Source organism: Rhinoderma darwinii, chromosome 8, assembly GCF_050947455.1.
Source record: "Rhinoderma darwinii isolate aRhiDar2 chromosome 8, aRhiDar2.hap1, whole genome shotgun sequence".
Classification (NCBI taxonomy): Eukaryota; Metazoa; Chordata; class Amphibia; order Anura; family Rhinodermatidae; genus Rhinoderma; species Rhinoderma darwinii.
Window position 1 is genome coordinate 116,490,460 of NC_134694.1, and position 72,089 is coordinate 116,562,548.

General features: G+C 43.8%; 2 protein-coding genes across 2 annotated transcripts; one reads left to right on the forward strand and one right to left on the reverse strand.

The window, feature by feature from the left end:
* The first annotated feature begins 1,947 nt into the window (after positions 1-1,947).
* Positions 1,948-37,337, forward strand: SYTL4 (synaptotagmin like 4). Its single transcript, XM_075834513.1, has 17 exons — positions 1,948-2,032; positions 21,071-21,242; positions 22,068-22,283; positions 22,921-23,036; positions 24,255-24,363; positions 24,627-24,743; positions 27,041-27,170; positions 30,520-30,610; positions 30,708-30,811; positions 30,969-31,055; positions 31,586-31,764; positions 32,372-32,474; positions 32,598-32,759; positions 33,396-33,501; positions 33,747-33,846; positions 34,634-34,842; positions 36,195-37,337. Exons 2-17 carry the CDS (start codon positions 21,124-21,126, stop codon positions 36,332-36,334), a joined length of 2,088 nt encoding a protein of 695 aa, XP_075690628.1. The 5' UTR covers positions 1,948-2,032; positions 21,071-21,123; the 3' UTR covers positions 36,335-37,337.
* An 8,346-nt stretch (positions 37,338-45,683) lies between these two features.
* SRPX2 (sushi repeat containing protein X-linked 2) lies at positions 45,684-72,041 on the reverse strand. The gene is made up of 10 exons (XM_075836722.1): positions 72,020-72,041; positions 70,290-70,373; positions 56,092-56,283; positions 55,273-55,449; positions 53,937-54,063; positions 53,613-53,734; positions 53,275-53,454; positions 52,968-53,101; positions 47,256-47,377; positions 45,684-46,079 (listed from the first exon to the last, which is right to left on the reverse strand). The coding sequence occupies exons 1-10, from the start codon at positions 72,039-72,041 to the stop codon at positions 45,899-45,901; spliced, it is 1,341 nt and encodes a 446-aa protein (XP_075692837.1). The 3' UTR covers positions 45,684-45,898.
* Between the last annotated feature and the right edge of the window lie 48 nt (positions 72,042-72,089).

Here is a 72,089-nt window from a genome sequence, read left to right on the forward strand (position 1 = left end):
TGCGGCCGAAATACGTCCGTCATTTACGGACGTAATTAGTGTGTGTGCACATACCCTTACAGGTAAAGGGGGCAATATCTTTAGGTGAAGGGGTAATACAGCTCAGCACTTGTCAAGCTTTGTATCAGATCAGGCTGATAGTGGGCCCCATGGATAGAGGGGGCCCGGACCAAGTTGGCACCGTCCGTTATTTTAATGGGTGCCCTCTACACTGGTCTTACAAACAAGGGTGTGGGGGAATAAAAGTTCATAGATCAGGAGAGGAGATGGGGTAGACGACACCAAGTCCCCCCTCCCCAGGGGGCTACGGATATGGTAGTGATAACCTGCGCCAGAAGTAGCCCCATTTTTATATTTTATATCCCCCCTCTTCTATGTACACCAGTGGGACATCAGTCAGTCCATGTCTTAGGATTGATTAATTTTTTTCGCCAACACACTGAAAGTCTATGTTCACACAGGGCGGATATGCTGCGTAGAAGGACGCAGTGTATCCGCGCTGGTCCCCGCAGAGAATTTCCGACCAAAAAATGCGCCAAATTATGGTGCAATTTTTGGGCCGGAATATCTGCTGCAAAAAAACAGCAGGTTAAAAATAAAAATAAATAAAAAATAAAATGAATGTGATCGCTGCAACCCCTTAGAATGGGTTTTACGATGTTCTGTGCCGACTGTAATTTTTTTTACGCCCCGCTGTCAAAAGGCGGTGCGTAAAAAAGACGCCCGCGTCAAAGAAGTGCCTGTCACTTCTTGAGACGTAATTGGAGCCGTTTTCCATGGACTCCATAGAAAAACAGCTCCAATTACGTCCGTAATGGACGCAGCGAAAGACGCCTGCACTTGCCATTATGGCTGAAATTACGGTGCTGTTTTCTCCTGAAAACAGCTCCGTAATTTCAGAGGTATTTGGCGTTCTCATGTGCACATACTCTAAGATTTTTATATTTTTTGAGTTGTGACTCAAATCGCAGCTTTTCTGTCACAAAAATCGCAATCGCAACAGAAAACCAGCGATTCCGCAGCATAAATTGACATACTGTGGATTAAAAAAACGCACCGCAGGTCAATTTATGAACGTATTTTTCGGCAGGTTTTTTACGCAGCGCGCGGATGAGATTTGTCCACTCTGCTGTTACTGTATCATGCTGCGAATATGCAGTTTTTACGCTACGTGTGAACTTGGCCTTAGGGTCTATATATAAAACTGTCTCAAAGATATTAATCAGAGTTCAGGTTAGAGGCCTCGAGGCGCAGGGTGTTGTTCAGATAGACGGTCACTGCCCAGAATGGCTGACACTTCCCTCAATACAAGAGAGATCTCTGATACACTGTAACAAGCCCTGCACCTGTGGCAGTTGGATGTGCTCAGGACAGGTTTTTGGGATGTAAACAAAAAAAAAAATCCATTCACTGACAGCAAGCAGAAAATGTAAAACTGGAGCGGGATTAATACAAAATATATTAGAAGGTTTAGGAACTTTCCATTATACAATATTACATAGAAAATTACTTACAAATATTCGTTTTATCGCTTTACAAATAATAAGTCATCTTTTATTTCGGGCAGCCCAGGCTATAACCCACATACAGATGGAGCGCGCTTTACCTTAACTTTTAACGCATTAAATACACAGTGGCAAGAAACTTTCACTTGACTTTTTCGAATCGCTACATTTGTTGCAAAACTGTCAAGGTAGGAAAAAAAATACAATAACCGGCTGCGCACATTCTGCAAATATTTTTCCTCCATAGAAATAACTGGTATTTGCCCTGAAATGTCACCTCTGGTCCTGTAATGCTGTTGAACATGCCTGGTTTTGGTTTTAGGGTTTTACTTTTTGCCATGTAATAGGACACTAAGTGGTTGTTGCAGTTCTTTGTTGAGAGAAATTGGAGCGTGGTCCCTTTAAGAGTTGCCTGCCTCTCCCAGTCCTTGCTGCAGCTGCTCCTGTGAAAGTTTCTGATCTCTCTGTCTCTTCTGCATTGTGGACATAAGACCTGGATCCAGCCTGACTCCCTCCAGCAAGAGCAGGTAACACCCAGGACCCCCTGATCATTACACCAGGTGTCTATATATAGCAAAACAGGGGGTCCTAACTTTTTACAGCCAGGTGCCCCTGATCCCCTGAGCTGCTGCCACCTGTTTCCTGGTCATTTCTTTTCCATATCCCTGTATAACCCTTTGTGTTTGCTCTGAGCAGAGCTGCATTCTCCTTTTTTCCAGTTGCGCCATCATAGACCGCAGTGTTGTATTGTGATTCTCCGATACATTGTATCTTTATTTTTATTGTGGCTTCAATATTATTGCTGTTGTTTTCATTGTGATTGGATTATAAGGTTGCAAATCCAGATGCGTTAAACCCGGCCAGACCTCATTTGATGGATTTAGTGCTGTCGTTTACTGAATGGATCCTGATGCTGCTGTCTGCGATATGTAGCAGAGTTGAACCTCGAAGCAGTGACTCCCTATTTAAAGGGACACTCCATCTATAGCGCTAAGTATAGTAAAGCGCAGTTTATAAACGAGAGGTCGATATCGGTCATCCCTATGGATGTAAATGCATTGAGAGTCTCCGCACTAGAGATCTAGTAGTCAAATTTGTGATTATGGGGGGGGGGGGGGGATATTTTGTCGTCAGTCATTCCATTAGATCCTACAGTCGGTCTCTCCCATAGCCTGAAATGGTTGATAATGGGGAACAATAGATTGCATTCAGCTGTACAGCAGATAGCTGGGACTTGTAATCCTACTCCAGGTGCACCGTCCCAGGCCGCATTCATCTTGTCTTACTGGAATTTCCCAATCTGCATGGCTGCAGTAGTCGTCTTACTCAGATGAATGGTGTAGAGGACCCCTTTAAAATGCCCAATTAGAGAATGTTGAGATAAAGGGGGAGGTCTCGCTGCAGGACCCCCTCCATGTCCAGCACTACTCTTGACCTCTGTGGGTGCCCGTTGATATAAAGGGATACCATTGAATGTTTCATATGCCCATTCCCTTTGCAATTCCCCCAGTGATATCCGTTGATCAGGGTGGGATTCTCCACCATCTTTTCTCCCGAAGACCCAAAATCTGTGCGGATCTCTCAGACCTGAACCTCCCATTGAATTACTTCTGCAAATACATGAACTTGAGAGATGTGATAAAGTAGTTGTAAACCAGTGATTATGGGGGGGGGGGGCAAATATTTTTCTCACCGTCCGTTTTATTTCGATATTTTATTTTTATTTGCAGCACTGGTTTTATAGGGAATGTGGGTTCGGTTAGAAGAGTGCACAGTGTCAGGGTGGTTTTTGTGAAATGACAAGCCAGGATTAATTTTACCTGCACTTCCTGTTATGTGTTACCTGGTATAAACAAATACCTTCTTACTGGATGATTCAGGGTGTTTTTGCTGATTGTAGTTGTGTATGATTTTAGTGCATTGTATATACCCACGAATGTGCGTCAAGTCGCCCGTGAAACTGCTGTTTTTCACGACCGATTTGCATCTGTGCAGGACCCGTTTTCACGGATCCCTCATAGATTCGAGCCTATTGAGGAATTCGTGAAAACTGACAAAAATAGGACATGTTCTATTTTTTCACAGGGTCCATTAAGACACCGGCCGTGTGACTAGTCCCATGGAAGTACATTGATTTTTATGATGGCGGTTAAAAACACGGCCAATTTCCACGTTCGTGTGACTAAGCCTTTAGGCTTGTGCAAATGGCGAAGCCTATGAGTCGCCGGATTGCTTCTAGGGGTGAAGACCCCTGTAATACAGCATTCAATGAAATATGAAAAAAATTCTCACAGATCCCCTAAAACAGAAGCGTGCGTTATGGACCCATAGATTTGTTTGGGTGCCATATTTCAGACTCGTAAAACATGAATCCATAATCGTGTGTATGCGTCCTTACTTCATGGGGTCCAAAATACAATTTTTATCATTTCTGTTTTTTTTACATAAAATATGGGGGCGCGTTTAAGCCCTTAACAGGGTTTTCTCATCTTTTATGGCATATACACAGGATATGCTATAAATGCCCAATACATGCGGGGGCCACCCACACCTATCTCTAGAACAGGGGCCCTTGATCTCCGTCATAACTCCTCCCACTGTCACTGGTCCCCAGCTATTGACTTACGAGGTGCGTGGAGTACAGAAACAGCCGAGCTTGCTGAGCTATGATGTTTTTGTAACTGATTCACCTCTATGGGTTCTATGGAAACAGCGTGGCTCAGTAAGCTTGGCTGTTTCCATACTACCCGGGACAGCGGGAGAAGGTGGGTCTGAGACCCCAGTTCTAGAGATGGGTGTGGGACCCGCATATCTCGGACATTTATGACCTATCCTCTGGATACGCCATAAACGTCTGAGATGGTAAACGCGACTCTATATTTTAAGTCCACGTATTCCATGCAAAAATAAATAAATAACAGAAATAATGGAAGTAGGAAACTTTTTATGTATAACACGTGGTGGGTAGTGTAACCTGTCGTAACAGAATTTTTTAAATTGGGTCCATATGATCAGACCGTCATAATTTATTGATTGATTTTATTGTCCGAAAACCCGCACCACGCTAAAACGAGTAATTTACTAATATGTGGTCATTTTTACATTTGGGCTGGAGATCCTTCTTAAAAGTGCTGTTCTCACAATGCAGTAGATAATCACATCCGTTTTGTTGAGGATTTCACCCAATTCTGCTGCGCCACTTCCAGGGTTTGTGCGGGTACCCTAAAGTCTTCCTCCGTTTGTCATGTCAATGGTCCATGTTAGAAGATGGAGCCTATGAGTTGGCACCTAACCAGTTGCAAGACGTAGGGGGTGCTTCTACTTTTATCTAGAAGATTCAGAAATATCTGAGCTAAGAGTCTAAGTGATGAAAAATCCAAAGCACTAGGAATGCAGTAAAACTTCACCTAAACTAATCCCTCAGGGCAAAGCAACAATTACGTTTTACTGCATTCCCGGTGCCTTGGAAGGTTTTTTTCGTTCAGGCTTTTGACAGGTGTCCTAGGTGGAGCCCTGGACCAGACGAGCATGGATGTCTCAAGTGGTTCTGAGGTTCCAAACCTACTTCTCGGTGCATAGAAGAGTGCCGTAGGCTTCTCCTTCCAGCGATCAGTGGGGTATCAGCCTAAAGATCCCTACTGGAGCTGTTGTGTCTCAATGACCTGTCAAAAAATATTTGTAGGACGGGCGTGTACAAGAAAATGTCTCACTGACACCAATTTTTACCAGTACTCCAGATCTGTAATTTATGCAGCCCAATTCCTGCCCAGTTATTGGATTGAGCTGAGAAGTTGTGTGTATGGGGGGGCAGTAGGTCATATGTTTTACAAAAATTTGCAGGTGATGGGCTTCTCTCCGCATGAGAGAAATCTGTACTTTCGAGAATATTATGATGACGATGATTTTCTTATTCAACTTCTTCAAAAATGTTCAATAATGGATGATTAGGATGGTCGTTTGATCGTGGTTCTTACTTTTTGGGTCTTGTTTTCTTACTATGGGACATGACCACCTTGAATTTTTGCAAAATTGTCAGCATAGCAGCTTGGACAGATCTTTGGCCCCATGCACAGGACTGTAGTTTTCATCCGTAATTACAGATCAAATTGAGGATACGATAATTTCTATTGGACACCTTGCAGTATATTTACGGAGGTGGGTCCGGGCCGTAGAAATGATCCACAAAACATAGAACATGTCCTATTTTTGTCCGCAATTGCGGCACGGACTCTCCATAGAAGTCTATGGGCGCTTCCACAATTGCGGATGGCTACGGAGATAGAAATGTGGAAGTGTTGCTATGCAACGCCAGGGGGGATTCCCTAAGATTCCTCCCGTGTTTTTTTGCGGCTCAGTATCCGGATGCATTACTGATACTGTCACATATTTGCGGATGACTATGGATCTCTATTTGCGGACAGTAAAATCCCTTACGCTCATCCCCAATTATAGACACATTTATTTCTATGGCCGACTGACACCTTCCTGTATATTTACGGGATGTTGCCCGTGCCGTAGAAAGGCTCCGCAAAAGAGAGGACGTGTCCTATTTTTTTTTTTTTGCATTTTACGGACGGTGTTCGCCATACTTGACACAAATGCGGGTGGCTGTCAGTGGCCAACGGTGCCCGTAATCCCGGACAGCGAGTACGGGCACGGTCGTGTTCAGGGGCCTGAGAGGCTTTTCTTCTTCTGCATGGTTCAATGTTGTGGACATCCAAAGCCAGAGGAATACTATGAGGTTCTTCTATGTCATTGAACCCCGTGATCACATCCCAAACCTCCGCTTGTAGGAGACCGGAGTTCTCCACCATTGTCATTATTTTTCTCTTGCATAATTATATGATCTGAAGAGGTTTCTCGTGTCTGGCGACTGCGCTGTTTCCTAAATAAAGATACCAATTATATAAAGTGGGTGACATTTAACAAATCTCATCCACACGCTGCAAAAAAATTCCGACCAGAAATTGACCTGCGGTGCGTATTTTTCGTACCTGTCCATTCCTGCTGCGGAAAGTGACTGAATCTCTCATCCCAACATTGAGAAAAACGAAGCAAAATAGGCGAAGATGCAGGAAATGGCGCTGTTTCACTGCAGCGGAATGTCGGCTACTTTCTACGGAATTGCTGCAGCAATTCTATTATGTGTGGACGAGCTCTTAGGGTATGTGCACATGGCTAATTTTTGGCCGTTTTTTTTTTTGACCGTAGACGGCCGAAAAATCTGAAGCAGAACGCCTCCAAACATCTGCTTTTTTTTTTTTTTTTTATGCGGCTGTTTTGAAAAACTGCCACGTAAAAAGACGCCCGCGTCAAAGAAGTGACCTGTCACTTCTTTGACCGTAATTGGAGCCGTTATTCATTGACTCCAATGAATAGCAGCGCCAATTACGCCCGAAATGACGCGGCGTTCAAGCGCCTGCACATGCCGTTACGGCTGAAATTACGGGGATGTTTTCAGGCTGAAACATCCCCGTAATTTCAGCCGTTACGGACGCCCTCGTGTGAACATACCCTTAGGCTGGGTTCACACGAGCACATTAACATCCGTAATGGACGGACGTATTTCGGCCACAAGTCCCGGACCGAACTCAGTGCAGGGAGCCGTGATCCTAGCATCATAGTTATGTACGACGCTAGGAGTCCCTGCCTCTCTGCAGGACAACTGTCCCGTACTGTAATCATGTTTTCAGTACGGGACAGTAGTTCCACGGAGAGGCAGGGACTCCTAGCGTCGTACATAACTATGATGCTAGGAGCCCGGCTCCCTGCACTGAGTTCGGTCCGGGACTTCCGGCCGAAATACGTCCGTCCATTACGGACGTTAATGTGCTTGTGTGAACCCAGCCTTACAGGCACCAGAATAAATCTTTCAATCTCCAAAGAAAAAAAAAAGAAAAGCTTTTCGAATCTCACTGTGTAATGCTTAATCTCCCCTGTGGAGGCGCTGCAGGGGAATTGAACACATATAGCCAGGTTTCCCTATTGATGACAGCTAATCGCTTATGGGTACCACTATGGTCAGCTTATTGTTGGGGGACCCTTCTAATGAAGGGGGATTGTCTAAAGCGGAGAACCCCTTTAATGTGTTCCACCAGCACCTCTGCCTAAAGGAAAGATGGATTGTAAGCGGAGGTGTTTTTTTTTTGTTTTTTTTTAATGTTTTTGGTTTAGGTAGAGGTAGATTGTTTTGGAGGTTTTCTTAATTTATACGTTGCCTTATTCGGGACCGGAGTCACTCAAAATTATTCCTCATTACTTGAGGGAGAATATATCACATTTGACCCTTACAGGCTGCGGGCCAGCTAGAGAAAAGAAGTGGAGCAAAACTTAAAGTGGTTTTCCAACCTTATATATCTGCAGAGATGCCGTGATTGGCTGCAGTCATTTGTCGGTACGGCAGGTCTTTGTGGCGGATATGCAAACAGCGACTGGCCAAGACCATCAGTGCAAGAGGGGAGGGGGATTTAAAATCTGATCATGTGCCAATTCGTTTTCTACGGCCGTACAAAAATGAAAAATAGACTTTTTTTTTTTTTTTTTTTTTTTAAAGCAAATCCCTTATCATGTAACCGTAATCTACATTTCTCCAGGAAACACCTGAATATTCGCTGACGGTCGTTTGCCTGACACTTTCTCACTACATCACTTTTTCCTGTGTTCTTTGGCGAAAAATGAGATATTTTTTTTTTTTGTTATTCAGAACTTTTGCATTTTCTTTTTGATAAAATTAGTCACCATTTTCCTTTTGGGCTGGTTCATCTATAACCGTTTTGTCCGGCCGAGTTGTTTTTTTGCCTGAACAGAACGGATGATAAAAGTTGTGCACTTTATGCACCTGTCCGGCCTCCATATCCTGGTGAGAAACTCTGGGATCAGTTTTGTCACTAAAGTTTTTTTCCACCTTTGAACAGCATTGTAATTACATTACATGACTTGTCTTGTACCGTTATAGCCTGTTTCAGACTCCAGAGCTGCATTCACAATTCTGCAACTTCAGAGCAGAAATCTCTCAGCATTCCCTTCTTGTTTAGTGCCTACACAGAGCTTGTTTTGGTGACTTGCATACTTAAATGTGACATCTTTGCTGACATAGGAAAAAATACCAGTCCCCATGAATTCTAGTAGCTCATCTAAAGCTTTTAGGGGTGTGTTTGTCAACAGGCTTGCTGACTGTTTCAACCTCTACCCAGCATGATTGTGAATTGAGCTCAGGGGTATATTACAGAGCGTAACCAGGGGTTAGTATATAGATAAGTTCCGATATTAAAGCAAAGGTTCCCACCACAATACACACTTGTGTAACCTGTCGCGGTCGTCTTTGAAGAGGACGCCGACTATTAATGATGCTAGAAAACAAAACACAGATTTCCTACATTATTATTATAATTATTATTAAATTCAGTTAAAATATTATACGAGTTAGATGTGAAAATAATGAAATGTTCTTTCCTGCCCCGTCGCTTTGACCTGCAGTTCTGGCTGACTATAGACTCCGATACTTGTCCCTGTGACTGACCGGTGATGTATCCGAAGCATCTGGCCCAATAAACAAGAGGACGATAAAACCTCCTTTCTGGCCTGCTGAAAATAATCCCTGACACAAGAATTTAACAACTGTGCCTTGTTTTTAATTCGCGTCAATTAGAAGATGATTTTCGGGGTCATTGTGTACGTTTATTGGGCTTCACGTCCTCCCACCAAACGATAACACTGAGGACGGCAAAGACGGAGAAGAATGAGAGGGTGGGGTACTTTTTGCTGCTTATATAATCCCGGCTTTATATAGTGAGATATTTCAAGGATAAAAATCGAACCCGTTACTGGTGACTACCCTATACATCTGACCATCAGAACGGCTCAATATAGTTGGTAATCCTTCCTTTTTCATTTTTCAAGGAACACTCAGGACGAAACCCATTGTCTGTGTTAAGCTGCTTGTTGGATCTTGGGGGCGGAGCATGACAAAGGGCTTCAAAAAATGCCAGAGACGGAGAGAGAACCCCAGTGCCGTGATCCGCCCCTCAGACAGTGCCCTTGGTATAACATACTGGCGCACACTTATTATGTAGTTTACACCAGGTTTTGACGTACACTGTGGCAGTAGAATATCGTATGTGACGTGCGGCATTTTAGCAGTAACACTTGGCGCATCATGTCAAGTTTATTATATGTGGAACAGGAGGAAATTGTCAGTCGGACCGTTAAAATTGCTCAAGATTTATTAAGAAGGGGGCCCCCTTTAAAAAATTTGGGGCAAATTTCTCCCGCTGACTTCTTTACTTAGACTGGTATAAGAAGTGCCGGTTTTGGTAAATGTGGGCTACGCTATCCACTTTCACGGGAATTACAAAAACGGCGTAGCTCAGCTGTTTTCGTACTTCTGACGACCTCATAATTCAGTGACTGGAGCCCAGTGACTGCGGGAAAAGGCAGGATGGGGATCAGAGGACCCCGATCGCAGAGATTCTTCTTGTTTTTTTGTTGCCAAAACTAGGATAGATTTTTCTCCTGTTTAGGATTAATTGCTGCAAAGTGTGAACAAAGCCAAAAGGGCACTGAGAAGAGCATCTTTTGGTCTTATTGGGTGAGGGGGGTTTCTAGTTTATTGACTTGGCTTGTCCACTTATTACGTATTCTTGTGCCACATTGGTGTATTTTCAGGGAGCTCCTAGTTAAAGCTCCGTCAGTGAGAGGCGTAAACCGCTCGTACCCCGGAATAGTGATCACATCTGCAGCTTTATCTGATTTATGTTCCTGCCAGAATCGAGACCGATCGTATCGCCTGAGTCTGCAGAACAAGGAGCGGTGGCGATTGGGTAATTACCGCATTCACCGCATTCACCGCTCTGAGGCCTGGATTCTGGCACCAATCCATTGTAATTCTACGTTTTACATGTGTCAGCAGAAATCGACAAAATCTGCCTTAACTTCCCTTTCCTGAAGCCCAAGGAATCGTGAACCATTATGTAAAACGGGCGAGGAAACGGCCATATTCTATATTTATTAGCCAAAGGGCACAAAGCTTTTGACTGATATAATAAATGTTGTGCCAATAATCGATGTATTTATGCAGAGGCGTAACTTGTAGCTCCTGGGCTCTAATGCAAAATCGGTAACTGGCCCCACCGACCTTGACATTTATAATAGTGGTATCTTCCTATGGGGCAGAGGGGCATTTGGCCCCTCAGGTCCAGGTGCGACTGCTACTTCTGCACCTACTATAACTACACCAGGATATCTCTTGTTTAAAAAGTTTCAGCCAGATGTAATGGATTTTTTTTGGGCATATTTATACATGTGTAGTAAATGTGTGCTGTCTTTTTCTCTAAAGCACTGTGTTGTTGTTGTTGTTTTTGTTGTTGTGTGTGTTTTTTGTTTTTTTTTCTTACCAGATCTGTTAATTTAAACCGGACTCCTTTCCGGAACCTCTTAAATCAGTGTGTTAACTCCTCCCTTTTCCCTCATGTCCCTGTCAATCATTGTGAGTGTCCTCCCATTGTCACGCCCCTTCTGCTTCCTATTGGGTTAAGAAAGACATATACAACTGGTGCATGTACAGAGACCTGTAGGCGCATTGTGCAGGAGAGGCTCCGCCCCATGGCAAAAAGCACGGGAAAATGTAGTGGTGACGTCACCGAGGGGGAAGGCCACGGCAGGGCACTAGCTCGATATCCGCTCCTATTCTACACCATAACAACTTAAAAACTGGATTTTCTATAGCCTTGATTTTATCAAAATACACGTTGCCCTTTTTATGGCATACCGGGTTTTTATGTTTTTTTTTTCTTCTCATCACTGCTTTAAACTCTAGGCAAGGCACTTGAATAGCCCTGACCGTGAAAACTTGCTTCTTAAAGATCAGAATGATTGACCTGTGATCAATACAAATAAAGTTTAATCTGACGTAAAACAATTTATACAAAACATCGGGCGGTGTTTTCACTACCGGTTCTCAGGATACCGTACTATACTGGAATATAACTTGGCAGAGGGTGTTTCTGTAGGGTGTAATGTTTGTCTGATATATGTTTATTCTGTCTCTGCTGGAATGAATCTTCTAAAGGCTTCACGGCCACAGGAGCTGGGAGACAAGTTCTTCCTCTATACACGTTGTATCCGGCGTAATTCTCAGTAGGGTCCTGACTTGACTTAGATTTCTTATCTTTATGAACCTTAAGGGCATTACATGTAGTTGTAATAAAAGGTTTCTCTGTCTAATCTGCCCATTGGGCCATAGAGAAAAAGAGCAAACAAAAATTTGCAGATCTCGAAAAAAAAGTGAAGGAAAAGTTGTGATGTTTGGGGAAGTATTGTCCTATTCATATCCAATGTCATGTTCTGTAAATTGTTGCGATGGTATTTGGTTTCGCTTTCTAACTGCATGGATAAAAAGGACACGTACCCTGCTGTTTCTCCATCGGAAAGTACTTTGACCGTGCCGGCTATGTGAATGCGCACCCTCTAAACCTTTTACAGATCAAATAAAATGTGCAAATTCCAGACTGAAATCCTAAGGCCCCATGCACACCAACGTGATTTTGCGGCCGCAATTCACCTGCAAATCTGCGGGTGAATTGCGGTCCCATTCATTTCTATGGGCCCATGCACACGACCGTGGCTTCCACGGTCCGTGTTTTGCGGTCCAGGCTCATAGAAATTAATGCGCACATTTTGCAGGCGGCTCGCGGGTGACACTTCGTGGCCGTCCGAGCTGCAAATCACGGCCGTCCACACCACTACGGTCGTGTGCATGAGGCCTTAGACTTTCCCCATGGGTCGGATTTTACATTTCTACCTAATGTGAATGTCTCAGTTCTATACAGATTAGATTGTAAAGGGAAGCAACTTTTTGAAACCCAAAAACATTTCTTCTTTAGTGCTGTTCTAGGAAGATCTTCTCATGGAAATTAGACACAAAGCAAATACCACAGAAAACAAATATACCCCCCCCCCCCCCCTATTCCTTGACTTTTTGTTTCCACTTCCTGCACACGAGACGGTGGAGGAGCGGAGGTGGGAAAGGTTTAAAAAAATAAAAATAAAAAATATGAGGTTTGTTGTGTCCGACTATGAAATTTTGAACACTTAAAAAATGTAATGACTGGATTGGTGGAGTTTTGATGTTCATGAGGCCAGTCCACCGGTTTATAGCGGATCACGGTGTTTAGGGTGGTCTCTCCTCTGGGACCCCCGCCTTGTTAGCTGTTTTTGTGTGTGTGTGTGTGTGTGTGTGTGTGTGTGTGTGTGTGTAATATATATATATATATAATCTATATCTCTCACTCTCTGCTGGAGAGATAAAATATTATGTGGCACACATTGAGATCCCTGGCTTGTGAATCTATGCCCTACGACCGCTGACATAATCTTACTCTCTGTTCACCTTTTGTATTGTGGCTTCTACTCATAATGGAAGCCGCGGCACCCTGCCAGATCCATCGTACAGCAGATACCACCAGCGTCTGATAGACCCCGTTGACTTAGAATGGGGTCCGTCGGGGGTTCCGTTGTATTGACGGATAGAATAGAACTTCATGTAGCGCTACTTCTACCTTTACATCTGCCTGGTTGGCTCGCTCCGGATACAGCCTCCTAATGGCAGTGTGAACGCAGCCTGAGAATCCATAATTTACTAGTAGCATTCATAGATCTCGGCCGTTTAATCGCTCCATACAACGTCCAAGTTGTACAAAGCCATAACGCAGGGTTATATAAGTGTATGGGCCCTACTTCACCTCTGTATAAATCCAACAGTAAAAAAAACCTGTGGCATGCTCCATTGGGTGCAGTCTCGTTCTAGGGTAAAATAATACCGTGCTGTAGTACGGAGCGGGGACTAAAGGCTGGTTTACCTGTGCAGATTTATGCCCATAATGAGCGCCGATCGACGATATAATCAGTCGATTGCAGATCGTTAACAGGCCCTTATACTCGAGCCGATCCTTTTTGTGTAGGGACGAACGATTGTTAATGTGATTGTTCTGACGATTTGCATCGTTGTTGGCACCGCATCCCTGGTTTATACAGGTCGATGTGGTGCCAACAATCAGGATTTTATAGACTGTATAAATGATGGGATCAGTCAACAAACGAGCGTTTGCTGTTTATACAGGCCAGTAATCGGGAACGAGTATTTGAAGAAAAGCTCGTCCAGCCGATTATTGGATCGAGTAAATGGGCCTCAAGACCTTGTCCACACAGTGCAGATTTAATGCAGATTTTGAATGTATTTTTAAGCCAGAAACTGAACCTAAACAGAAGAAATATATAAAGGGAAGCCATAAAGTGTCTCTCTCCTGTATACAATTCTGGTTTTGGCAAATAAAATGCATGCAAAATCTGCACTGTGTGAACAAGGCCTTAGCGTCATTGGTTCCAAGTGTTTTTGTTGACCATTTCCTGGGTTAGATCTTACTATTTTTGTTTTAATTGCTATCCTTCTAATTTGCCCCCCATTTGGTCAGTATGGATAATAGGACATAAACATTAGGGATCACAATTGCTCAGTTGGGGTGTATTGACCTCCATTGTCTTCGGGCATGTCGTGTTTGTGGTTTGCATTCACTCCATAGAAAAACAGGATTGGTTTCCAGCAGGGCAAATTCTTGATGTTTTTTTGTTATATGAATCCGACACAACAAAAACTTGTGGCGTCCTCCATTGGAGGCATAAAGAAGTGCAGCTTCTAGGGAATAAATATCTTGGGGCACCTGACGGAGCCTGTATGGCCGTGCATGAGCCCTTAAACTAACACTCTATTGAACATATTCTACGTGGATCAGAATTGAATGTAAAGGTTCTTAACCCATTTGAAGATACTTTACTCAGGCAAAAAAAAAATTTGACAAAGGCCTTTACCGAGCAAGAAGAAAAGCTGCTTTGTCTTGCACTCTTAATTTTGGCTTTTACAGAATTGTCACTAAATACAATGATTTTCCAGGCATTTCTGGCCCCACATTACAAACTCATTTCACGTAAACTTGTTCTCGTGTAACAAATATTCATAGTCGAGGAGAGTGAACTATGCGCTCCTCATACCGGTTTAACCTCATTCCTCCAGAACTTGCACGAGTCCGCGAGCAACGTCCGCTCACCTGGAGATATGCGACGCTAGAAAAAAGAAAAAGCAGGAGTCAACACGGAGGTGTACGAGGGTGGAGGTCGACTCGTATTCATCTACTCGGTATAAGATTACCCTAGAAAACATCAATAATGTTTACAAACCATGATGGCTTCACCCAAAAACTCAACCAATACTTGTTGTCTTGTGGAGTTTTTGTATTTTTGAACTGACTGCGATCCCGAATGTCAATGAACAATTACTCTAGAAGTGTCATCCAATGTTAGTTTTTGGACTCCTGGTGAGCGGTGACCAAAAATTATTCTCAGAAGTCCAACCTTCTAACCGGATCTTCGGGCTTCTCCGTGGCGTCTTCATCATTCTCCATCCATCTTGTTGCTGGTTGTCCTCTTCCCGTTTTTCCTTCTTCTGAGAGTAATTCATGTTTTCCTATGAACTAAGTAGTCATATCTAGAAGAAGAAAAATCTTCAGTCTGGTCACTTGTCCTTCGTGTGGAAGCTTTGGCTTGATTTGAGAATCCAAAGGAACATCAAGGAAAACCAAAACCAAAGGTCTTCATCCACAACGTTTAAGGGTTTATTCACATGCGGCAGATTTGTTGTAGACGTTCCTGCGACTGTTCCATTCATCTGAAGATGGTTTGCAGAATCTATGAACATGCTTCAAAAATCCTATACACATGTATGGAACGGATTCTTGTCTCAGAAATTTCCGCAAAAAATTTGCCGTGTGGCATCCATTTAGTTTTCTGCCCTTTAATTATTATTTTTGCCTCATTTCACCTAAACCAAACATCTCATACATGACTCCTGGTCTTCTTTATACCAGAGAATGTATAGGGCACTTTGTTGAATGGTGTAAAGTTTTTTTTATTTTTTTTTGTGTTTTTGTCACATGGATGCAAAAATTTCAGCATGTCCTAAAAAATGATTCTTTGTGTGAATGGGATGTTTTCACAATGTATGTACAATCTGGATCTCAAGGAGACGGTATATATGTGAAGATGCTCGAAGGCCCAATGAAATGTGAGCACGAAAGTCACAAACTTATAGCCATAAAAAAGTATATTTTTATGTTTGAGCGACACATATTAATCAAGACTTTTTTATCGTTGGTTATTTTTTTTACATTTACATCGGTCCATTTCATTAATCTCTATAGGAAAAATAATTGTTACACATAAATAGACCTGGAGATATTTCTATCTTCTAGTTTTTAGTTCCCTCCCTTGGCATTTCACGGTGAACGGGTGGAGTTGGGTTAAGTAGTTTTGGATTGATAAAGTGTTTGTCCGTATCATGCCAAAACTATATCTACTTCGGTCCAGGCTACGTCACTATTTAATCGCTAAAGTTTTTAATACCATTGTAGTCTGAGCTTACTGGAGGGAATCCTACAGCTCCCGTTGCACTCAATAAGGTTATGTTCATACGCTGCGTAAATGTACACCGGAAATTCAGGACGAAAAACTGCACCAAATTGTGGTGCAGGTTTTTTACCGGAATGTTCGCTGCAGAAAGCCACACATAAAAAAAAAAAAAATTTGGATACTCACGTAGCCATGGCCACATGTCCCTCTGCCGTCCTGCAGCTCTGCCTCCTGGGATGACGTTTCATCCAATGTGACTGCTGCAGCATGAGATGAAACATCATCCCAGAGGCCGGCCTGGACGGAGAAACACAGAATTTTGTAAGTGTCATATTTTAGCAGGTTTTTTTTCGGTGCAAAAAAACAACATCTCCTATTTGTTGTGGGTTTTACCTCCCCATTGAATTCAATGAGAAAGACCCACATTACATGAGCAGCGATTACGCAAATACAATTGACATGCTGTGGATTAAAAAAACGTACCGTACGTCAATTTGAGGTTTTTGTTTGTTTGTTTTTTTTGTGTTTTTTTTTTTTTCCCGCTCTGCAGTTACACTGTGTGGATGAGATTTGTTCAAATCTCATCTACTTTGTTGCTACTGCATTATGCCGTGGATCTTTCTCAACTAAAACTGTATTTACACTACGTGTGAACATGCCCTAACAAATCTTTCTTCAGAGAGGTACTTGGCTCCCTCTAGTGGTGGCTGCAGGCCGCCATCTTTTTATCATTTACCTGTGCCTGTTGTCTATTCAGGGGATTTGGACCTCTGTATCACAAAAACGGCACTCCAGCCCCTATAAAGACATATTCTTGCTCATTACACCATTACTCATTACACAAAAGCGTGTTCGGTCCGTGATATACAGTCCGTACGTCGGCCGCATTTCCCGGACCGAATACAGTGCAGGGAGCCGGGCTCCTAGCATCATAGTTATCTATAACGCTGTGGCCCTGCCTCCCCGCAGAAATAGTGAAAACCTGATGTCCGTACAGGACCGTTTTCCCGCAGCGACACCTAGCGCCATAGATAACTATGATGCTAGGAGCCCGGCGCCCTGCACAGTGTTTGATATGGGAAATGCGGCCGACGTACGGACTGTATATCACGGACCGAACACGCTCGTGTGAGTCCGACCTTACTCGGAACAAAATTAAGACCTAAAAACAAGTCAAAAAGTTAAGATTCAGTTTAATGTCTCTCTGCATCTAGATTCCGTCCTGTAATATTATTAAATATATAGCTGGTTCCACATGTATATACCCCCCCCCCCCCCCCCCCATGTACAACAAAGAATGTCGGATACGTCCACCTGAAGCGGTAATGATTGATCAGACCTTTAAATACCGGTGCATGTATTGTGGCGGCTATTTTTGCCTGAAATGATAAAGTCTCTGCACGAGATGTGACTGCGCCCGTGTAGTGTTGATAAAGCGTCGTCACTTCAGCGACCTGGTACTGAGCAAAAGCAGGAAAAGTTTCAGGTGTTTGTTTAGTTTTAGCAACTTCTTATATAAGTCCTGAGATTTCAGACGCCGGTTCCTGCGGCCGGAGCTGCATGTTTTTCACTATTATTTATTTTATTATATTTTTTATTATTATTATTATTTTATTTATTTATTTTTTTTTTGTTTTTATAAAAAATGTATTTATATATATATATATATATTTTTTTTTCATAGTTCTGACCGGATGTTGTAACGTGAACGCGGCGGAAGATTTATCGATTTGTGTTGTAAGACGTTGCGATTTTATGAGCCGAATTAAGCAAAGCGGCGTAATCTATTTGATTGGCAAGTTCTCTCCTTTACTCCACCTCCTGGCGACCTGTCCAACAACAATTTACACCAAATATGGGGCACCTGTTCTAATTTACTTTTTTTGACTCCTCTTCACATTGAACCTTTCTACCAAAACGTATAAAAAGAATGTTGAGGTCGTCCTAAAAAGTTTCAAAAACTGATAACACTTCATCTTAGTCATAGGGGAGAGTGTGCACTTGAAAATCACCATCCACATCTATATCCACATCGATCTCAACATCCTAAGGCTGGGTTCACACGTGGCGGAATTTCACTTGAATTCCGCAGCGGACACTCCGCAGCGTTAATCCGCAGCGGAGCCGTTTTTCCATTGACTTCCACTTAAATTTAGAAGTGTTCGTTTAGACGATGCGTAAAATTCCGCTGCGGAGCATAGGCTGCGGAGCGGAATTTGGTGTCCGCAGCATGCTCTGTCTGTTGCGGACCAGTGGCGGACTGGTTGCGGACTCATGGCGGAATTTCTCCATTGACTTCAATGGAGATTCTAAATTCCGCAATGAAGTCCGCAGCTGTCATGCACATGTTATGTGTGCTGCGGATGCGTCTTGCTTTTTTGACATGACATTTCTTCATTCTGGCTGGACCTATGTATTTCTAGGTCTCCAGACAGACTGAGGAAGTCAATGGGGCTCCCGTAATTACAGGAGCGTTGCTAGGCGACGTCAGTAAATAGTCACTGTCCAGGGTGCTGAAAGAGTTAAGAGATCGGCAGTAACTGTTTCTGCACCCTGCACCCTGGACAGTGACTACCGATCTCAATATACAGCAACCTGTAAAAAAAATAGAAGTTCATACTTACAGAGAACTCCCTGCTTCTGTCTCCAGTCCGGCTTCCCAGGATACAGAAGCAGTATCACAGGCTGCAGCGGTCACATGGACTGCCGCGTCATCCAGGGAGGTAGGGCTGGATGCCGAAAGAGGGACGCGTCACCAAGACAACGGCCGGTAAGTATGAAATTCGTTTACTTTCACTAGGGAAAGTGCTGTCCCTTCTCTCTATCCTGCACTGATAGAGAGAAGGGAAGCACTTTTACCGCAGTCCACAGCAACTAGTCCGCATCAATTTACTGCACATTTTGGGCAGATCCGCAGCCGTAATCCGCAACCCGGATTAGGTGCGGCATTGATGCGGACAGTTGCGGAGGAAATCCGCCACGTGGGGGCATGCCCTAACCGGCTTCTATAGTGAAGGTTATTGATGTGGATGGTGATCTGGATCCAAGTAATGTCCTCGAAGACGGCTCAACTGTGAGAGGTGAGAAGTGTTCTCATGGGGAAATGGGAGCAGTCAACAGCAGGATTAGGACCTGTGACTTTAAGAACTTATAAGTTTTCATTAAAACGTTCGATTTACATATTAGTTCAAAGAATTCTACTCCCTAAAAGGGGTGACACATCGAGACCGGTCCCTTTTTTAAATTGAAGGTGGTCACCGCCGATCCAGCGCCGGAAACCCATGGTGATCAGATGTTATTCTAGCGGAAGATGTGGCTGACCATAAATGTGGTAATAAACCTGTCAGCCGCTCAAATGAATGGATTTCCATGTAATACAAGGAGAGGCCTGATCCGTGAGAGAGAGAAGGAGAGGCGCTCCAATTTGACTCATAGGTTGGAGTCTCGAGTGATGGACCACCATGTATGATGTCCGTATGCCCCAATGAAGGGCGTATGGCAAGGGATGGTCTTCATGATTCATTTCATAATGGGAATAGACCAGTCTGTCTCTCTTGTGTAGGGGTGTAGCTATAGGAGGTGCCGAGGTAGCAGTCACACCCGGACTCAGGTGCCTGAGGGAGCCCAAAGTCCTCTCTGGCACATGATAGGTGCAGGAGGGTATAAGAGATTTTGCATTGGGACCCAGAAGTTTTTTGAGTTGTGCCTCTGACTGCCTCCTATAACTGTCGAGGCGCCAGCAGTCATGCCGTCAGTTCATTGGTGATCATGTTTGATCTTGCGTTGATTCATCGCCTTTTCCATACTACAATGCAGCTGTGTAAAGAAATACTTGGTAACGCCGGTTTAACGTGAGTCACTGCAAATATTTTCTTCTTCTGCAGACAATTCTGCAAACATTGAATGGAACTTGGATTTTCTTCTTTCCTCTTTAGTGGACTTCTCTAGTCCATCTTTGTAGAGTATTTTCTGAGATTCACCCCCACGCTCTGTTCTCTCCGTTCACTTCTCACAGCAGAACTTCAAGCCCTGAACGGTTTATCAGCCGGATCCTTCCAGAGACGCGTGTGACGTCCGGTTCACGCTCCCTAACATTATCCATAGGTAACTTTATGGGACGTGTGTGGCTTTCATACTGAGAGGTGATACAAAGGCTTTGCCATGCTCCGCGGCCCATACACCGTATAGCGCAGTCCTGTGTGTTCAGCCATATTGGATCAGATATGGTCTCTCTGTGAATTTATTCTTAAAGGAACAGTGCAAAAAAATAAAATCAACTCATCAGTCTGCAGGTCTTCCAGAGCTCTTGAAAAAATGGTCTTCTGGATTTCTGACACTGAAAACAAGAGTCCGCTTCCTCCCAATCCTATTTATTTCCGATAAGGCTGGTGGGGTTTAAATAAAGGGGGTGGGGCTCAGAATTCCTGTCTCCCATGGCAAACATAGTAATAGGAAAACCATTGCATCTCCTATTGCAGCGGACTCCGCCAAGACGGGCGAAAAATTGGATGCACTCTCTAGGAGGCTTTCTACGGAGGATGTGCTGATCTGCTTGATATAGGATTTGTGTGGTCATATTTAGACTGTATTTAAAGGGGTTCTCCGGACTTAAGTAAATAAAGCCATGATTGTAGAATTAAAAAAATTGCAACATTGTAATGTATGTTATTTTTAGTTTCTCACCATTATAAGATCTCTGCTGGCTTTCAATGCATGTATACATTCTAGTTAATAAAACAGATGCTAGAAACCCATCTTGAACTAATCTGCTCGTACACTGAGAGTTTGTTACAATGTATAAGTGTAGATCCGAGCTGCCAGCCAGGACAGGAGAAACGTCCCGCAACTGTATGTAGCTCAAATAAGAAGTCTACACTACATTGTAATCAGTTGTGTGAGCAGGACTAGGTCAGGGCAGAATGTAAATAATTCAATGACAGCAAGCAGATATCTCAGAACTGATATGCAAAGTTTACTAGAAGTTTATATAACTTTTTTTTATTGTAGAATAAAATACTGAACTGCCCTTTTAATAACTTCCCAGACAACCCCCCCCCCCCCCTTATAAACCTGTATGTTAATATCATTTTATTTCCCTTTCGTCGTCTTAGGCTGTCTGACTGGGGAATTAGCTGCTCTATATGGTGAGAACTGAGGAGCAACCATGACGCAAAATCCAGAGATGGTAAATCTGTCCTTCCTGTCCGAGACGGAAAAGGATTTCATCCTGCAAGTCCTACAGAGAGATGAAGATCTACGGAAAGCGGAAGATCGGAGAATTAGGTGAGGGAGGAATAATCCTGCCTTTTTTTTTTTTTGCATTTTAGACATTATTATTATTATTATTATTATTATTATTATTAATTTTTTTTTTTTTTTTAATATATTTCTTTTAAGGAAATTTTTACCTTTTTTTAAAAATATATTTTTAGTCCTTTCTGATTCTAATGGCTGCCATTAAATTTTTTCAGACTCAGCCTTTCTAGGATCCTATATCCTATAAAATTGCAGTTCAAAAGTCTTAAAAAAAAAACCTTAGAGAGAGTTCCCCTGGGAGATCTAATGGCAGCCATATTGGTTTCCGCCCAACTTTTAAAATCCAGATGAGCTCAGGACTTTTTACTGGTGATCCGATAAAAAGTAACGGCAAACCTACTATAGAAGCAGAACACGTCACTGATTTGAGGCGCGGGGTGAAAGGAGACCCGGCACTGAACTGATCTCATTGCTTCCTTAAATTCTGAATTTCTGTTTACCTGCAGCCGCCACTAGGGGGAGCTCCCTGATACAGCTCCTGATGAGTTCAATATTGACTGTATAAAATCAATGTGCGGTGAGCTCCCCCTAGTGGTTGCTGAATTTTATCATAGTATGAAGGCAAGCAGGGGATTTGGATCTCTGTCTCAGGAAAAGGAGCTCCGTCCCCAATAAAGAGATAAGATGACAATAGTTCGCACAGAATTTTGGGGGTGTGGTCTGTTCTGTGTTATGGGCCCCTATAATTTCTGTATATGCTCCTGGGTAAAAGTCTTAATAATCTGATTAATTGAACCTCGATAAATTCCTGGGTATCTGCAACACTTGACTTGCTGGTTTGTTGTTTAATAGGAGATTAAAGAATGAACTTCTAGATATCCGGAGAAAAGGTGCAAAAAGGGGGAGTCAGCGCTACAGTGACCGAACCTGCGCCCGATGTCAGCAGAATGTGGGGCGTCTGGTCCCTAAAACAAACACTTGTCGGAGCTGCAGCCATCTGGTGTGTAAAGATTGCCGGATGGAGGCCTCGACTGGAGGATGGAAGTGCAACGTCTGCATCAAGGAGGCGTGAGTTTTTATATATATATATATATATATATATATATATGTAATTTTATTCTATCTATGTTCTTGTCGTGGTTTTTATTATTCTGCATTCTCGAAAAAGTTTTTGGAAAATCCAATGCAACATATTCTACTGCGCAAAGCCTTGTTAGCTGAACCCTTGTGCGACTGACCGCAGTCTCCCCGGATTTTCACAATGAAATCCGTTGTGGAAAATCCGCAGTATTCACGCTACGTGTGAACTGACCCTCACAGTGAAATTCCGGGATTTGATAATCCAAAAAGTCTGATAATCCGGCCCTTGTTTCCAGCACAGACCTCCACTGTAATGTAATGTGGAATTTCACAAGACTGAGCGAGAAGAAATCAGGGAATTCCTCTAAATAAAAAGCAAAGTGACCGCAGCGGATCTCGTATTTATAGATTTGGCACCTTTTCCGGAAGGTTCTCCGGTCTTTTCATCCAATAATATCTGATTATACAATAATTATAAAATGTCACTGATGCCAAAATAAAAGAATTGTGCAGTATTTTTAGTGGCTGCGACTCGGGCACGGTCCTGGCTCTGATCCGCGTTCTCCACGGAGCTTTTTCCTGTGTGAAGATCTAGAACGTAAACCGTGTTTTTCAATGTTTGCAGTGATCTGAAAAAGTCCACAGGAGACTGGTTTTATGATCAGAGGATCAATCGTTTCGCTAACAGACTCGGCAGTGATCTAGTGAGGATATCGCTGCGACGTAAACCTCCAGTAACAGGTAGATTTCACTCATTTTTCCTCAGTTGGGCGGGTATGTGACTGACGGACGTGAATGCTGTTGTCTGATCCTGCAAAAAGTGTCTGGAGTTGTCTACAGTAATCACCTTTTCAAGATCATTGTGTATATTGTCATCAAATGTGGCATCTCTATTCGTACCTAACTGAAACCTGTCAACATACTGCTGTTGACTGATCCGTTTTATCATGAGACTCCTTTTAGCACTTTGTATGACTAATGTTTTTTTGTCATTGAATGGGCTGTAATCTTTTCTACTTTTTAAGGTGTCGATGAGCCGCAGGTCACCAAATACAGCTCTTCATTTTAGGGTACCTATACCCTTAGAGAAGTTTAAAGGGGCTTTCTTGATTTATATTAATAAAGTTTAATCACTGTATAAATGAAAGTTATGCAACTTTATAATATATTTCGTGTTCGAATTCTTCATTTTTCAAGATATTAGTTTGCTGTCAGTGAATGAGAGCACTCTGGTTTACGTATACAGACCGCAAACCGGTACATACCCAGTCCTGCTCTCTGCTGATAGGTGGTTAACATTGTATCAGTCTAGACAATGCTCTGTGATCTAAGCAGCCTAAAGGGGGTTTTACACTGGGCGATTATCGGGCAGATCATAAGTTCATATAACGCTTGTTGCCGATAATTGCCCTGTGTAATCAAGGCAGCGATCAGCAGATTAACGAGCAAACGCCCAATCATCTGCTAATCGATCCTTTTAAAAAAGTTACATATTATCGTTGTTGGCAGCACATCTTGGTGTGTAAACAGGGAGACGCGCTGCCGACATGATGATAATGTATGGGGACGAGCGATCGGAGTAACGACCTCTCGTCCCCATCCATAGCTCCGTGTGACAGGAGCAAACGAGTGCCGATCAATGATGTCTCGTTGATCGGCGCTCGGCTTTTAGACTGATACATTGTAGCAAACTACCAGAGAGATTTGTGCAGCTGCTTACCCCCAAATGAGGGTTAGGGTAGCTGCACCCGCGCTGATCTGCTGATCGTCAGTTTGGCTTGATCTTCAAGTATGAGGAACTTAGTGATGATATGAGCTCCTTGTGAATCAACGGATTGAATACTGGGCACTCGCGCAATATTTTTTGTTGTAACTTATGTAGCTGAACTATACAGGAAAAATATAATTTTGCTCTTTTACATAAACTTTTATATTCTCAATTAAAATTCATGTTCACAGTTAACAAACGGGAAACGACCGCACAGACGCTGCTGGAATATTCGCAGGTAAACGAACAGAAGGCAAGGAAAGGACAAAGGAGTCCGCAGGAGAGACCGAAGGCTTCTGGGTAAATAGAATGTGGATTTCTGGCAATGAAGTAAAAACATTGGGTGATCGGCACATTAATACATCAGGGGTTCCCAACTTCACGATTGGAGACGTGTAGACCCCAGGCAGCTGGTATGAAGCTCCTGAGTTATGGGGTCATCCTTTCAAACGGGAAATGTTGAGTTTGTAATTGTTTATTAGGGATCCCTTCAGACCTTTTCCCCGTCTCCCTCGTGGAACCCGTAGAGTGTTTGGTATGAGGTCGCTATGATTGTATTTCAGTAGAGTGACGGGATCTCCAGATCTAAGGGACCAGAGAAGTGACACCGAATCCACCGAGCAGATGAGCCTCAACAGCTACAAGATGGACTCCAAGAGAAGCACGCCCACATTGTCCAGGTGAGTGTCCTATCTTCTAGTCGGGGTGTGCAGTAAAGACACGTTGGAACAAAAATAATTTAATCCCTTGACTCCTTATCACGTACATGATAAGCGTTAAAGGGAAGTATGGAGCGCGCTAACGAGCGTGCTCCATACTCCGTCCCGGGTGTCAGCTGTGTTTTACAGCTGACACCCGCTAACGGCCAGAATTGCCCTGTTCCTGGCCGTTTAACCCCTCAAATGCTGCGGTTAATTGAGGAATTGAAAAGAGGGGGACGACCCCCTCCAACAGCTCATCGGCCCCCCACGACGCAATTGTGAGGTGCCGATGGTTGTCATTGCAGCCCAGGGGCCTAATGAAGGCTCCCAGATCTGCCTTCACTCTGCCTCTGATAAGCCCTGCCACCTGTGTACACCAAAATGTGTAAAACAAAAAGTTTGATAAAGTTAATAGTAGTGCAAAAAAAATAATAATTTGAAAGTTCAAAAAAATGTTGTTTTTTTTCTCTAAAGTAATGTGAAAAATAAACAAAATTGGTATCGCTGCGTCCGTAAAAGTCCAAAATATTACAATATACCATTATTTAACCTGCACGTTGAATGCCGTAAAAACCCAAAAAAATTTCTCTAAAAAAATATATAATAAAAAGTGATCAAAAAGTTGTATGTAACAAACCATTGTACTAAAAAAAAGCTGCAGCTCGTCCCGTAAATAATAAGCCCTCACACCGCTCAATCGGTGAAAAAAATTAAAAAGTTATGGCTCTCGGTAATTACAGTATTGGAATGTGGTGAAATACTTTTTTTTTTTCTGTATTTTTATTTTTTAAAAGGGGTATTCTTACCACCCTGCTTCTCTTCGTGGCTGCCTGCCACTTCCGCTAATCTGTGGTCAGCAGTACACTGCGCCTTAATTGATAGGTCAAGCCAGCAGTAATGTGCTGATGTCATCGCGCCGCTGGCCTGAACATGCACGCTCCCGATGCTGCTGTATTTAATCCCTATAGCGGCATCGGCATTGTATCCACCTCCCTGCTCGTGTCGTCCAGTTATACTGCTCTATTCTACTGCCCCGGAGCTGTCTATAGACGACTATGGAGATGCAGAGAGTTGGCCCCGGCCATCCTCTACAATAGAGGAATTTAAAAAGGTTGCGCAAGACCACTGCGGTGGCCGTAACCCTAGACATCGAGCTCCAAACAAAGAGGCGGACACTGTCAAGATGAACCAATATCTGGAAAAGGACTTTACAAAAACTAAGTTATTTAGTAACATTAATATATTTAGTTACAATAGTAGAACAATGTCGCGGCACTCACCGATGTATGCAAATTATTTTCTTTATTCAACGATCATGCTCAGTAAGGCCTCCTGCACACGACCATAATTTTGATCCGCTATTACGGACCGTAATTGTGGCTCAAAATACTGATCCATTAATTTCTATGGCCAACGGACACCTTCCCGCATGTTTACAGGAAAGAGTCACAGGCCGTAGATGGCATCCGTAAAAATAGGACATTTCCTATTTTTTTATTTTACGGACCGTGCTCCTATACTTTATAATGTGACTGTCGCCGGCCATGCCTAACCACGGCCGTGTGCAGGGGACCTAAGATGTGGAAAAAGCCATTAATATATTTAGGTCGGCTGTCAGACTATCGGTCCATGTGCAGTAAAGTTGTCGTAAACGCACAACTGGACGTCCACCTGATTGTTGCCCTCTAGTAAATCAAACTAGTTACAGTAATCATCGCTTCCCCCAGAGAGTAACACGAGTGGGTGATATCGGCGCTTCAATTATGTAAATAAAATTTCACTCTTAATTTCTTGTATCCAATTCAGATTTAAATGTAAAGTTATGTCGTGTGTAGAATTTGCCAAAATATTCCCAGTAGAATCTCGAACCCCAACGCCAGACCATTTTTTTTGGCTAATCGTTTGTCCCACAAAATAAATAGTGTGCTGCTTGTCTAGACAAATGGACTTGGGGATTAATGGTGAAAATATTGTTTACACAAAGGGCAGTAATATTTGACGAGTCCGTGTCTCTTGCCTATGTAAGTCCTCATAATAAGATGGCATAAGGGACGCCACGTAACGTCAGGCCAACCCAACACTGCTTGGTATGTTAGAAACTTTTTGTTTTCGTAAACTGCTGGACCTTGAAAATAAATTCTTAGCTTTCTTGCTTCAATAAATGTAGCAATCATTATTCTTCCAGGAATTTGGGATTTGAAAACTTTTATGAAATTTTTACATTTAGATATTTATTTATTTTAAAAAAATTTATTTTGTATTTTATTTTTTTAAAGGAAAAATTCTGCAGAGAAGATTAGTGCTTTCCAAGAGGGTAGAAAAAACTATGGACCCAGTGGGGCTAAAGTGGACACCCTGACTGTTCCTGTTCGGTCTAGGGATTATCACCACTCTGATTCAGAAGGGGTAGGTTTACTTACTGGCCACATTATAACATGAAACCGATCAGAAAGTCCTGGCTAAAAGTTTTGGGACCGACGCAAATTTTGATTTTCGTCAAGTTTGCTGCTTCAGTGTTTTTAGATCTTTAAGGCTTCGTTCACATCTGCGTTGGGACTCCGTTCATGGGTTCTATCGGACCTTTCCGTCAGGGGAACCCGTGAACGGAACCCTGACTGAAACAAACGGTAACCATAGGTTGATTTCTATGGTGATAGATCCAATGCAAATGGTTTCCGTTTCTCCCCATTGTGTAAGGGTTCCATTGTTTTGATTAAATACCATAGTTTACACAACAAGGACAAACGGAAACCATTCGCTCCGGATCCGTCAGCATAGAAATCAATGGTGATGCAAACAGAAACCTATGGTTTCCGTTTGTTTCAGTCAGGGTTCCGTTTACGGGTCCCCTTGACGGAACCCATGAACGGAGCCCCGACACAGATGTGAACGAAGCCTAAGTCAGAAGTTTCTAGTACAACTTATAAGCATTTAATACGTTTTTTTAACTTTTATTGACCAATACATCAAATTTATGCAAAGACCCAATATTTACAGTGTTGACCCTTTTTTTTCAAGACTTCTGCGAGTCGCCCCGACATGCTGGATGTCAGCTCCTGGGCCAAATCCTGACTGATGACCCATTCTTACCTAATCAGTGCTTGGAGTTTTATCACAATTTCTGTGTTTTTCTTTACCCATCCACTGTTTGAGAATTGACCGCAGGTTCTCAATGAGACTCAGACCTGGGGAGCTTCCTCGCCATGGACCCAAAGTTTCAAGTGGAAGTTTTCTTAGGCAAAATTGTGAGTGAGCCCACCCTGTCCTGTTTGAAAAGCAACACCACACATGAATGGTCTCAGGGTGCTTTACTGTTGGCATGAATCAGGACTCATGGTAGCACTCTCTTTTTATTCTATGGACAATCATTATTCCAAACAGTCAGAAGGGGCTTCATCAGAGAAAATAACTTTACCCCAGTCCTCTGCAGTCTCGTCCCTCTACTTCCTGCAGAATGTCTGTCTGCCGCCCTACAAAAGCCGTCACCTCACTGTGCGTTCAGATGCACTGACACCTGCCTGCTGCCATTCCTGAGCGCCTCTGCGCTGGTGTAGAACCGATCCCGTAACTGAATCCTCTTTAGGAGACAATCCTGGCACTTTCTGGCATTTCTTGGGTGCCCTGAAGCCGCCTTCTTCACAGCAATTGAACCACTTGATGAACCGATAAATGGTTAATTTAGGGGCAATCCTACAAGCAGCAATGTCCTTGCCTGTAAAGCCCTTTTGATGCAAAGCAATAATGACTCCACATGTTTTCTTGGAGGTAACCATGGTTAACAGAAGAAGACAATGATTTCAAGCACCATCCCCCTTTTAAAGTAACCAGCCTGCTCTTCTAATTCATTCAGCATGACCGAGTGATATCAGCCGCATTGTCCTCGTTAACACTTTCTCCTGAGCTAATGAAAAGTTCATTGAAATGATGTCAGCAGCTCATTATGTGGTAGGACTGAAATGCAGAGGAAACTGAGTTTTTGTGATTTAAGTTAATTTTTGTGGCAAGGACTGACTTTACAATTAATTGCTATTCATCTGATCAATCTTCATAACAATCTAGAGCTAATGCAAATTGCCGCTATAAAAACTGAAGCAGCAAAATGTGAAAACCCAAATTTGTGTCAGTCTCAAAACTTTTTTGCCAGGACTGTATTATGAATGATCTCTTTCTAGTTTTCTATGCCTAAAGATCGCTATTGCATAAACACTACATTGTGGCATACACTATGGAGCACATTTAAAGGGAATGTGTCGCTAGAATTTTTTTTTTTTTAGTTAAACAGTTAGTATATACATGATTAGACATTGTTCTAATTTTTTTAAATTTTTTCACAAGTCAGGAAATATTATAAATTAGATTCTAATTTATAAAATTTCCATGTGCTGGCCACTAGAGGGAGCAATTCCCAAAATTGCAGCATTGGCATGTGGTAAAGCAACCTCATTGCTTTATGCTGCAAAATTGGAAATCGACACATACAGAGATGAAAAAAAATGGCAGCTCCCATAGTGAAGTAAAAGTTAGAAAAAGTAAAACACAAACAAACAAATAAATAAAATTTATTTTAATAACACACTAAAAGCAAATTGATATAAAAAAAAAATTTTCGTGACACTTTTCCTTTAATAAGATTGTAATTTCATATGCCAGTCTTAGTTTAAAGATCTCTCATGGATTATTGTAATTAATTTTTTTTAAAACCGCACACCTCCCCTTATTCCTGACGTCCTCTTTATTCCTGCGCTGTAATTTAACATTTTTTTTAGCCCTCCCATTGTACCGCAAATTCCCCTGCTCCGCTTAAAAATTACAGCGCTGGAATCGAGAGGACGCCAGGAATAAGAAGAGGTATGTGGTAAAAAAAACCAACATGACCGGTCATCTTTTAAAGCCCGTAGGAGTAAGATGCAACACATTTATTTAGAGGTGAATGCATTTTTGGTTGTTTGTGCGCCACAGAGTGAAATCTACACCAACTAGGAACTGGCATAGATTTCCGCTATAATTTTACATCTGCTTCTGGTGGCACCGGCCCATTTTTGAGTCTCTGTCCACTTTTTAGAAAGGTTCCGTGAGCCTCGGAAACTGCACAAAAGTCAAAACTTTCCAGCGAATTGCAACTTTTTGTGCCGTTTACGACTGGCGTAGAAAAGATAATAAGCTCCCCCCTATGACTTCAAGTTAAATCATGGTTTTGAATTGTGGGAGTTTGGTATGTCTTAACATTTCTGTGGATTATTTAATTTTATATTGCCTACATTTTAATATATTCAGACTCCCCCTACAAGATGGAGGACACCAGATTTTCTTAAATCTCCGCCTTTTCAACATTGTGAATTTATATTTCCAATCCGAAGATCCGTTGCCCAATCTACCCCATTGAGTTAGTTATTTGCTGCTCCACCGGTAGATTAGTTCGGAGCCGTTGGCTAAATGACCAACCCAACTCCTCTGGCCGAGCATGTGTTTATTTCAATAGGGAGACTAATCACTAACCGGCATTGGCTTATCTACTGGAGGAACAAAGTATCGGAGGAGTTGAAATCCAATATATCCAATCCTTGGTTCCTCCGATGGCAGATGTAGAGGGGGAGTCCGGCTGCCTCCAGTCACATTATGTTGTCAGCCGATCCTCCACGTGGTGGGTTAAGAAGTCCTAGTCTGGAGATCCAGAACCTTCTTCAGCCACCCTTTAATCAAGTGTAGCATGAAATGCACCTCTTCTTTAATTATTTTTATTTTTTTTTTACTTCAGGAGCCACGTTTAGGCAACCGTAGTGCGGGTTCTGCAGACGAGAGTGATGCAATTTTCAAGAAGAATCCTCGTAGAATCCTAAAACCGTCCGGTACAACAATAAACATTGTCTTCCTTCTTTGTGTAATCCCAAATATGTTGTCATCGTAAAACTCATGACGCCATTATTCTATTTAATGTTTATTCAGACTACAGTAAATCCGTGATAGATTTACGCCCAGAAGAGAAAACGGAAGAAGCAAACCCAATGGGGGATCGAAGCAAGTCAGTCCCTGGACTCAATGCTGACATGGTACGTATCTGACTTAATCTCGAGGAGTTGGCAAATCGTAGAACAATTTCTACACTGACCCAGTGGTAGGTCCTGTTCTTGAAAAGCTTCACTAGTAAATTATACGGTGTGCCTTGAGTTCCATGATTTAACAGATTATCCAACACTTTGCACCTAGGAAGAGGAAGACGAAGATATTGATAACCTAGTGGAAATTCATCGCTTGACGACGGCCAGAAGCAGCTTGCGCAGTGGAACTTCCACGGTAAATCTTTGCTAATTGTAAGGGGTCACCATAAGTCTGAGAAGCTGGGCCTATTGAGCAAGCCTTAGGCCAGATTAACTCGAGTATTATGCGCACACATTTCTGCGACCGTATTCTTGGGTCTGATCACTGTTAGTTTGGGTCATCAGACCCACAGTCGGGCAGAGGTTTGGAGCCGTAATAGGTATTGCGCTCGTGAAGCAGGCTTTCACGTGAGACCTGAGACAAGTTCTCCTTATCACGATGTGTATCTAAATTTTACAATTTCGGCACTGCAATTGGTGTCAAGTCCCCATTTTTTTTTTTCAGATAGAACACATAGGACCACATATCTACATCCAATTTTTTTCCACCATGGAAAAATGGAACCTTATTTGTGATTTAATAAGGTTCAGGTCTTTGTTGTTTTGTCCTGTAATAAAAATCCAATGGTAAATACTATTTAAAGCCAATGAAGACCAATTTAATTTTTGACATCCATATGAGCTCTCCCCCATTCATTTCCTAATCTGTTTGTCTCCCTCTAATAGAGCACCCTTGGAAGTATGATGAGCATTTATAGTGAAGCTGGAGACTTTGGAAATGTGATTGTAACAGGAGAAATCATGTTCTCTATGAAATATGATCCCAAAACTCAAATTCTGAGCATTGTTGTGAAGGAGTGCCGGAACTTGGCCTACGGGGATGACTTGAAGCGGAGATCCAATCCGTGAGTAACACCTGTCTTGATTTTTCTTCTTTACATTAGTCTCAGTGCTCAATGGTTATAGCCAGATTTTTGGGTAAAAACTAACAAAAACGTAGGTTATCATATCTGCAATTACTAGATCGTTAACTAGTAAGGGTCCTTTTACCTGGCCCGATATGGGCTGCGTAAGCAAGCGCCGATTAACGAGACGGCTCGTTGATCGGCGCTCGTTTGCTCTTTGCACAAGGAGCCATGTATGGGGACGAGCGTCCGTTGCTCGTCCCCATACATTTCCATCATGTCGGCAGCACATTGTTTACACGGGGAGATGTCCCGCCGGCAAAGATAATATTTTCAGCTGAATAAACAAAACGATCACCGCGTTTGCTCGTTCATCAGCTGATCGTTACTCTGTTTACGCCCGGCAATGATCGGGAACCATAATTGGCCGTCTAAAAGGGCCTTAACTGATCAGCACAGAGATTGGAGTTCTGTTTCCTTGAAAACGATTAAACCATTTGATCTGATAGACGTTGGAATTAATAAAGCAACAAAACAATGCACGGAATACAAATATTATTATTCTTAAAACATTTTATTATCCAATCACAGCCATTGTATTTTACAGATACGTGAAGTCCTATCTTCTGCCAGATAAATCCCGACAGGGAAAACGCAAGACTACAATTAAACGCAACACTACAAACCCGCTGTACGGGGAAACGTTACAGGTAGGTAAATGTGTTGTATCCGACGAAAGATAATGGTCGGATTATTTCTTCATGGAAATACCGGATATCTGCGTTCACCACGGCATACTTGTGTTCGGGATTCCTCTTCTTCTTTTCTTGTAGTATATAGTCCCCGAGTCCATTCTTCTTAGTAGAACCTTACAGCTGTCCGTGTGGCATCATGATCGCTTTGGAAGGAATACATTTCTCGGGGAAGTGAATTTGCCTCTGGATTACTGGAACTTTGACAGTATGATGGACGAGTGTCTTCCACTTCATGGAAAGGTGATTCTTATGGTCTTCTGCAGTCTTTAGATATTTCCCACAACATATGGATTAAGACAAGACCTTCCATTATGTGTGTCTTAATAATTAGAGTCCTCATAGCCAACTGGAATCATATACAATTTTTGGTAGCTCCAGGTATCATGGCCTCGTGCATTTGTGACCGAATACTTTCCACAATTCTGGATAGTATAGAACACGTATCCTATGGGCCAATGCACACGACTGTGGTTTCCATGGTCTGTGCACTGCCAGGAGCCTGGATCAAAAAAAAAAAATAGGACATGTTATTGCGATTGCGGTCCGTGCTCCTTTGACGTCCATGCACATCTTGTGTCTGCATGGGCCGTAATTGCCGATGACACACCGTGGCCCATCCGTGCCATAATCGTGGACCATGTAAACCACTACGGCCATCAATGTCCATCTACATAATGTGTATATGTGTTACTGTGTGAACTGAAAATAATTCAACATGATCGTTCAAGATCATTTAGCTGCTGGTGTTTGATGCCACTGATTTTTACCTTTTCGACGTTTGGGTGACGATCGGCTAATGGCCATGGCAAGTTTTGTTTGTTATATTTTTTTGCAAGCTGTCTACTTCTAACCATAGTTTCCCTAAACATCTCTCAGGGCACAGCAGATGCAGGAACGTTGTCATCCTATAAAGGCGAGTTGGTTGTGTCCTTAAAGTACATCCCACCGTCCAAGTCCACGGGTGGAAGTGAGAAGAGGAAAAGTGAGTTCTTATTTCTATCATGAAGTCACTTATGTCATTGTGTTTATGATGAGGATATGTATCTTGTGCGTTGGATCCTCTGTGGATATCAGATTATTCTCCTTCCAGCATTGAGAAATGTGACTTGAAATCCAAAGGCACCCAAGATGAACATATATTGAGCGGTAGACATCCGAGGGCTTTTCTATTGTGAGATAATTATCAGCTGCTATTTGCTCTCCTTAAATCTTTATTTCTATTTTCAGGCAAGGCAGATGAAGGAGGTGAACTTCAGGTCTGGATTAAAGAGGCTAAAAACCTAACTGCTGTGAAACCTGCGGGGACATCAGACAGCTTTGTCAAGGGGTGAGAAACCATGGAATCTAAATAACTTTAGACATTTAGTCCACTGGCCTCTGGTGTTGGAGTGTTCCAGACACAATGGAGCTGTCAATCACATATTGTCAATGGTGGATCCTGTGTTATCTATAATATAGGTGTTGCCTGTCAGTGTAATCCTGTCTGTGATGATAATGAGATGACTGCTAAGAAGTGATCTCTACAGTAGAGGAAGGGTCAGTCTATTATAAATGGTGGGTCTTGTGTTATCTGTATATATAGGTGTTGCCTGTCAGTGTAATCCTGTCTGTGATAATAATGAGATGACTGCTAAGAAGTGATCTCTACAGAACAGGAAGGGTCAGTCTATTGTGAATGGTGGATCCTGTGTTACATATATATATATATGTATGTATGTGTTACCTGCCTGTGATGATAATGAAATGATCCTGAGATTAAGTGATCTCTATATAACAGGAGGTGTCCGTCTATTGTGATACTCCCCTTTGTAGGACCTAGTGACCGGTCCTCTTTAAGTGGAGCTTTATTGAAGGCTTAACTTCACGCCACATAAATTGTCAGAGAACAATCTATGTTTTAGGAACTTCGTTATATTCTACAGATCTGTGATTGTATGTATACAGTTGGGTAAAAGGGATCAATAGTATGAGTAAAGTGTCTCAAGACTAGATAACTGGAAAACCATCTGTTCGCAGCTATTATACGGCTCATATACCTTGAACGTGTTGCTTTGTTTGGACTACCCATTATGAGTTTTTGCTTTTTTTTTTTTTTTTTTTTTTTTTTTCTCCAGTTACTTATTACCAATCAAAAGCAGGAACACCAAGCGTAAAACACCAGTTATGAAGAAGAGCCTGAATCCACACTACAACCACACATTTGTGTATAATGGGATTAAGCCTGAAGACCTGCAGAACACATGTCTGGAACTGACGGTCTGGGATCGAGAGCCACTGTCCAGCAATGATTTTCTGGGAGGAGTGAGAATGGGCCCGGGGACAGGTGAGCAAATCTGTCTATAAGACAACACCACACTTTTACTTTGAGAGTCTCCCATGATTTGTGCTATGAATTGATGTCTTGGAACTTAAATAGTTGGTACATATGTGGATCACGTTCAGGAATAGTTGTTTTTTTTTCTATTGAATGAGCCTCTAAAGCCTTATGCAAACAAGCGCGTGTCAAATTGGACGTGAAAGATGGCAGTTTTTTACGTCCAATTTGCACCCGTGTGGGATCCCCCATAGACTGTCTATTGAGGGATCCGTGAAAATGGACAAAAATAGGACATGTACTATTTTTTTCACGGGCCTTCACACGGTCCGTTGAAACAACGGCCATGTGAACAGTCCTATAGAAATACATGCAGCAGTGTGACGGCCGATTTATACGCTTGTTTGAATAAGGCTACATTCAGACGAGCGCGTGCAACCTCTGGCGTGCAAAACTAAAGTTTTTCACGTCTGAGGTGCACCCGTGCGGGACGCATTATCACGGATCCCCATGGACTTGTCTATGGAGCAATGCGTGAAAACGCAAGAAAATAGGACATGTCCTATTTTTCCACGGACCCTTCACACGGACGAGTTACACGCTCGTCTGAATGAGCCCTAAGGCTTTACACCTTCTTCATCTAATTGACATTCTTGTACGGTTAACAGACCAAAATCCAATACGGTGTAGGTTCTAGAGGATTAAGCAGCTCCTTCCTTTTAGTTAGTATTGCCGATTTTTACTGAGTCCCTACGCTGGGCAGTCCCAGAATGTTCCGCTTGCGTTCTACAAAGTTTGAAGGGGGCCTAACAATAGATTGGGCTAGCTACTGAAAAATTGGCAATTTGTGTTAATTCTCAAGTTGAACGATTATGTAACATACAAAGGAATTATTACGCAGTAGGAAAACCGGCCATAGACTCCAAGGTTTATCCCCCAATAGATTAGATGTCAGATCCAATTATTTTCTCACTCTTAATTGCTCGTTATCAGCTGAATGATCTCTCCATCTGTTCTCCTTACAGAACGACGTATCCAGGTAATATTTTGGTTAGAATCCCCTCTTTCCATATTTAGTCGGTCCCCTTCCCTAGGGGTGCTGTGATGATCGAATGGTTTCTTGGCGCAGGCACCGCAACTGTAGCAACAATAGAGTATTGAACCTGTTAGAATAAAAGGGGGGATGGACAAGGACCAAATGTTCCTGTCCAAGAGCCCGATATTACTGAACCAGCGTGAGGAGGGAAGCCTCTTCATATTTTTATATGGACCCCCTTATTCCCCATGAATTTCATGTTTTTGAATTGGTAGCAGTATCTCGACTGTATAAACTAAACCTTAATTTCCATTTTTCTTCATAGGCTTATACGATGGACAACCTGTAGATTGGATGGACTCCACAGGAGAAGAGCTTAGTCTCTGGACTAAGATGAGACAGTATCCCGGATCCTGGGCAGAAGGAACCTTACAGCTCCGACCCACAATGGCCAAGGCAATATAATCCGAAACAATGGACTTCTGTCATTCCCCTCCATTTTATAGGACTCTGTATTTTAAAAAAGCTGGAACAATTGTATTTTATGCAGCAAATGATAAATGTATATTTTGTTGATTATTTATTGCATTGTCTTTTTGGATTTTTTTATTTATAATGGTGGAAATGTTGTTAAATGGCTTAAATGTGGCAGTTTAGGGTCTCGCCCTGGAGCTGCTATGGAGACTTTGTATAGACTTAACATTGTTCATCACATCTTCGTTACGATATTTGCAAGGCGGTGCGATGCTCAGAATTAGCGTAATAAAGTTACATCACATTAAAAGCTTACAGAAACTGACACTTTAAGGGGTTGTCCCAGATAAAATTCCCTAATAGACCATATGATCACGGGTCGTCCTGATGGAATAACCCCTTTTATGCCAGATTCACACGAACGAGCGCAAACTCGGAGGTGAAAAACTGCAGTTTTTCACGTTCGGGTTGCACCCATGCGGATCCTGTCTGCACGGATCCCTCATAGATTTGAGTCTATTGAGGGATCTGTGAAAACGGAAGAAAATAGGACATGTTCTATTCTTCAACGGAACCTTTACACGTGTGAACAGCCCCATTAAAATACACACGGACATAGACTACGGTCGTCTGAATTCGACCTTAGAGATAATTTACCAAATCTGAAGAGTATTTCCAATTAAAAGAAACTTCGCAGAAAAAAGAAACTCAAGGGTTGGCCTCTTTTGTCTGAAGACTTTGAATTCTATTCTAAATGATCTTGGTCTATATTGTTTCCATTTTTTGGGAAAATGCTCTTTAAGATCCCCTTATTTTACATATTTCCAGGATCGTTTCCTCTGCCTCTGATACTCAAGAGACACCAACGTGTATCATATTCAATATAAATATGTCAAATAGAGCATTGCTGTATGTCATCTGTATAATAATTATTATAAACTATTTTCTATAAGTGTTGCTCCCCAGTTGGATAGATGGATGCACAGGGGTTGTGTGTGTATAAACTGAGGGGGCGGAGCATGACACAGGGATTACCTCTTTAGTGATCTTTGAATCCCTGTGTCATGCTCCGCCCCCTCAGGCCCTGCTCCAGACATAACATAGTATATCAGTGTTTTTTTGTTTGTTTTTTTTAAAGATACTAACCCATGTATATTTTATGTCGATCTCCATATTCTGCTTATCATGTAGCCATTGACTGATTTGGTAACAAAGGAAATGTAGAAAGTCTTGTTATTTATCTATCCTGTACACGGACTGGAGAACATTTTTGAAGTCTGATCAAATCTTTCTCTGTGCCATGTTCAGTTCGGATGTAGAAATAATAAATGTATCTTCTGAAGCTTTTTGGATCTGTTATCTGAATTTTTTTCCTTTGCACAAGCTACAGTAAGTTTTTGGACCTATGGGGACACCATAATAATTTTATTATTGGAACCAGCCTCTACCAAAATGGCCTGATCTGGCGCTTTTGCAACCTCACAATTGCTCTTGTGGCCAAAACTTTATATGTATTAAAATAATTGGAACATGGCAACATTTCACCCCTTACTTGACCGCTGTCTCATTTCAACTACCCCCAGAGGGAACGCATCAATGGGCCAAAGTGGAAAACTACTAAGAAGCAGCGGCTTTCCCGCCGGCGGATCCGGTACGTCCATGTACTACATGGGCGACCATTCATTTCATTGGCCGCATGTCATACTACGTTTCACCTGTAGCGAAAATAAGCTGTTGAAGGCAACTTCACTGTTAGCTGTGGGTCTCATGAGACGGTCCTGTCGCTGATCGCCGCCACAGCTCTCATCATAAATAGTTTTCTTGTTTTTCCCAGTACCACCTACCTGCTGATCCACTAGCCGGAAACTGTAACGGCACATTCAGACGTGGTGGAATTGCTGTTGAGTTCTGCTGTGGAATTCTGCAGGAGCCGTTTTTTACACTTGTTTCTATAAATTCTTAGGAAAGTTAGTCCAGATGTTGCGGAAAATAACTGCGCAATTTAGGCTGCGGTGCAGAATTTTCCCTCATTACATTGCGGAGAAGTGGAATTTCACTGCGGATTTCAGCCTTTGCAATGCAGAAACTTAAATCTGTGGCAAGTCCGCTGTGATATCTGCAACGTCTGAATTACCTGTCAAATATGCGCTATTTGTTATGAGGTGATAAATGTGATCTGGTGGAGCCGTCGTCCTGCAGCTTATGTGTTCAGACACAACAGTAAATGCGACTAACACCTTATTAGTAAAACGCTTTATCGCCGGCAGCTGAGAAAGATATTCGCAGGACTGACGGGCTTTTATTAAAATCTATATTTCTTGTTAAAGAATGACAGAAGGAGACCGCATGTCTGCACAGGAGCGCTGCTTTAAGGGGTGTCGGAACCTCAATATAAATCAAGTAGAAAAATAAATGACACAATTAAATTACAAAGATGTGATATATATTTTTTTATTTTTATTTTTAAAGCCGATCTCGACAGAGCAAATATAAAGCAAGAACATTTTTATTATTTCTACATGGAAAGAAACCAAAACGACAGGAGGCAAGATGATCATTTTAGGCAAAACTCCGAGCAGTGAAGCTCATGCAAAGTGCATCTGGTCCTGTTCCCCCGCCCCCCCCCCCCCCCATCACCGTCATTTATTAACCCTTCTCCACACTGTACAGTCGTTTATAATTCTTACTAAAGATATTGCACAAATATTATACAAGAGAACGGGGTCAGTGACCTCTAGAGAAGCCGAGGAGTTCATTAAAGGGGTTTTCCACCTTCTGACAACTGATGATCTATCCACCGTATAGGTCCGACCCCGCAGATCAGCTGGTCCGGTGCCTCCGCGCACTGGACTTACATGCCGGAAGCCGTTGTCTCCGGCCACCGAATAGCGGCTGAGATTCTACAGCACGGCCGCTATGCTATGTACGGAGCCAACTGCTTCCGGCTCTGTACATCGCATTATGTGCCATAACATCCGGTGCCCGCAGGCCACTGGAGCGGATTAACGATGCGGGGTCCAGGTGCTGGACCCGCACTGATGATATACGGATGACCTGTCCGGTGGAGAGGTCATCAGTTGTCAGAAGGTGGAAAACCCCTTTAACAGATTACGTCTAAACCAACTTTCTGTGCCACTTGTTAGAGCCGGGTCACCAGAGATAACACATCTGAGAACAGTTTTGAGAGTGACACAGAGTTTGGTTTTCAGTAAGTTTTCTGCTTCAGGGTTTTTCGATCTTTTAGTCGGATGTTTCTTGGTTACTGAAGTACAATTATAAACATTTCATAAGTTTTTAAACTTTTATTGACAAATACATCAAGTTTATGCAAAGACTCAATATTTACAGCGTTGATCCTTCTTTTTCAAGACTTCGGCAATTTGCCCTGGCATGCTGGATGTCAGCTTCTGGGCCAAATCCTGACTGATGACCAATTCCTACATAATCAGTGCTTGGAGTCGATCACAATGTCTGTGTTGTTTTTTTTTTGTCCACCCACTTTTTTAGGAGTGACCACAGGATCTCAATGGGATTGAGATCTGGGGAGTTTTCTGGCCATGAACCCAAAATGTCAACGTTTTGTTCACGAGCCCCTTAGTTCCCACTTTTGCCTTGTGACATGGTTCATCATGCTGGAAATAGCATTGTTCATCACCAAATTTCTGCTGGATGGTTAGGAGAAGTTGCTCCTGGGTGGTCGGGAGAAGTTGCTCCTGGGTGGTCGGGAGAAGTTGCTCCTGGATGGTTAAGAGAAGTTGTTCCAGGATGGTTGGGAGAAGTTGCTCCTGGATGGTTGGGAGAAGTTGCTCCTGGATGGTTGGGAGAAGTTGCTCCTGGGTGGATGGGAGAAGTTGCTCCTGGATGGTTGGGAGAAGTTGCTCCTGGGTGGTTTGGAGAAGTTGCTCTTGGAGGATGCTTAGATACCTTTCTTTATTCATGGTAGTGTTCCTAGGCAAAGTTTTGAGCCCACTCCCTTGGATGTAAAGCAACCCCACACATGAATGGTTTTTAGGATGCTTTACTGTTTGCATGATGCAGAACTCATGGTAGCGCCCACCCTTTCTTCTCTGGACAATCATTCTTCCAAATGTCTCAAACAGTCTGAAGGGGGCTTCATCAGAGAAAATAACTTTACCCCAGTCCTCTGCAGTCCAATCCCAGTACTTCCTGCCGAGGACTATCCTCAATGTTTTTCATGGAGAGAAGTGGCTTCTTTGCTGCGCTCCTTAACACCAGGCCGGCCTCCATAAGCCTTCACCTCACTGTGCGGTCAGATGCACCGACACCTGCCTGCTGCCATTCCTGAGCACGCTCTGCACTGGTGTAGAACCGATCCCGTAGCTGAATCCTCTTTAGGAGATGGTCCTGACACTTAATGGACTTTCTTGGGCACCTTGAAGCTTCCTTCACACCAATCGAACCTCTCCTCTTGAAGTTATTGATGATCCGATAAATGGTTAAAGGGGGTTTCCCAGCAAGGACATTTATGACATCTCCACATTATATGTCATAAATGTCAGATAGATGCGGGTCCCACATCTGGAACCCGCACCTATCTTTAGAACGGGGCCCCCTAAACTCCGTTCTACCGCACTGTGTTGCGGCTGAATGAGGTGAATTCCGCCCATAAAAAAAGTTATATGGTCTTAAGTTCCAAAAACAGTGTATCTCGCTGAGCTACGCTGTTTCTGTAAGTCCCATCCAACTGAATGGTAGTTACGGAAACAGCGTCGCTCGCATGCTACGCTGCTTACGTAACTGCCATTCACTACTATAACCGTAATTCAGCGAGCTACGCGGTCTTCTTCTTCATAGTTGAAAATCACACGCATTAGCCGCATCATAGATCGGAAGAACGGGGTTTAGGGTGTCCCTTTCTAGAGCTAGGCATGGGTCCCAGACAGGGCCGGACTGGGACTTAAAATCAGCCCTGGAATTTTTAAGCACACAGGCCCACCGCAGGCCATACGCAGCCGCCAGTGTTGGGCTGGGACCACCTTTCAGTTATACAAGACACGGGGAGATTTATTAAAACAGGTGTAAATGAAAAGAGGAATAGTTCCTGATAGATCCAACTCCAATGAATCCACTGCGTTCCCACGAGAATAATGAACATGCTCATTATTCTAGAGGATTTTTTTGCGGAACTGAAAAAAATTTAAGCAGACTTATTTCTGCTGCATGTGAATCGGGTATAAAATAGCCCATTCACTATTAATGGATGCAGAATGTTAGTGGAGTTGAAAGGGATTTGGGTGTGGAATCAGGGACTTAGTCCTAATCAAATCCTGATTGCTTGATCATGGCCTAAGGCTTTATTCAGACGAACGGGAAAAACGTCCGTGCAACGCGCGTGATTTGCACGCGCGTTGCACGGACCTATATGTGTCTATGGGGCCGTGCAGACATGTCCGTGATTTTTCCTCAGCGCGAGTCCGCTGAAAAAAAAAGTCACGACATGTCCGTTCTTTCGGCGTTTTGCACGCATCCCGCACCCATTGAAGTCAATGGGTGCGTGAAAATCACGCATGCCGCACGGAAGCACTTCCGTGCGAACTGCGTGATTCGCGCAAGAGCTGTCAAAAGGATGAATGTAAACAGAAAAGCACCACGTGCTTTTCTGTTTACAAACATCCAAACGGAGTGTCTTTGAGATGAGCGAACCCGGACAACCGAACCAAACTTCACCGGGTTCGGCCGAACTCGTTTTGGCCGAACCCGGCAAAAAAATTTCCGGTACGCGACGTCAGGATATAGTCACTGTCCAGGGTGCTGAAAGAGTTAAACTGGTTCAGCACCCTGGACAGTGACTTCCAATCACAATATACATGAACGTGTAAAAAAAAAAGAAGTTCTGACTTACCGATAACTCCCGGCTTCTTCCTCCAGTCTGACCTCCCGGGATGACAATTCAGTCCAAGTGACAGCTCCAGCCAATCACAGGCCAAGCACAGGCTGCAGCGGTCACATGGACTGCCGCGTCATCCAGGGAGGTGGGGCCCGATGTCAAGAGAGGCGCGTCACCAAGGACGCGTCACCAAGGCAACGGCTGGGAGGGAAGTTCTCGGTAAGTACGAACGTCTTTTTTTTTTTTTTTTTTAACAGGTTTCTCAATATTGTGATCGGAATTCACTGTCGAGGGGGCTGAAAGAGTTACTGCCGATCAGTTAACTCTTTCAGCACCCTGGACAGTGACTGACGTCGACTAGACTCATCTCTATGATGGCGGCTGCGCGAAAATCACGCAGCCGCGCATCATACACGGATGACACACGCAGCTGTCAAATGGTTTTTGCGCGCGCAAAACGCTGTGTTTTTGCGTCCGCAAAAACCCCACGCTCTTGTGAATCCAGCCTAATACTGACATAAAGATTGCAAATTATACCAGTACACAATGCTAAAATATCACTTCACTGTAACTAAATAGTATCATTTCAATTTCATATTCAGCTATATATATATATATATATATATATACACACACACACACACCACCCCCCCCCTGGAAACATGACGCATACCACTCCCACTTATGACTCATGAGCAGTACATATATACACAAGAACCAAGCTCAGTAAATAAATACAGCTCAATTTAGTGCAACCCCTGCCGTATAGATTTGTACGGCGTAAAACTACAGCTCCCAGCATGGACCGAACAATGGTAAGGATATGGGGCTGTATGGCGTTATCTACCGGGGGGGCTGTAAGGCGTTATCTACAGGGGGCTGTGTATGGTGCTATCTACAGGGGGCGCTGTGTGGCGGAATCTATAGGGAGGCACTATCTACAAGGGGGGGTTGTGTGACACCCAGGGGAGGGGGTGCCCCAGTCAAAAGTTTGCTATGGGGCCCAGTCTTTCCTAGTTACGCCCCTGATTGCACCTCTAATTATAAAAGCACCATACACTGCGTTCCACACACACAGACTGCTCCCCGTAGATAGTGCCCCCATAGAGCCTCCTGTAGATAGTGCCCCCTGTATATAGTGCCCCACATATAGCCCCCCTGTAGATGGTGCCCCACATGACATCATCGCGCCGCAAGCATCGTTGAAAGGCACCGATTGGTGGTGCCAGTCATTGTAAGGCAGGTACAATTAGGGCAGGAGGGGGTGGCGGTGGCTGGTTTCAGTGGCGCCTCCGCCCAGGGCCGATTCTAGCTTTTCTGCTGCCTGAGGCGAAAATTGAAATGGCGCCCCCCAGATCTTGATTGGCATCCCCCTGACTGTTCTCCATTACCACCAGCCTTCTCCATTGCCGAGTACAACTCGCTGAATGGTGCGTGCTCATGGAGTACAAGGCAATGGTGCATCCAAGAAATTTGGAGGAGACAGGTAGTGATATATAACAGTCAGGGGGATGTCAAACAAGCATGGAAAGGTGGGTTTGCAGTTAGGATTATGTGACTCTACAGGATAGTGGCACCGACCCATGACCCTTAATAGAGTAATTCGCATATAGCGTGCACTATTTTAAAAGTTGATTTTATGGATTTTACGGTAACTGAAACAAACATACAGGGGAGTGTTTGGAAATATTGTCAGGTCACGTATTACCGCATGGTGGCGGTTCAAGGGGTTAAAACTACCTGACAGGTTCTGATTAAATATACAATGAATTGCAACATGGCCACCTGCTCTGCAATTTAATATTATAAATACACTAGTACCAAGTTCATACCGCCACCACCACCGCCGCCGCTGCTGCCACCGCCACCACCACCACCACCACGCCAGTCCGGCCCTGCGTAGTTTACACCAATATTTTGCTCCAATAGAATAATTAATGCCATTAGTAAATAGGGCTCATTTCACCATTGGTGCATGGCATGTATTTTTTGGGCACAATTTGAGCCCGAATTCTGGTGCATTTTACTTTGTAAATCTCCCCAATTGTATCCTAGTCTTAGCTCAGAAAGGGGGAGAAGAAGAAGATGAAACGAACACCTCCAGGAAAAACTCACGACTTGCTTCATTATTCCAAATGTTTCTGGAGCATTGCAGTAAGAAAATGATGAAATTGAAGCAGAACTTGATATTCTCATCATCCAATGTTGGCACATTCTGCGTGTTTATGGTACTGGTGGGACTCACTATTCCTACTGGGATTTCTGTCTCCGTAGGAGCCGCACATACAGTTTGATGATGTATTTTCCAGGCTCTTCTTACAGATAGGAAAGCTACAACAATATCCTTTTTCCAGCTAAACTTTTGGAAAAATGCTTTTGAGTTCAAAACATCAGTTTAGCTGCCAAATATTAGTCATGGAAACGTCTGCGTAAATTTCGCCAAATGAGAACATGAAGAAACGTCAGGGCTTTCTAAGTTCCGTCTACCGAGAAAAACATGCAATAAAAGTCACTACTACTGGTCATGGGAAAATCACAACACTTTATGGTGATAACCGCGCCGGTCTGGAGTAAAAAAACAGATGTTCAGATCTTGTCACCAGATATTCCAATGATGAGCTCCAGATTTCCGTTCAGCTTTTACTCCTCTGTGCAGACGTGCTGTAGACCGGAGCGGTCACAAATCCGTCACTTGCATCAAAAAGTCCCGATTTTTTTTTCTCTGGTCTCAGCAAGTATCGGTGGGATCAAGGGATAGAATTTTTCAGTATTAAAAATGTTCTCACGTGACCAATCCCCTTCGGCGTCTCCACATTTATTTTGTGACGAGAAAACTTGGGTCCCCCATCAAACCGCTAATCTAATAATCCACATACATCATAAAATATATTCATCTGTATGTATGGCGCGATATCTCCGGACAGCCTGATTACATTACAATGAGAAGAAGTCTAATAATATGAAGCCCAACTTATCACCATCTTGTTTTCTCATGTGGCCGGTTGGACTAGGGTCACCCAAGTTGCCCAAATGCAATTGCGGAAAATCAAATAAAAAGGTGAAGAATAAATTCTATAGGTCCAATTCTTAAGACTTTACTTATCGGGGAATTATACATTTAACCATTTAAATCGTTTTTATTTTGCTTTGGAACGGTAACGAGGTAACATGAGATACCAATTCCCAACTCGGGACCTATTGTATTATGATGGATAGATTTTTAATTTTCTTTACTGTCTTTTTTTTTCCCTGGTGTCGGCTTCAGTTGGGGGTTGTGCTCGGTTGCCGATCCACATCAGGGACACTCTGACACAGTCTGAGTCATTTAAGTAACCCCAGCTTATACCTGTTAACTGATCCTTCCATGTGTCCTTCCATGTGTCCTTGCGGTGTCCTTCCATGTGCCCTTCCATGTGCCCTTCCATGTGCCCTTCCATGTGCCCTTCCATGTGTCCTTCCATGTAAAGTGGCGCCTCAAAGGGACAATGTGGATGAAGCCAAGGGTCGGTCGTTTGTAACAAAAAATTATATCATTTTCTTTTACATAAATATTATGCGTTTTCTTATTACATTTTAATGAGTTTGAATGATACATTTTTGTTCATGTATAGGATTTATTTAATAAATACTGTATCATAAAAAAAACAAACAAGAATTTCCACTAGGATTACGGCTGTTTCCACAGATTAGATCACCAGTGATGTCTGTTATTCACAGTTTTCCTTGTTGGCCTCCAGCTGGACGAGCTCTCGTGGGCTCAGAAGATACAAATCAATAAAAGTGAAGATCTCGTCAGAGGTCGTAGGTTCCACATAACGTTCCCGGTCCACGCCGTACTTGTCGATAAGAACCATATTGAAGTATGATCTGGAGATGTGCAGAGCCTGCCTGTGGGAGCACGGGAAGCACTTTCATAGGTAAATAATGTTTTTTTTTATATTTCTCCATTTTTATAATAATAATATTTCCTGTAGTGCTTTACACCTGTCACATGATCCTTGCCCCTACCGGGACTTTTAATAAAGAACCTTTCTCATAGTCTTTATATCAGGACCAGGCAATGGAGATGTCCATCAACTGGCCCATAGATTGGGTCCAACCACTGGGAAATGTGATTGTAGGAGGAATGACCCAAATTTCATGGTGCAAAGGACCTCTTACACCGGCCGATGAGCGGACGGTGCAGCGAGCGCCGATCAACAAGACATCATTGATCGGCGCTCGTTTGCTGCTGTCTCACGGAGCTATGGATGGGGACGAGCGGTCGTTACTCCGATCACTCGTCTCCATACATAATCATCATGTCGGCAGCGTCTCACTGTTTACACACCAAGATGAGCTGCCGACAACGATAATATTTCACTTTTTTAAAACGATACGATCAGCAGATGATCGCGCGATTGCTCGTTTATCTGCTGATCGATCCCCTGTTTACACAGGGCAATTATTGGCAACGAACGGTCTATGAACACTCGTCTGCCCGATAATCGCCCAGTGTAAAACCCCCTTAAAGCAGCATAACTTGATGCTCAGCAAAGACTGGGATGCAAATAAAAGAATGTCTTCACCGGCTCTTTCACGGTAAATCGTAAATGAAGAAGGTCGACATCATCCACTCAATTCAATATTTTTATTGGATGCCCATTGATTTCGTATAAAAAAAACAAAACGTGTGTATTAGGGTTGAAATGTTGCTTAATATGAGACCACTAAACATCAGTAACATACATTTGGAATATCACATTGCGGGGATGCTGTAGACCTTATTTATTTACCAGACGCATGGTGGGCCTTTCAGTCAAGCAACATCGCAACCGAGATCCAAATTAGTTCTAGCAAACCACATAGACTGGGCCTACATGTGCCACAACTAGACCCTGCCGAATCTGCCCATTCAAAAACAGATTGAGTTGGGGATCCAAGTGTATTTATAATTCCTCTTATATAATAGAATACAAATCGGAAAAATAATAAAAAAAACAAAAAAACAGACCATATGGAGAATTTACATGAAGACGGATTTTGCAGCGATCATATCACAAGTGTTCTCGATAGAGTCGTTACCGTAATTGTTCGATGAGTTCTGTTGATAGTTGCTGAGCTCGTACCCGTCCCACTTCTTTTGGCATCTCTCCCACCAACTCAACCACTACGACATGACGCTGATCCAGGCCGCAGTTTGCTCTCTGTAAACAAAGATGTGTGATATTCAGGAGTAGATAACGTCTCGGCACGGACTGTCTCTGTGGTCGACCTTAGGGAGGTCATTCTGATCAGCTGTGTAATGTGCAGATTTACAGATGTATCGTGTACTTTACATTCTATTAAGCTGCTATGTCATGATGTATAATACAGAATAATAAGGTAATAAGAATCCTTGTAGTCACCGTCATCTACACTCGATTAACTCAGATGAGGACATTCTGGATTATCAGACCAACCTACAGAGGTAAGAATACAGCCCAAGTGGTGACAACAAAATCACTATATGTAAGAAGATACCCAGGTTATACCAGCATGGTCCATATCACTACATACAAGAAGATGTATAACTTATACCAGCTGTACATATATAATTATATACAGAAGATACCCAGGTCATACCAGCATGCTCCATATCGCTATATACAAGAAGATGTATAACTTATACCAGCTGTACATATATAATTATATACAGAATATACCCAGGTTATACCAGCATGCTCCATATCACTATATACAAGAAGATATATAACTTATACCAGCTGTACATATATAATTATATACAGAGGATACCCAGGTTATACCAGCATGCTCCATATCACTATATACAAGAAGATGTATAACTTATACCAGCTGTATATATATAATTATTTACAGAAGGTACCCAGGTTATACCAGCATGCTCCATATCACTATATACAAGAAGATGTATAACTTATACCAGCTGTACATATATAATTATATACAGAAGATACCCAGGTTATACCAGCATGCTCCATATCACTATATACAAGAAGATGTATAACTTATACCAGCTGTACATATATAATTATATACAGAAGATACCCAGGTCATACCAGCATGCTCCATATCGCTATATACAAGAAGATGTATAACTTATACCAGCTGTACATATATAATTACATACAGAAGATACCCAGGTTATACCAGCATGCTCCATATTACTATATACAAGAAGATGTGTAACTTATACCAGCTGTACATATATAATTATATACAGAAGATACCCAGGTTATACCAGCATGCTCCATATCACTATATACAAGAAGATGTATAACTTATACCAGCTGTATATATATAATTATTTACAGAAGGTACCCAGGTTATACCAGCATGCTCCATATCACTATATACAAGAAGATGTATAACTTATACCAGCTGTACATATATAATTATATACAGAAGATACCCAGGTTATACCAGCATGCTCCATATCACTACATACAAGAAGATGTATAACTTATACCAGCTGTACATATATAATTATATACAGAAGATACCCAGGTTATACCAGCATGGTCCATATCATTATATACAAGAAGATGTATAACTTATACCAGCTGTACATATATAATTATATACAGAAGATACCCAGGTTATACCAGCATGCTCCATATCACTATATACAGGAAGATGTATAATATACCAGCTGTACATATATAATTATATACAGAAGATACCCAGGTTATACCAGCATGCTCCGTATCACTATATACAAGAAGATGTATAACTTATACCAGCTGTACATATATAATTATATACAGAAGATACCCAGGTTATACCAGCATGCTCCATGTCACTATATACAAGAAGATGTATAACTTATACCAGCTGTACATATATAATTATATACAGAAGATACCCAGGTTATACCAGCATGCTCCATATCACTATATACAGGAAGATGTATAACTTATACCAGCTGTACATATATAATTATATACAGAAGATACCCAGGTTATACCAGCATGCTCCATATCCCTATATACAAGAAGATATATAACTTATACCAGCTGTACATATATAATTATATACAGAAGATACCCAGGTTATACCAGCATGCTCCATATCACTATATACAAGAAGATGTATACCTTATACCAGCTGTACATATATAATTATATAGAGAAGATACCCAGGTTATACCAGCATGCTCCATATCACTATATACAAGAAGATGTATAACTTATACCAGCTGTACATATATAATTATATACAGAAGATACCCAGGTTATACCAGCATGCTCCATATCACTATATACAGGAAGATGTATAACTTATACCAGCTGTACATATATAATTATATACAGAAGATACCCAGGTTATACCAGCATGCTCCATATCACTATATATAAGAAGATGTATAACCTATACCAGCTGTACATATATAATTATATACAGAAGATACCCAGGTTATACCAGCATGCTCCATATCACTATATACAGGAAGATGTATAATATACCAGCTGTACATATATAATTATATACAGAAGATACCCAGGTTATACCAGCATGCTCCATATCACTATATACAAGAAGATGTATAACCTATACCAGCTGTACATATATAATTATATACAGAAGATACCCAGGTTATACCAGCATGCTCCATATCACTATATACAAGAAGATGTATAACTTATACCAGCTGTACATATATAATTATATACAGAAGATACCCAGGTTATACCAGCATGCTCCATATCACTATATACAAGAAGATGTATAACCTATACCAGCTGTACATATATAATTATATACAGGAGATACCCAGGTTATACCAGCATGCTCCATATCACTATATACAAGATGTATAACTTATACTAGCTGTACATATATAATTATATACAGGAGATACCCAGGTTATACCAGCATGCTCCATATCACTATATACAAGAAGATGTATAACTTATACCAGCTGTACATATATAATTATATACAGAAGATACCCAGGTTATACCAGCATGCTCCATATCACTATATACAAGAAGATGTGTAACTTATACCAGCTGCACATATATAATTATATACAGAAGATGCCCAGGGTATACCAGCATGCTCCATATCACTATATACAAGAAGATGTATAACCTATACCAGCTGTACATATATAATTATATACAGAAGATACCCAGGTTATACCAGCATGCTCCATATCACTATATACAAGAAGATGTATAACTTATACCAGCTGTACATATATAATTATATACAGAAGATACCCAGGTTATACCAGCATGCTCCATATCCCTATATACAAGAAGATATATAACTTATACCAGCTGTACATATATAATTATATACAGAAGATACCCAGGTTATACCAGCATGCTCCATATCACTATATACAAGAAGATGTATAACTTATACCAGCTGTACATATATAATTATATACAGAAGATACCCAGGTTATACCAGCATGCTCCATATCACTATATACAAGAAGATGTATAACTTATACCAGCTGTACATATATAATTATATACAGAAGATGCCCAGGTTATACCAGCATGCTGCATATCGCTATATACAAGAAGATGTATAACTTATAGAACTTAGGTTATTCGTCCTGAATGTCCTATTTTTTATGTAATGCTGTTGTAAACACATTGATGATTCTGCCTCATTATATTCACACAACCAGGAATCTGTGATCCGACAAACGTTCAGATGTGAGACTTTTAAGGGTATGTTCACACGGCCTATTTACGGCCGTAAATCGGGCGTTTTTGCCCCGAATTACGCCCGAAAATAGCGCCTCAATAGCGCTGACAAACATCTGCGCATTGAAAGCAATGGGCAGACGTTTGTCTGTTCACACGAGGCGTATATTTACGCGCCGCTGTCAAATAACGGCGCGTAAATAGACGCCCGCGTCAAAGAAGTGACCTGTCACTTCTTTGGCCGTAATTGGAGCCGCTATTCATTGACTCCAATGAATAGCAGCGCTAATTACGGCCGTAATTGACGCGCCGTTCAAGCGCCTGCACATGCCGGTACGGCTGAAATTACGGGGATGTTTTCAGGCTGAAACATCCCCGTAATTTCAGCCGTTACGGACCCCCGCCGTGTGAACATACCCTAAGGCTTTGGTGGAGAACGTATATGTACAATGAGATTCCCAAAGACAATATTATGAGTAAACTCATAATAAGAAAATCTCTAAACTAAACAGGAAACTATTAGGAAATAAATCAAATCTATATAGACCTATAAATCCAGAGAATCCTGCAATGAAATCCCCAGCGTCTGATCACCGTGGGAAATAATAATCATCCAGCAAAGATCCCGGAACTGCGTCCATCAGGTCATACCCACGATCACATCTCCGTCATATTTACGTATCCCATGTAATGATCGCCCACAATAAAGATACATCCAATGTAAATATAAAATGTAGCCAAAATAGAACTAGCTCTGCTGGGGAATCGGGGGCGCAAATACGAGGGAAAAAGTTACAAGACAGAAATGTATGGAGAGATCTTGTTACAATATATGGATCTTATTACGATTTCATTTATATTATTATTTACTTTGATGTGTCAACATTTGAAACACTTAAAGGGGATGAGAGACGTGTGCGGCAGATCGCTAGGATATGACGACAACGTTGGGACCCGAACATTTTACTCCGTTTCAATCTACATACAAAGTTGCTCTGCTCAACTTATTTCTAGGCATTTATGGCTTATTCAGACGAGCGCTAGAAACGTCCATGTGACGGACGTTTTTTTAACGGCCGTCACACGGCTGCATGTATTTCTTTGGGGCTGCTCACACGGCCGTTGTTTTAATGGACCGTGTAAACGGCCCATGAAAAAATAGGACATGTCCTACTTTTGTCAGTTTTCACGGATCCCTCAACAGACCCAAGTCTATGAGGGATCTGTGAAAACGGGTCCCGCACGGGTGCAAAACAGCCGTAAAAATTGGCAGCATTTCACGGCCGACTTGATACACGCCCGTCTGAATAAGCCCTTAGGTCTCATCCACACGGCCGTGCCCGTAGTCACAGCCCGCGATTGTGGGCACGGCCGGCCACCTATGGCATTTTTTTGCCCATTCTCCGATACAAAGTATGGGAGCACGGCCCGTAAAATATGAAAAGTAGGACATGCTCCATAATTCCCAGCACAGTTCTACGGCACGGACACCTATCCGTAGCGACGCGGAAAGGTGTTCGCTGCTAATAGAGCTGAATGGGTCCGCAATTGTGGACCGTATTACGGTCCGCAATTACGGAGATTTTTTACGGTCATGTGCATGGGGCCTCACAGTTACATGAAGTTGTCTTCTCCATACAAGGAAAAAATTTGACTGACAATTATGTCACCAAACAGCTTAGGCGTCATGCACGCGGCCCGTGCCCGTAATCACTGCGGAAGCCATCCACATTTTCGGCCCGTGCTCAATACAAAGTATGGGAGCACAGTCCATAAAAAGCAAAAGATAGGACAGGTCCTATCTTTTGCGGAGGCTTTCTATGGGCCGGACACCTTCCCGTAAATATACGGGCAGGTGTCCATGGTCAATATAAATGAATGGCTCCGTAATTGCGGACCGCAATTATGGACAAATTCTATGACCTTGTGCATGGGGCCTTACTTCTAATTGTCATGTGAGCTCCCATGATGCACCTGAATTTTGAGTTTGCATGTGAATGGAGAAGAATCCGTCAGGTATATCCCGAGCACACACAGCAAGAACATTGTCAGCTCGATTTTGGCCCACAAATTTTGAAACACTTGAGCTCTTTAGTGTATCAGCACCAACCTGCAGAGCATTACTCTGAAGTCTGTAGTTCCTGTCCGAGGAGCTGGGGGTAGAAATAATCAGCAGTCTCTGCTTCTCAAAAAACTGGTCTACGAAGCCGCCCGCTGAATGGACATTGACGTTGATCTGCATGGCTTACAATGTAATAGACACAGAGTAAAAGTCAAGAAACAACAGAGTAATGTGACGTCCCTGTATGGAGCGAATATACATTAATACATAAAGAGCAATTCCCCAAATATACCCTTAATATTGGAATCCCCCCCATGGTACGCCGTAATGTTCTGATAAATGGCGGTCTACTCACGTGTGCAAATGGCTGGTGATCCGGCCCACTGCTGACTGAGCAGGCACACCCTGGCGGCAGGTCCTTGGCGCTCATAGCCCCCCTCGCAGTGATATTCGCAGTTGGCTCCATAGTTATTCCCAGCAGAACTACAAGTGATGTAGCCATGAAGAGGGGGAGAAAGAATGGGACATTTCCTCACTGCAACAAAAACATAATATCTGTCAATGGCGGAGACGGTGTAGAGGGTCACACTGCGGCAGCCTGGGGGGCAAGAAGGATATTTGTAAGCAATGAGCCAGTATGAAGAATACGGACATTTTCCATTGGTACTGCAGCACGAGGACACCGGCTCTTACCTTGCACTTTCACTATAAATTTGCAGCTTGCTCGGTTGTTCGCCCGGTCATACGCTGTATATCGGATGATGTGTTCACCTTCACGGAGCTCCGATCCCGGCTCGGGGCCTCTGCGGTAAACTCTGTATACAAAAGAAACAAGTCATATTAACTACAGACAAGTCTCTGCTTCATACGGACATAGCCCCCAGGCTCTGACCCACCAGTGGATCTTCCTATGGGCCCAGGTAACAGAGGCCGAGCCACCACTGGTGCCTTTAGGCAAGACCGTCCGCACTCTCACCTCTTATTTTAATGCAATAATATAATACGTTATGCCCTCACCTTGTTATAACACCATCAGCTGTATCCTTCACCTGCGGGCCTCCCCAGTAGACAACAGCAGTCAGTTTTTCTGGCTCCGCAACTTTCACCCTTGAGGTCGGACACTGAATCTTGGGTGGATCAACATCTGATAGCAAAAAAGAGAACTATGCAGTTCTCAAAAACAAACTAAACAGCCAACAATGATGACTCACATCCAATGACTATCATGGAAGAACAGTCTTCTATGTTTATACAATGTTTACATCGTGAAAATGAAATATTGTCACATTGCACTCAATTAAAACAATGGTAATAAGAAAGGTTGTCAAGGCCCCGCCCATTATACTAACACGATCAATAATATTTCAATTATGAACGGTAATAACCACTCCCCTTTTCAAGAATATGAATGAAAGGTTGTCAGGGCCCCGCCCACAATACTAACAACCCTGATTGGTGATCTGATCTGTCATATGATGTGAGCTGAACAATATACATAAAAATCCAACCAAAACACGGACAACTCTTGCTTGTCTTGGATACTGCTCAAAGTTATTTTCCAAGGAATTCCTCGAAACCGAGGCTTCGGGTAGATAAAGTGAGAAATAACTGGATGTACTCGTTCAGCTATACAGCTCTTACATTGAAGTCCAAAGGAATACCTAGGAATTACTGGGAACTATTGCGTCAATGTGAAGGCTTCCTTTAAGGGGTTAATTACTATTGTAACTTCCTGAGTGGTGGAGAATTCAGATGACTCCATTGGGGACATTTATTAGGATTGACCCTGCCCACGTCTGCAGCAAAACCCTGAAATACATTTAGTGCCCACCAATGCCACCCATTGATCATGGGGCCACAGGGGTGGTCACCACATTGTAATATGATGATCCTCACTATAACACACTGGAGTAACACTGGAGACCAGTTAATGATCAGTACGAGCTTGGATAGGAATGAAATAACCTAAAAGTAAATGGAAGGGGATAAAACATTAAAAGGGGTTTGTCCATTGTTGAAAGGGGTTCAGGTTCCTCATCCCTTGGTCAGAGTGGAGAGCAGGTACTCCAATTCTAGAGGACCTCTGCTGTCCTGTATTACACAGACAATACATTGATATGAATGTGTAATGCTTAATTTCCCCTGTGGTGGCGCTGCAGGGATTTTGAACAGCTACTGACAGGTTTCCCCACAGATTACAGATGATCACTGGGGATCCCAGCAGGGGGGGACACATTGTGATCAGCTCATCATCAAGGGGCCCTTTTTACAAGTAGATTGTCTGACCCCCTTAATCTCTACAGTCAGATCGAAAATATAACTTTTGGTTTAGTCAATTCATCTGAAAATTTACCTACACAAAACGGTTCTCCTCCGCTCCAGAGCCCATCTTCTGTGCAGACACGATTGCGATCGCCCTCAATCTGGTAACCTGGAGAGCAGGAGTAATCACAACGGGAACCTTCATAAACGCCAGCCGTGCATTGGTATGACCCATTGGGTATTGCTGGCAAAACATGACATTGGATCCCTGAAATAAAGAAGTGATGTCATCACTGGGGTTCCCTGTGAGAAGGGAAAATGGCTCCCCCTCCCCCTACATAAATTAACACAATAATATGAGGATAATAATAGCAAGGTCTTATTCACACGAGCATGTCCGATTTGCGTCTGAAAAAAAACGGAACTTTTGGGCATCATCCATATGAATGTCCATGTTGCGTCCGTATGGTTACCGCGTGTCATCCATTTTAAGCGTACGTTTTTATTCACTGCAAGCACTTCCTAGATTCACTTTTCGTTTTTATTCTGAATCTTTTTAGCAACGGATCTGTGAAAAGCGATCAGCATACTGATGTCGATCGGGTGCTGTCCGTTTTTTCTCTCATGGACAGCACCCCGTTCCGCAAACGAAGTCCAGAATAGGACACGCTGTGAGTTTCCCAAAACGGACAAACGCTCCGTGAAAAAAAAATGGTTGTTTGAATAGCCCCATTGAGTTGCATGGGTCAGTGTGTTGTCTGTTGTTAAAACGGACAGCGCACGCACGAGAAATACGTTCTTGTGAAAGAGGCCTAATAAAAGTAGAACAAAACTATAAAAAAGAAAGAAATAAAACAATATTTACGCGTCTCTATTACCATTACGGTCGGCTTACCACAAAATCACTTACGCCTGCAGTGAGCATATCCCGACCAGCGGCGATTCTGTAAACAACGTACGGAGCTCTGGCCGATCAGTCGGAAACCCTGGTCACATGACAAACTGCATCTCGTTCCCAGTGTACTGCGATAGCCACCGCCCCGAGGTGAATAGCAGGCGGCCTCTCCATCCTGGATCTTCAGGTCGTAACACCAGCGAGCAACTTCGAGAAAAAAAATAATTTAGAAAATATTTACAAATATCATTTTTTTCCCAGAACTGATCATCTGGAATCAGGCAAGAAATGGGGCAGGAGACTGAGCAGAACTAACGGAGTAATAGACTCGTCTGAGCGAGAATCTGCGTGGATAGAGAACGTGGCTCTTCCAATGGATCAAACGTTGGTGCGATTATGGTCCAAAAAAAAGGAAAATGGTCCTGCCCCGATGAGACTAAGCCTGCAGATGCTCTGCACCTATGTTCCTATGATAACACTTCCTGTCGGTGCTTTGGATTTGTTTAGGCTTGTCATTGTGTGGACTCAACTCACCACCCACATCAATGTGCACATGTATACAAGCCCAGCCATGGAGCTGCCACTAACATGGTAATGCAGATATGATGAGGACATTGATGTGGATTGGGATTCCGATTCCAAAAATATTTATCAATTCCACAGAAGGCATAAAATATCACGAGCACGGAGCAGTAGTGCAGCTGCAGACATTGGGCCTAAACTTCAAACACTGCGCAAAGAACCACAAAGTTATACTAAAGGGGCTTTTATATTTTACTTCCGATCGCTCTCTCGGTCATAAAAGCAAATTGTTTTATTCTGGGCATTAAATAAATTCATTCGATCACTAAACCTAAATGTAATATAAACATATACTAACTATCCGCTACCAAAACAGTGCTCCAGTGCTACATCTTACAGCCACCAGGGGTCACTGTTCAGGCTTCTCAGGATCGTCTGTATAATTTGGATTGTAAATGATTAATACAACACAGCAATGACGCCCTATCCCAAAATAGTGACACAACGGGGAGGTTCTCTAAGCAAAACGCCCCAGAATTCTGGCACAAATTACACAAAAAAGTGACATATATGCCGTGCGCTAAATTTATCATGTGTCTCAGACACTTTTTGCACATTCCTCGATAGTTTTCATGTGTCAAGAAAAAGGTGTGACTACGAGGAGCTGCGAAATACCGAAGATTTCCTACCCATTTGTGTTCCATTTCTTGGCGCAAAATATTGATGTCAAGTATGCCAGCCAAGAGGGGATGAAAATAAAAGAAACAGGTCTAATAAGATGTGCCAAATTAGGCTATGTTCACACAGGGCGGATACGCTGCTTAAAAGTACACAGCGTATCCGCCCCGGTCCCCGCAGGGAATTGCAGCCCAAAAACCGCACAGAATTGTGGTGCGGTTTTTCGACCGGAATGTCCGCTGCGGAAAATAAGAGGTTAAAAAAAAGCCCAGACGTACCCATTTTTTCTGAGTTGTGATCTTTGCGGCGGAATCGCTGCTTTTCCGCCACAAAAATCGTAACATTTGCTATTTGTTGCTGCTTTTATCTCCCCATTCAACTCAATGTGGAAAACAGGCAACAAAAGAGCAGCGATTTCACAGCAAAAAAAAGCACCGCGGGTCAATTCATGAACGGTTTTTCTGCGTTTTTTTTTTACGCAGCGGGTGGATGACATTTGAAAAAGAAGAAAGAAAAAAAAAAGGATCGGAAGTAACACAAGCGAATGTGAACATAGTCCTATCCGGGTCACCTTGGATATGGTTTATCGGAGAGCGACGGACTTCTTATGTTTACTCCTTATTGTAATTTACAAGATATAACATCAAAAATACAAAATCAAATGAGGTAAAAACACATAAGAAAAGCGCACGATGCCGAACGTCTCATCAAACACGCGCAGAATTTTACCGCTTCCCGTATGTGACATCCGGCTAAAACAACAAATTACACGTCCAACCATCTATTATGTCAGAAAGCAGAGAAACGACGATCACCACCAAAACGCAGAACTAGACGGATGGCCTCCGCAGGACGCCGCTTATCAGACCACGTTCTCTTCTGGATTATGACGGAACCTCACATGGTACTATGGGCCGCAGTGCACATTACAAGCGGATATGCACAGGCTCGTAACATGAGGCCTAAGGTAGGGTTCACACGGCCTATTTTACAGCCGAAAAATCGGAAGCAGAACGCCTCCAAACATCTGGCTATTGATTGCAATGGGAAAAAAAGCGTTCTGATCCAACGGGCCGTTTTTTTACGTGGCCGTTTTGAAAAACGGCCGCGAAAAAGAAGTGCATGTTACTTCTTGAGCCGGTTTTGGAGGCGTTTATCATTGACTCCATTGAAAAACAGCTCCAAAAAAGGCCGTAAAAAAACGCATCGGCATACTCCCCCTCAACACATTATTGCTCAGCCGAAACGAACGTGTTTGTGTATGGGAAGTTCATTAGGAATAGCTATAGGACAAACGAGCGTTCTTAACGAGCGCCCTTAAACACGCAGCCCAAGTCTCCGTTCACACTACAGTCATTACTTCTATTCTTAACAAAGCCCTGACAGGTATAACATGTTCATTATGAAATGGTTCCGGAACAAATCCTGATGGATCCCATTAACTTCTGGTGTTTTGAGGGCAAGAATAGTGTTGCAGTATACGCCATTCACGGCATCCAAAGCCGAAATCCTGACTGAAAGGAACCTATCGGTAGTGTGAACAGAGCCTTACACAGTGCTACTCTTTAGTTCTATCCCCATCCCTGCACATACCTGGCACACACATCAGTGGATATACATCTCCGGGACATCGAACGTCTCACAGACAGAGGTCATTTGTAGTGTGCGTCATAGAAGTAAAATAAAGTCCTCGGTGACGTTAAATAGTAACCGCCAGAACTGAAATAACGCTGAAGTGAAACGCGTGAGAGCAGAAAAATCACTGCCAGATGCTGAGATATCTCAACGAGCCTCTAAACGCCGGCTTCCATACGTCAGAAGTGAGACATGGCGACGCTGGGACTGAAACCAGCTGTAAATATAACAATACGTGCGTGCGTGCGACCCCTGTATCTGCAGACACGGACCACTTTACTGTATTCAAGACGTTGATGAACTTCTTCCAGCTGCGCAGAACGAGCGAACACGTACAAGACAACGGACAACCGTACAGAACGCGGGCTGCACTTCACCGCATGTGTAGCTGAAAGTTCCCGGGCCCTGACCAGAGAACCCAACATAGGGCATCAGGGGCAACTTCCCAACCCCCTCTATCTGATGATAAGCACAGGATTTTGTCGTGGTTTGCTATCAGCTCTGGGGATGTCTATACGCTCAAAGTTTTCTATCAGCGGAGATAATAAGGGTAAGGCCACACGGAGAGGCACTGATACGGTCACAACGTGGCTAACAACCGTACCGGCACCATGTTCGGTGCGGCTGTCAAACAGCCTGTTAGTGGCCGCATGTTAACGCGGGTAAACCGTCACTTTAGCTGCAAAATCGTGCAAATGACAACAACTTACCTCCTATTCATTCTCTATGGCAGCGCCGGAAAAAGCCGAATACTGCACTCGGCTATCTCCGGTGCTACCATGGAGAATGAATGGAGCGGCAGTGCGCATGCGCATATCACCGGAATACCTCTTAACGAGGTATTTGTCAGCCGCTCCTACATGGTGCCAGTGCGGTTGTTGGTCGCGTTGCGACCGTGTCAGGGCCGCTCCGTGTGGCCGTACCCTAAGGGTCTTCTGACACGGTTTGTTGATCGGCGCTCATTTGCTCCTTTCACAAGGAGTTGAGGCTCTTTTACAGGGGCCAATTATCGGGCAAACGAGTGTTCACACTACGCTCGTTCCCATCATTGCCCCGTCTAAACAGGGCAGCGAGCAGCCGGTGCACGAGCAAACACTTGTTCATCAGCTGATTGTATTATTTACGCAGCCTAAAATATTATCGTTGACGGCAGCAAATCTACCGGTGTAAACAAATTGCTGCCGACATGATGGAAATGTATGGGGACGAGCGATCAGAGTATTGAGCGGTCTCGTTGATCGGCGCTTGTTCACACTGCTCATGGCCGGCAATATAAGAGGAGCGTTACTTGTGTTGGACACCGTCAGGCTGGAGCGAGTAGACGTCCTGTGGTGCCTGAAGGTCTGTAATGGGTGACAATGACGGCACGTCACGCATCTCAAGAGGTTCAACACTATTGTGCTGCACATTGGGGGTTAATAAGAGCGTTCCAGCCATCGAATGCTGAGTGAACGCCAATAAGAAGGGGAAAGAAGCTCCGACCACAGTTATTCGCAGCCGGAAACATAATATCAATGATTAGTAAACCGTATTACTGAACGATTCTCCCGATCAGGGGTGAATACTTAACGCAAGTGCTCAGGGTTGCTGTTTGGGCCGGGGGCATTGCTAGGGTCTTAAAAGATCAGGAGCACAAAATGCACTTGACAGCTCCGTGTGTCATGTTCATATGGATGCGCGGCTGCGTGCTTTTCGCGCAGCCGCCATCATTATGACACTCCGTTTGGATGTTTGTAGCACGTGGTGCTTTTCTGTTTACATTCATTCTTTTACTGCTGTTGCGCGAATAACGCGCGTGCCACGGAAGTGCTTCCGTGTGGTGCGCGTGATTTTCACGCACCCATTGACTTCAATGGGTGCGTGATGCGCGAAAAACGCCGAAGTATAGAACATGTCGCGAGTTTTACGCAGCGGACTAACGCTGCGCAAAACTCACGGACTGTCTGCACTGGCCCATAGACTTGCATAGGTCCGTGAGACCCGCGTGAAAACCACGCGGGTTGCACGGACGTATAGCACGTACGTGTAAATCCGCCCTAAGACTAAGGCTCCTATAGCTTCGCCGCTGGATAGAATTGGATGCATTGTTTCAGCAGACCGTATCACACATGATAGACTTAGATACAGGGCCCCAGCAGTAAGTATCCCTGTACTAACATATGTTCACCCCTCCCCCCCCCCACAAAAAAAAATGTGTGTGTATATAGATTGTGGGGATGGGGCTCACTAGCCGTGTGACTATAATAGCCAAGGACACAGGTACAGGGCAGCTTCAGTAGTCAAGGCTTAGTTTATTTAATAAACCAGAAAAATAAAGTCCAACTTAAAGCAGCTTTCTTCAGCAGAACATCATAACACAGGAGTCCTTACTTCAGGCAAGAGGTTATATATAAACCAGGGTGGTCTCCCCGTATGTGTGGTAGGGGTATATAGAAGAAGTTCTCAGCTACAAAGCTTATCCAGCCGGCATAACATGTGCAGCTCTAGTACGACATACTCCTCTCTGCTACTCCGCTTCTAGTCCTCCCTCTCTCCACCTCACACACCATGCTCTGTCTGCTTTCCTAGATTAAAGACTGGTGGAAAACCCTCAATGGAGTACGGGATCGACCGTCCCACCCAAGTCAAACCTAAATCCTGGACCCCAAATCCCAGGATCTACTTCACTGAAGCCGGCAACCTCAGCGACACATACACGTTATACAGGACTATTCCTCCTGGATTATTACTATATATACACATTTATATATATATGAGACCGCATATCTATAGTACTACTACCCAATAGCTATGGATAGGATTAGATACGGTGGCTCAGCAAACAGTATCACACATGATAGGATTAGGTACACAGCTCAGCAGCCAGTATCACACATGATAGGATTAGGTACACAGCTCAGCAGACAGTATCACACATAATAGGATTAGATACACAGCTCAGCAGACAGTATCACACATAATAGGATTAGGTACACAGCTCAGCAGACAGTATCACACATGATAGGATTAGATACACAGCTCAGCAGACAGTATCACACATAATAGGATTAGATACACAGCTCAGCAGACAGTATCACACATGATGGAATTAGATACAGTAGCTCAGCAGACTGTATCACACATGATAGGATTAGATACAGTGGCTCAGCAGACAGTATCACACATGATAGGATTAGATACACGGCTCAGCAGACCGTATCACACATGATAGGATTAGATACAGTGGCTCAGCAGTAGAGTATCACACATGATAGGATTAGATACAGTGGCTCAGCACACAGTATCACACATGTTAGGATTATATACAGGGCTCAACAGACAGTATCACACATGATAGGATTAGAAATAGGGCTCAGCAGACAGTATCACACATGATCGGATTAGATACAGTGGCTCAGCAGTAGAGTATCACACATGATAGGATTAGATACAGTGGCTCAGCAGACAGTATCACACATGATTGGATTAGATACAGGGCTCAGCAGACAGTATCACACATGATTGGATTAGATACAGGGCTCAGCAGACAGTATCACACATGATAGGATTAGAGATAGGGCTCAGCAGACAGTATCACACATGATTGGATTAGATACAGTGGCTCAGCAGACAGTATCACACATGATAGGATTAGAGATAGGGCTCAGCAGACAGTATCACACATGATTGGATTAGATACAGTGGCTCAGCAGACAGTATCACACATGATAGGATTAGAGATAGGGCTCAGCTCGCTGACATTGCGGCTCCAGCGCTGGACCCAGGAAAGGTAAGTATAATAATTGTTTTGCTTTTTTATGTGTTACTGATTATTTTGTTGTGTTTGTGCTTTCTTACAGGTTCGGATGTTGGACTACTTCGATAATTTACCTGCTCCGTGAGGCAGTAGCATATGATGCGCGGCTGTGTGATTTTCACGCAGCCGCCATCATTATGACACGCCATTCGGATGTTTGAAAAAAGAAAAGCATGTGGTGCTTTTCTGTTTACATTCAGAGTTTGACAGCTATTGCGCGAAACAGGCAGTTCGCACGGAAATGCTTCCGTGCGACCTACGTGGTTTTCACGCACCCATTGACTTCAATGGGTGCGTGATGCGCAAAATACGCAGAGATATTGACCATGTCGCGCTTTTTGCGCAGCGGACAAACGCTGCGCAAAAAGCACGGACTGTCTGTACTGCCCTATAGACTTGAATTGGTCTGTGCGTGGCGCGTCAAAACCAGGCGGCCCGCACGGGTTGTGTGGAGGTTTTTTTTAATTTCAATAAAATATTTTTTCTATGTCCTTGTATTTTTTTAAACTATATTACTACCGCCTCAGTAATGTCCGCTGGCTGATTGACAGCATCCATTGCTAAGGCAGGGCTTTGTGTTAGCAGGTGGAAAGGCCACACACTAACCCCCATTATTACCCCGGTACCCACCACCACCAGGGGTACTGTTAATGATCTGCCAGGTACTTCATCTAGGTATACTCCTGGGATTAATCAATCCACACCTGAGGCCAGACCTGTTCGACTGACACCATCTCCCACCAACCAGGGTGGCAGGCTCAGGAGTGGGAGAGCCTATCGCGGCCTGGTCTGTCGGAGTTAGCTCCGCCCCCTGTCCTTTATTACCTGCCCTGTTCTCTCCCTCAGTGCTTGTAATTCTTTTGGATTCCTGGCCCCACTGCTGCTTGCTCCAGCCTGCTTCTGCCGTGCTTCTGCCTTGCTGCAGTTCTGCTTGACCTGCTTTGCTTTGCCCCTGGCTTGCTTCTGTCTCCTTGCCCGCTTGGGTGTACTCACTTCGTCCTGGTCCTGACTGTCCGTTCGCCGCTCCGTTTCCTCGTGGCGTTCCGTGGCTACTGCCCCTTCCCTTGCATGTTCCCTGTTTGTTTTCCTGTGCACTTAGACAGCGTAGGGACCGCCGCCCAGTTGTACCTCGTCGCCTAGGGCGAGTCGTTGCAAGTAGGCAGGGACAGGGCGGTGGGTAGATTAGGGCTCACTTTCCCTTCACCTCCTTCCGGCCATTACATAATTACAAGCCCTTACCTAGTCTACCATTTCTCCTACGCTGACGCTATCATGGACCCCCTTGAGACCCTGGCCCAGCAGATGCAGGGCCTCTCCCTACAGGTCCAGGCCCTGGCCCAAAGGGTCAATCAGGGTGACGCTGCTTTAGTAGTACCCCTCACCTAACCTCTAGAACCCGACCTCAAGTTACCTGACCGGTTCTCAGGGGACCGTAAGACGTTTCTCTCCTTCCGGGAGAGTTGCAGACTGTATTTCCGCCTAAAGCCCCACTCCTCAGGTTCCGAGAACCAGCGGGTGGGTATCATCATATCCCGACTCCAGGAAGGGCCCCAAGAGTGGGCCTTCTCCTTGGCTCCTGACGCCCCTGAACTTTCCTCTGTTGATCGTTTTTTCTCTGCCCTCGGACTCATTTACGACGAGACTGACAGGACTGCCTTAGCCGAGAGTCAGCTGGTGACCTTACGTCAGGGTAGGAGACCGGTTGAGGAATACTGTTCTGATTTTAGGAAGTGGTGCGTAGCTTCTCAGTGGAACGATCCGGCCCTAAGGTGCCAGTTTAGGTTAGGATTATCTGACGCCCTGAAGGATCTGCTGGTTAGCTACCCCTCGTCTGACTCCCTTGACCAGGTTATGGCCCTAGCAGTACGACTTGACCGACGTCTCAGGGAACGTCAGCTAGAACGCTTCAGTGTGCTCCCCTCTGACTTTTCTGCGATTCCCCCCCGAGGTCCCGTCTCCTCGCCCCTCCACGGAGGACTCGGAGGTACCTATGCAACTCGGGGCCTCCATGTCCCCTCGACAACGTAGGGAGTTTCGCAGAATGAATGGTCTCTGCTTCTACTGTGGGGACGACAAGCATCTACTGAACACCTGTCCCAGGCGCAAGAATAAGAAGCCGGAAAACTTCCGCGCCTAAGTGATCATCGGGGAGGTCACTTGGGCGCACAGGTATTTCCCGTTAATGTGAAACGCAATAAAATTTTGCTTCCCTTTCAGGTCTCGTTTGCTGGCCGGGCTGCCACTGGCAGTGCTTTCGTGGATTCAGGGTCATCTGCTAATATCATGTCTGCGGAATTTGCTATGTCTCTAAAGATGCCTTGTATTGATTTACCTTATCCTATCCCTGTAGTAGGAATCGACTCAACTCCCCTTGCTAATGGTTATTTTACTCAGCATACTCCTGTTTTTGAACTCCTGGTTGGCTCCATGCATTTGGAGCAGTGCTCTGTACTGGTGATGCAGGGATTATCGTCTGATCTGGTTTTAGGCCTTCCCTGGTTGCAGTTGCATAATCCCACGTTTGATTGGAATACTGGGGATCTCACCAAATGGGGTAATGAATGTCTTATGTCATGTCTTTCTGTTAACTCTATTTCTCCCCGGGAGGAGGTAAACACGCTTCCTGAGTTTGTTCAGGACTTCGCCGATGTGTTTTCTAAGGAGGCCTCCGAGGTGTTGCCCCCCCATAGAGATTACGATTGCGCTATCGATTTGGTGCCTGGTGCCAAGCTTCCTAAGGGGAGGATATTTAATCTTTCATGTCCTGAACGTAAAGCTATGAGGGAATATATCCAAGAATGCCTGGCCAAGGGTTTCATTCGCCCCTCGACTTCTCCTGTAGGTGCTGGCTTCTTCTTCGTGGGGAAGAAGGATGGTGGTCTTAGGCCGTGCATTGATTATCGTAACCTGAATAAGGTCACCGTAAGGAACCAGTACCCACTTCCTTTGATTCCGGATCTTTTTAATCAGGTTCAGGGAGCCCAATGGTTTTCTAAGTTCGATCTACGGGGGGCATATAACCTTATCCGCATCAAAGAGGGGGATGAGTGGAAAACTGCGTTCAACACACCCGAGGGTCATTTCGAATACCTGGTCATGCCCTTTGGGTTGTGTAATGCCCCTGCTGTCTTCCAGAATTTTATTAATGAAATCCTGAGAGAGTACCTGGGTAATTTTCTTGTTGTGTACCTTGATGACATACTGGTGTTTTCCAAGGACTGGTCCTCCCACGTGGAGCATGTCAGGAAGGTGCTCCAGGTCCTTCGGGAGAATAATCTGTTTGCTAAGACTGAAAAATGTGTCTTTGGGGTACAGGAGATACCATTTTTAGGGCAAATCCTCACTCCTCATGAATTCCGCATGGACCCTGCCAAGGTTCAGGCTGTGGCGGAATGGGTCCAACCTGCCTCCCTTAAGGCGTTACAGTGTTTTTTAGGGTTCGCCAACTATTACAGGAGATTTATTGCCAACTTCTCGGTCGTCGCTAAGCCTCTTACGGACCTTACCCGCAAGGGTGCTGATGTCCTCCATTGGCCCCCTGAGGCCGTCCAGGCCTTTGAGACCCTCAAGAAGTGCTTTATCTCGGCCCCCGTGCTGATTCAGCCCAACCAAGAGGAGCCATTTATTGTGGAGGTTGACGCTTCCGAGGTGGGAGTGGGGGCCGTCTTGTCCCAGGGTACCAGCTCCCTCACCCATCTCCGCCCCTGTGCTTACTTCTCTAGGAAGTTTTCGCCCACGGAGAGTAACTATGATATTGGCAACCGCGAACTTCTAGCCATTAAATGGGCTTTTGAGGAGTGGCGGCACTTCCTGGAGGGGGCCAGACACCAGGTAACGGTCCTTACGGATCACAAGAATCTGGTTTTCCTAGAATCGGCCCGGAGGCTTAATCCTAGACAAGCTCGGTGGGCACTATTCTTTACCAGATTTAATTTCTTGGTTACCTATAGGGCTGGGTCCAAGAATATTAAGGCTGATGCTCTGTCACGTAGTTTCATGGCCAATCCTCCTTCTGAGAAGGATCCTGCTTGTATTTTACCCCCTGGTATAATCGTCTCTGCCACGGATTCTGATTTAGCTTCTGATATCGCGGCTGATCAGGGTGCTGCTCCCGGGAACGTCCCTGGGGACAAACTGTTTGTTCCCCTGCAATACCGGCTGAGGGTACTCAGGGAAAACCATGACTCCGCTCTATCTGGTCATCCTGGCATCTTGGGCACCAAACACCTCATTACCAGAAACTATTGGTGGTCTGGGTTGCCTAAAGACGTTAGGGCTTACGTCGCCGCTTGTGAGGTTTGCGCTAGGTCCAAAACCCCTAGGTCCCGACCTGCGGGCCTACTACGTTCCTTGCCCATTCCCCAGAGACCTTGGACCCATATCTCCATGGATTTTATCACCGATTTGCCTCCATCTCAGGGCAAGTCGGTGGTGTGGGTGGTAGTCGACCGCTTCAGCAAGATGTGCCACTTTGTGCCCCTTAAGAAGTTACCTAACGCCAAGACGTTAGCTTCTTTGTTTGTGAAACACATCCTGCGTCTCCATGGGGCCCCAGTCAATATCGTTTCTGACAGAGGGGTACAATTTGTTGTCCTTATTTTGGAGAGCTTTTTGTAAAAAGTTGGAGATTGATCTGTCCTTCTCCTCCGCCTTCCATCCCGAAACTAATGGCCAAACGGAAAGGACCAACCAATCCCTGGAACAATATTTAAGGTGTTTCATCTCTGACTGTCAATTCGATTGGGTCTCATTCCTTTCCCTTGCTGAATTTTCCTTGAATAACCGGGTCAGTAACTCGTCAGGGGTCTCCCCGTTTTTCTGTAATTTCGGGTTTAACCCAAGATTCTCCTCCGTCTCCCCTGGTTGTTCCAATAATCCTGAGGTAGAGGATGTTCATCGGGAACTGTGCACCGTCTGGGCCCAGGTTCAGAAGAACCTAGAGGCGTCCCAGAGCGCACAAAAGATTCAGGCGGATAGTAGACGTTCTGCTAACCCCCGGTTTGTCGTCGGGGATTTGGTCTGGTTGTCGTCCAGGAACTTGCGCCTTAAGGTCCCATCCAGGAAGTTTGCTCCCCGATTTATTGGACCTTATAAGATCATTGAAGTCCTCAACCCTGTATCCTTCCGTCTGGAGCTCCCCCCATCATTTCGCATACATGACGTCTTCCATGCCTCCCTCCTTAAACGCTGCTCCCCGTCCTGGTCCCCCTCGAGGATACCTCCTGTTCCCGTTCTCACCCCTGAGGGGGTGGAATTCGAGGTGGCCAAGATTATGGACAGTAGGATGGTCCAGGGCTCCCTCCAGTACCTGGTCCATTGGAGAGGATACGGGCCGGAGGAGAGGACTTGGGTACCTGCCCGTGATGTTCACGCTGGGGTATTGATCAGGAGGTTCCACCTTCTCTTCCCCACTAAACCGGGTCCCCTTAGTAAGGGTCCGGTGGCCCCTCATAAAAGGGGGAGTACTGTTAGGGATCTGCCAGGTACTTCATCTAGGTATACTCCTGGGATTAATCAATCCACACCTGAGGCCAGACCTGTTCGACTGACACCATCTCCCACCAACCAGGGTGGCAGGCTCAGGAGTGGGAGAGCCTATCGCGGCCTGGTCTGTCGGAGTTAGCTCCGCCCCCTGTCCTTTATTACCTGCCCTGTTCTCTCCCTCAGTGCTTGTAATTCTTTTGGATTCCTGGCCCCACTGCTGCTTGCTCCAGCCTGCTTCTGCCGTGCTTCTGCCTTGCTGCAGTTCTGCTTGACCTGCTTTGCTTTGCCCCTGGCTTGCTTCTGTCTCCTTGCCCGCTTGGGTGTACTCACTTCGTCCTGGTCCTGACTGTCCGTTCGCCGCTCCGTTTCCTCGTGAGGTTCCGTGGCTACTGCCCCTTCCCTTGCATGTTCCCTGTTTTGTTTTCCTGTGCACTTAGACAGCGTAGGGACCGCCGCCCAGTTGTACCTCGTCGCCTAGGGCGAGTCGTTGCAAGTAGGCAGGGACAGGGCGGTGGGTAGATTAGGGCTCACTTTCCCTTCACCTCCTTCCGGCCATTACAGGTACTGGGAAAAGCTGGGTACGATTTAGTACCCGACCATCTGTTGTGATGGTCGGGTACTGGGGCAGCCGCAGGCTGGTATTAGAAAGCTGAGAAAGGCCAAAACGAGTGACCTCTCCCACCCTGGTAATGCTGACCTGCTGCTGATGTGATGTATATGGCTGGTTTTCAAAAATGGGGGGGACCGGAGGTCCGGTGCTAGCGACGCCACTGGTTTGGGCCTAAATAAATTCCTAGGGACATAAACGAGGAGCAGGAGATCTACAAACTATACAGGAGACTGAAGAAACTGAGCGACACATCATACACATCATCCAAGAATCCTCATCGGACTGTGGGCGTCACAATGAAGATCAGCAGCTCGAAAACTCAAAACATGACACAACTTTCTTAACAACGATTCAGGCCGTTAAATAAAACTCACCGACTTTACAAAAAAGAAGGAAACAAAGGAACTAAAGAATGTGCAAAAACATTCTTAGGTTAATTGTTCTATTATCAAAGATTATCATGTGTGATCCCGTCTGCTGAGCCGGTGTATCTAAAGGCCTTTTTACACGGGCCAATAAGCGGGTAAACGATCGTTCATAGTACGCTCATTGCCGATAACTACCCTGTGTATCATGTGTGATACTGTCTGCTAAGCCGGTCTATCTAAGTCTATCATGTGTGATACTGTCTGCTAAGCCGGTCTATCTAAGTCTATCATGTGTGATACTGTCTGCTAAGCCGGTCTATCAAAGTCTATCATGTGTGATACTGTCTGCTAAGCCGGTCTATCTAAGTCTATCATGTGTGATACTGTCTGCTAAGCCGGTCTATCTAAGTCTATCATGTGTGATACTGTCTGCTGAGCGAGTGTATCTAAGCCTATCATGTGTGATACTGTCTGCTGAGCGAGTGTATCTAAGCCTATCATGTGTGATACTGTCTACTGAGCGAGTGTATCTAAGCCTATCATGTGTGATACTGTCTGCTGAGCCGGTGTATCTAAGCCTATCATGTGTGATACTCTGCTGAGCCACTGTATCTAATCCTATCATGTGTGATACGGTCTGCTGAGCCACTGTATCTAATCCTATCATGTGTGATACGGTCTGCTGAGGCACTGTATCTAATCCTATCATGTGTGATATGGTCTGCTGAGCCAATGTATCTAAGCCTGTCCTGTGTGATACTGTCTGCTGAGCCAGTGTATCTAAGCCTGTCATGTGTGATACTGTCTTCTGAGCCGGTGTATCTAAGCCTGTCATGTGTGATACTGTCTGCTGAGCCAGTGTATCTAAGCCGGTCATGTGTGATACTGTCTTCTGAGCCGGTGTATCTAAGCCTGTCGTGTGTAATACTGTCTGCTGAGCCGGTGTATCTAAGCCTGTCATGTGTGATACTGTCTGCTGAGCCGGTGTATCTAAGCCTGTCATGTGTGATACTGTCTGCTGAGCCGGTGTATCTAAGCCTGTCATGTGTGATACTGCCTGCTGAGAACCACACAGCAGTAAGTTCACAGATAAGTCTTCATAACCTTGGAGGGGTCTTACCTCTGTAATCTGGTTGTAGCATCGGCGGTCGCTGCTCCACATAAACCTCGTTGTTGTCGCTTTCATCTGATGGGTATCCCGAGCCTGAAGGGAGACGTGAAATAGATTATTCAGGATATTTATTCATTGTAGCCACAGCAGCGCACGGCCTCAGACCACCAGGGATTGGTGGTATCAGCGGTTTCTTCCACGGACCTGCAGTTCTGTCCCGGACCCTCCTTAGTTTAGTCTATGAAGTAGTTATTTTACACACGCCATTATTAGCAGTTATGGCGCAAATATTAAGGGGGTCTTTACTACCGGTCTTGAAAAAAAATTCTTTATTGATTCTTCAATAATGCGATGAAATTGTAATGGTAGTGGCATGGAACTGATGTAGGGCACCGAAGTCTAGATTGTTTAATTGCCAGACTATTGAGCGACTTTTCTAGCATACCTGAAGAATTGCGATCGTGAAATGGTCACCTGCGGGTATTTACACATTGAGATGATCGTGATGAAAAGTAGTCCAATCATTTGCATTATCAAAGTGTGAGATAGCACCTTAAGGGCTCATTCAGAGGAGCGTGTATCACATCCATGTCGTCACACGTCACACGGACTCATGTATTTCACTCGACCGTTACTTCAACGGAACGTGTGAGGGGTCAGTGAAAATATGGGACATGTCCTATTTTTTTTGCGCTTCACACGTCCCTCCATAGACTCTAGTCTACGGTGGATCCATGACAACATGTCCCACTACAGTTTTTCACATCCGAGGTTGGCCACGCTCGTGTGAATGTAGCTTAAAGGCCCTATTACACGGGCCGATAATCGGCCTGTGCAGCGAGCGCCGATCCATGAGCCATCGTTGATCGGCGCTCGTTTGCTCCTGTCACACGGAGCTATGGATGGGGATGTTACTCCGATCGCTCGTCCCCATACGTTATCATCATGTCGGCAGCGTTTCCCTGTTTACACACCAAGATGTGCTGCCGACAACGATAATATTTTACTTTTTTAGAACGATATGATCAGCAGATGATTGGGCGTTTGCTCGTTCATCTGCTGATCGCTGCCCCGTTTACACAGGGCAATTATTGGCAACGAGCGTTATATGAACATTGTCTGCCCGATAATCGCCCGGTGTAAAACCCCCTTAAGTCACAGAGTCACTTGGGCTTCTTATAAATGCATAGTCCCTGCTTTATCCTTCCTCCTCTCTCCTCTTACTGTCTCCTGGTTTTTCACTGACTTGATTTGTGGCAGCCCAGGGGTGAAGAGGCAGCAAAAAAAAAAAAATCAGGCTCCCCACAGCCGGATGGATGAAGGGAACTAATGGTCACCTAGAAAGTTTCCGATTTCCCAGTGACTAACGAAGCTTCATAGAGAATCCACAGAGAAAACAACAACAACATTCTTATTTCATTACGTGAATGAGCCGCAGGAGAGCGGCTGGAGGTCGACAATGACATTCCAATGCCGTGACATCACATTTGCACAGATTTTTTTTTATTTTGGAGGAGCTCCTTTCACTGCAGGATCTTTTTTAGCGTTTCAGGGCGTCTTACAGCCACACAGAGCTCTGTCGTATCTGGTCTATTATTTTAGAACAATATAATAATGATATTTTCTTGTGATTCTCCAACAAAAAAATGTTTATGAACATTTTTATTGGCTCCGGCCCAGCTTTCTTAGAATACATCTTCCTCTACATACTGACTGACCGGTCATGTGACCTTACATACCTTGCTGAGCAACAGTGATCATGATTGGTCGTAGACTTCAATGAACAAGTCTACAAGCTCCACCCCATAG

Bases quoted from the DNA above. Each gene is read 5' to 3' on its own strand.
- SYTL4 (XM_075834513.1), top strand. From the start codon at position 21,124: ATGACGCAAAATCCAGAGATGGTAAATCTGTCCTTCCTGTCCGAGACG. The intron at 33,502-33,746 runs GTGAGTTCTTAT...TTCTATTTTCAG, and splicing joins TGGAAGTGAGAAGAGGAAAA to GCAAGGCAGATGAAGGAGGT. The intron at 34,843-36,194 runs GTGAGCAAATCT...TTTTCTTCATAG, and splicing joins GAGAATGGGCCCGGGGACAG to GCTTATACGATGGACAACCT.
- SRPX2 (XM_075836722.1), bottom strand. From the start codon at position 72,041: ATGATCACTGTTGCTCAGCAAG. The intron at 47,378-52,967 runs GTTGGTGCTGAT...CTTTGTTTACAG, and splicing joins TTCAGAGTAATGCTCTGCAG to AGAGCAAACTGCGGCCTGGA. The intron at 46,080-47,255 runs GTAACGACTCTA...GTGCTCCCACAG, and splicing joins GAACTCATCGAACAATTACG to GCAGGCTCTGCACATCTCCA.